Source organism: Papaver somniferum, unplaced genomic scaffold (genome assembly GCF_003573695.1).
Source record: "Papaver somniferum cultivar HN1 unplaced genomic scaffold, ASM357369v1 unplaced-scaffold_118, whole genome shotgun sequence".
Classification (NCBI taxonomy): domain Eukaryota; kingdom Viridiplantae; phylum Streptophyta; class Magnoliopsida; order Ranunculales; family Papaveraceae; genus Papaver; species Papaver somniferum.
In genome coordinates, this window is record NW_020620825.1 from 14,802,894 (window position 1) to 14,874,222 (window position 71,329).

The 71,329-nt window shown below is 37.4% G+C and overlaps 5 protein-coding genes and 1 pseudogene across 9 annotated transcripts; 4 read left to right on the top strand and 2 right to left on the bottom strand.

The window, feature by feature from the left end:
- The first annotated feature begins 12,712 nt into the window (after positions 1 to 12,712).
- On the top strand, positions 12,713 to 16,364 carry LOC113330586 (phosphoglycerate mutase-like protein 1). 2 transcript variants are annotated; one of them, XM_026577401.1, is made up of 10 exons: positions 12,713 to 13,036; positions 13,555 to 13,616; positions 13,726 to 13,833; positions 13,968 to 14,047; positions 14,193 to 14,355; positions 14,669 to 14,743; positions 14,881 to 14,969; positions 15,068 to 15,187; positions 15,440 to 15,484; positions 15,768 to 15,906. In XM_026577401.1, the coding sequence occupies exons 1-10, from the start codon at positions 12,835 to 12,837 to the stop codon at positions 15,841 to 15,843; spliced, it is 1,020 nt and encodes a 339-aa protein (XP_026433186.1). In that variant the 5' UTR covers positions 12,713 to 12,834; the 3' UTR covers positions 15,844 to 15,906. The 2 variants fall into 2 exon arrangements, with proteins under 2 accessions (XP_026433186.1, XP_026433185.1); XM_026577400.1 differs by lacking the exon at positions 15,768 to 15,906 and adding an exon at positions 15,928 to 16,364 and having other exon boundaries at positions 12,717 to 13,036.
- A 1,795-nt stretch (positions 16,365 to 18,159) lies between these two features.
- LOC113330587 lies at positions 18,160 to 20,978 on the top strand (annotated as a pseudogene).
- A 2,933-nt stretch (positions 20,979 to 23,911) lies between these two features.
- Positions 23,912 to 26,636, top strand: LOC113330585 (pentatricopeptide repeat-containing protein At3g58590-like). The gene has a single exon (XM_026577399.1). It carries the CDS (start codon positions 23,922 to 23,924, stop codon positions 26,367 to 26,369), a length of 2,448 nt encoding a protein of 815 aa, XP_026433184.1. The 5' UTR covers positions 23,912 to 23,921; the 3' UTR covers positions 26,370 to 26,636.
- Positions 26,637 to 44,268: 17,632 nt separating this feature from the next.
- On the top strand, positions 44,269 to 47,484 carry LOC113330452 (probable beta-D-xylosidase 6). 2 transcript variants are annotated; one of them, XM_026577259.1, is made up of 6 exons: positions 44,269 to 45,055; positions 45,248 to 45,414; positions 45,579 to 45,676; positions 45,766 to 46,110; positions 46,364 to 46,780; positions 46,858 to 47,484. In XM_026577259.1, the coding sequence occupies exons 1-6, from the start codon at positions 44,375 to 44,377 to the stop codon at positions 47,454 to 47,456; spliced, it is 2,307 nt and encodes a 768-aa protein (XP_026433044.1). In that variant the 5' UTR covers positions 44,269 to 44,374; the 3' UTR covers positions 47,457 to 47,484. The 2 variants fall into 2 exon arrangements, with proteins under 2 accessions (XP_026433044.1, XP_026433043.1); XM_026577258.1 differs by having other exon boundaries at positions 44,270 to 45,055; positions 45,760 to 46,110.
- On the bottom strand, positions 47,485 to 52,209 carry LOC113330454 (protein odr-4 homolog). Of its 2 annotated transcripts, XM_026577264.1 has the most exons (12): positions 51,883 to 52,209; positions 51,547 to 51,786; positions 51,247 to 51,342; positions 50,901 to 50,989; positions 50,118 to 50,246; positions 49,419 to 49,539; positions 49,078 to 49,162; positions 48,865 to 48,974; positions 48,564 to 48,715; positions 48,231 to 48,327; positions 47,801 to 48,034; positions 47,485 to 47,666 (listed from the first exon to the last, which is right to left on the bottom strand). In XM_026577264.1, the coding sequence occupies exons 1-12, from the start codon at positions 51,961 to 51,963 to the stop codon at positions 47,583 to 47,585; spliced, it is 1,518 nt and encodes a 505-aa protein (XP_026433049.1). In that variant the 5' UTR covers positions 51,964 to 52,209; the 3' UTR covers positions 47,485 to 47,582. The 2 variants fall into 2 exon arrangements, with proteins under 2 accessions (XP_026433049.1, XP_026433048.1); XM_026577263.1 differs by having other exon boundaries at positions 47,503 to 48,034; positions 51,883 to 52,207.
- Positions 52,210 to 52,349: 140 nt separating this feature from the next.
- LOC113330453 (fatty acid amide hydrolase-like) lies at positions 52,350 to 58,775 on the bottom strand. 2 transcript variants are annotated; one of them, XM_026577260.1, is made up of 21 exons: positions 58,586 to 58,775; positions 58,297 to 58,376; positions 58,072 to 58,181; positions 57,908 to 57,968; positions 56,775 to 56,962; positions 56,552 to 56,681; positions 56,352 to 56,429; positions 56,087 to 56,234; positions 55,885 to 55,997; positions 55,723 to 55,798; positions 55,462 to 55,533; positions 55,006 to 55,057; positions 54,634 to 54,714; positions 54,455 to 54,538; positions 54,254 to 54,357; positions 54,005 to 54,097; positions 53,766 to 53,834; positions 53,450 to 53,514; positions 53,173 to 53,234; positions 52,932 to 53,027; positions 52,350 to 52,783 (listed from the first exon to the last, which is right to left on the bottom strand). In XM_026577260.1, exons 2-21 carry the CDS (start codon positions 58,373 to 58,375, stop codon positions 52,721 to 52,723), a joined length of 1,824 nt encoding a protein of 607 aa, XP_026433045.1. In that variant the 5' UTR covers position 58,376; positions 58,586 to 58,775; the 3' UTR covers positions 52,350 to 52,720. The 2 variants fall into 2 exon arrangements, with proteins under 2 accessions (XP_026433045.1, XP_026433047.1); XM_026577262.1 differs by having other exon boundaries at positions 58,297 to 58,394.
- Positions 58,776 to 71,329: the final 12,554 nt, after the last annotated feature.

Sequence of the window (71,329 nt, forward strand, 5' to 3'; positions counted from 1 at the left end):
CATGGGATCGTGGATTCGACCATGAAATCGGAGTAATAAAATAAGTGGTGATATTACCATTTCATGAGACCAGCCGTGGGTTCGACCATGAAATCAGAGTAATATCTATTACCATTTCATGAGATCAGTCGTGGATTCGATCATGAAATCGGAGTAATACATTTATCTATTACCATTTCGATCATGGAATAGGAGTGATGACATAAGATAGATTATTTTCTAGGAATTCAGTGGTGAATGTCTCGGTAGAATTTAATCTCTTGCGTATAGTCAGTGAATCAGCGAGTGTTGCCGATGTCCTGAAGACGTTATTGCTCTCAATCTTACGGAGAACTGTCTGGATCTATACACGACCTCTCTCATGTAGTCAGGGAACACTGAGTATCACCGACGTCCTGAAGGTGTTATTGCTCTCAATCTACGGAGAACCGCCCAATTATGTTATTCTACATAGAGGGCACGACGAAATGCCAGGGATCGAACACTCAGCCAGTGGAGGCTTTTCGAAAAGCATATTCACCGTGGCTTCGTAAAAGATGAATTTTCGCTTGTCTGAAATCCATGTCAGAAACATGTATCATGATTTTACGGTTTTGCCCTTTGTTGAAAATCCACCATCTACAAAAGGAAAGCGTTTCACCGTTACTCCCCGTATTTACTAACCGCCACATCCTTATGACACTGTCTTGTAACGGGCTAGTGTACACCACACGCTGTAAACCGCCAAACCAATACCCAATGAGCATCCCCCAGTTTGTGACATGTGTTGATGTCTCGAGTGTTTTTGTGGAAAACACGTAGCATGATGTTGTTGTTTGGCAAGTTGAGCTTGGGAGATTTGCCGGCTCGGTGGTGACCTTCGACGGTCGATATTTTGCATCTTGAGAGGATGGATAGCCGTTGATTATGGCAAACCTTTGTTTGGTAGCCAGCGGCATGAAAGCTTGGCCGGCATGGCTTTAACATGCTTAGGCATGGCCAAGCTAGGATTTTGGAATAGCTTAGGCGCGGCCAAAAACTAGGGTTTTGGCGTTGTTTGGGTGCGACCAAAATCAGGGCTTGGCGTCGGGCCAAAGGTTTCCATGCGTTAGATGACGACTTTGGATGGCTAAGATATGTATCTTAGATGGAAGGGTGGTTGTCGATTGTTGACACCCTTCGTTTTGGCAGCCAATGGTCGTGTAGGAGAGGCTGGCATGGATTTGGCACAACGGTGTGGATGGCATGCCTTGGCGCGGAGGTGTGGCTGGCACGGTATTCCATTGGCACATGTGGCATGGTAGGCATGCCTTGGCCCGGAAAGGTGGATGGCACGGTATGCCATTGGCACATGTGGCATGGTTGGCATGCCTTGGCGCGGAAAGGTGGCTGGCACGGCATGCCATTGGCACATGTGGCATGGTTGGCGCGGAAAGGTGGCTGGCACGACATGCCATTGGCACATGAGGCATGGTTGGCATGCCTTGGCTTGGTTTAGGCGCGGCCAAAACTAGGGTTTTGGCGTTGGGCCAAAGGTTACCATGCGTTGGTTGGTGACCTTGGACGACTAAGATGTGCATCTTAGATGGAAAGGGTGGCCGTTGATCATCGCAACCCCTCGTTTTGGCAGCCAGCATCGTGCATCGCTTTGGCATGTGTTAGGCGCGGCCAGGCTAGGCATGGTTTAGGCGCGACCAAAACTAGGGTTTTGGCATAGTTTGGGGGCGGCCAAAATTAGGGTTTTGGCGTTGGGACAAAGGTTACCATGCGTCGGCTGGCGACCTTGGACGGCTAATATCTGCATCTCTGATGGAAGGGTGGTCGTTGATCGTTGCAACCCTTCGTTTTGGCAGCCGTGAAGGAAAGGCCGGCATGGCATGGTTTGCCATTGGCACGGCGGTGTGGCTGGCATGCCTTGGCGCGGGGACGTGGCTGGCATGGTTTTCCATTGGCACGATGGTGCAGCTGGCATGGTTGGCATGCCTTGGCGCGGAGACGTGGCTGGCACCTTTTGTCATTTGCACGGTGGTGCGGCTGGCATGGTTGGCATGCCTTGGCGCGGAGATGTGGAAGGCATGGTTTGTCATTGGCACGGTGACGCGTCTGGCATGGTTGGCATGCCTTGGCGCGGAGACGTGGCTGGCATGGTTGTCATGCCTTGGCGCGGAGACGTGGCTGGCACGGTTTTCCATTGGCACGGTGGTGCGGCTGGCATGGTTGGCATTCCTTGGCGCGGAGACGTGGCTGGCATGGTTTGTCATTGGCACGGTGACGCGGCTGGCATGGTTGGCATGCCTTGGCGCGGAGACGTGGCTGGCATTGTTTTCCATTGGCACGATAGCATGAGAATTAGGGTTTTGTATAGATGATGTCGGTCAATGCTAAGGGTTCAGCCGTGGAACATGACACATGTAGAAAAAAGGTACCCTGGTAATTCTTACGTAGGCATGCTGATTGGTTCAATAAATGCGCTAATAGTCATAGTGACGTCATATCAGATGTAAGGTTTTACGATTTTAACCCTAAGCTAAAAACCACCATCAACATTAAGTCCCCTGCTTAGCTCGGAACAAGAGCATTGTTGCAAGGTAAGCATAAGATGGTGACAGGCAAGGACAAAATCGAAATGGCAAGTCATGAAAACATGGTCAGGAAGACCCAGATAACCTTTTTTGAGAGGTAAGGAGAATTCGTAATTCTTGTGTTGGCGGCCTTATGTAAATTCTACTCGTGGTTTTGCTGGCTAGACCGTGAAACGATAGAGGCGGTTGCTGGTTGAGATGCAGACTGTTGGCATCAGCCTGAAAGGGAGCCGCTAGCATAGGCTTGGTGTGAAATGGAGCGTTGGCGTTGGTCGACTTAGAATGGATCCGTCATCATTGGTCGGCTTGGAATGGAACCATCAGCATAGGTCGGCATGGAATGGAGCCGTCAGTATTGGTCGGATTGTAATGGAGCCGTCAGCATTGGTCGGCTTGGAATGGAGGAAATGGTGATGCCACTGGAACTTAGACTATCAAATGGTGGTGATGGCGCTGGATCTTCGGCCACCAAACGGTGGTGATGACGCCTGGAAACTTTGTCGAAGATTTGGGATGCCGAAACCCTAATTAGCGCTCCTTACTAAAATCGTTGTAGAATTCTCGTACGAACTCGAATTTTGACAGTCCGCCCATCCATCTAACCGGAAAAGAATTTCCTATCTCCTTTTGTGGGAATATTTAGGTTTGAAGCTCGTTAGGTAGGTGAGAAAATCCCGACAGTAAAATTCAGGAAGAATACAAGAGGGATATTGCGGGCCCGAGGTGGCATAGTCATGCCCAGTCATCTATTCTCGTTCATGGAGCAAGAAGGAATCTTTATTTTGTTCAAACTCTAGAAACTCCGTCTGTATGAAAAGAGGTATCGACCCTCTTCTGTTTTCTGCTGCTCGTCTGGGTCCGTGCTTTGTCTGCAATGTTTCTCCAGTGGATTCCAAAATTTACCAAACTCCATCGCATTCTTGGGATGGATGGATGAAATATATGCTCGGCAACGATCATGTCAGGGCTAATCTTGGAGATTGTGGTTGCGTTGTTGGTCCATCCTTGACTTTAGGTTGTTCAGTTTCTGGACCTTCTGATCGCGATGATGATATGCTGTGGATAATTGTATGGTAGAAATCTTCCGAAGCTACATGATGAAATAGATGAGTTGGGAGACATTCTGTTGCCGATGTGCTGCTATTGAGTCTTCAAGGACTTTGTTCCAAGAGATATCCTTCGAACCAGCTTCTGAATCTTGGGCTACTGTATGGAACGTGACGCGGTGAGCGGTCCCCAGTTATATTTCCGTTAGATCCGATGGCATCCCGAACATGTTAATGTATCTTCGTGGCGTGAGTATTCGATGCATATGTACGTCTTTATGTTGAGAAATTCCTGCGGCTCGTAAAACTTTGGCAGTGATGATGTTGAAATCAGAAATAATCAGGGTGAGGGGGTTGAAAGAGTCCCATGCTGGTAATCCCGATGTGTATCCTACTTTCATTGCATCTCCTTGGATCCATGCCCACGAGATTTGATACAAGCTTATTGTACTCTTCTGGATGTGACGCTGGGATGCTCAGGATATCACATGGACGAAATATTCTGGATAGCGAAGAGGTAGGAATGAGAGAGTTATGTTGTTTATCATGGCTCCCTCTGTTTCTTCAAGAAAATATTTCAGCCGCGTCTCTGGAGTTATCTCATGAGTCTTTGATGGTCGTCGGGATGGACTGCGATGAGCAGTCCCAATTGCATTTTTCTTTAGTTTATGAAGTTGTTTTCCTCTAAGCAGGCTTGGGATCCTCCGCGGTCTCGTAAAGTGTTGAAGGCGTCTTCTAGACAGAGAGGTGATGATATTCTTGGGCTGCACCCTCGAAAAGTAGATGACCTTGTTGTGGCTATGGACTTTTGGTTGACTGTGTCTTCTGAGATTTGACAGTGAAGGGATTCCGTGTATATCCTCAGTCCCCAAGTATGGTTTACATGTTTTCATCTTTGTAGCGATTGCTGTTGTGGTGAAGCTCTGGCTAGTATCAACAAATGAGTGGCAACAGTTCTTGGTAGCAGATGTAATCAGAAGAGACTACATTGCCATGGTAACAAAGTAGGTTGGATGGAATTGTATGGGCATCCATGGAAGTAAAAGGATTAGTTGGATGCGTAAGCAAGCAAACTGTCTACGATCATGAGTTTTGGCGGGATGGATCAAAATGCGGTCATGACTACGAAGATTGGCTGGCTGCGATCATGATCCTTGACATGGAGAGCGTGGTGGTACGATCCTTTGTAGGAAGGAGTGACGGCCACGGTACGATCCTTGGCAGGAGGAAGCGGCGTTGAAGCGGCTTCAGCTCTTGGAGAGGATGTTGAAACTTAAGAAGCCAAACACTGAATCTTCGGCTTCGGATCCTGGAACAGCTTATGGAGAGAATGCTGAAGAGGAGCGTCTGCTGGAGCGAACGTTAAAGCGGAGCGGCTGCTGAAGAGGAGCGTCTGCTGGAGCGAACGTTAAAGCGGAGCGGCTGCTGAAGCGAACATTGAAGCGGAGCCGCTGCTGGAGGACGTTGAAGCGGAGAGGCTGCGTCAATCAGTGTGCTATCAAACTGGACACCCTTCAAGCGAATAGTGGTTAGGAGTCCCCAGTTCCATCTATCGTGCTTTCCAAGAGAGGTAGGGGTTTGGGAACGGCTTCCTGGCTGGAAATAGCTGCTTTCCTGACGTAGCGCGGTTGAGGGCTGCAAATATGTCTTGACGTTGCGCCTTGGGAAAATATAGAATCTCTCATAAATGTTTCATCATAGACTGCACGATTTTGTGGGCGAAGTTCCCATAAATCATGCATCTCCTGAAAGGAAGAGAGTCTTTGTGGACTCAAGGGGGTTGCTGATTTCCTTCTACTGAGCGTTCAAGAGCAACGCTGAAAGGATGCAATCTGTCAGTTGGAAGGGATGCAAGCTGTTAGCGATGGAAAGATGCAAGCTGTTAGCGCTGGATCAGCTTGGAATAGGCGCTGGCTTGGCGTGGATGCTGGCTTGGCACGGCGCTGGCTTGGCGTAGCGCGGACTGTCGGCTTGGTATGGCGCTGGCTTGGCACGGTGTCGGCTTGGCGTGGCGCGGTAGCAATAAAGTGGGAAAGCATATTCCAGGTATGTACTCCAGCGTTTCTCTTTCAATTTGTTTTCTTGTTTTTCTTGTGTTGGTGCAAACCCTAGCCTTAGGTATGCCTTCCATAAATCTATATAAATATTGTTCTTCTGACTGGTGTAAACCCTAGCCGTAGGTATGCCTTCATAAACTTGTATAAATAATTTATCATAAACAATTCCTCTTCGAATATCACCGTAGTAACATCGGCTACCTCATGAATAGTGACGGGTAATGATTATTATGCAAAGTAGGTACATACGGGTAGGTGACTGATTCCACGAAGAACCGGGCGTTAGGGTTTTCCTTTTTTTTTAAAGTGAAACAAAGCGCCTGGTTTACGGTTTGATTTGAATTGATAGATAACTGTTATCTATGAGGGTTTTGGATTATTATTTGGAATGAACTGTTTTATAATAATGATGTTTTTTGGTTATGACTATAAGTAGCATGAGTACCCTAGGAAAGTCATGGAATTGTAAATGTTGTGCGACAGTAGAAAGCATGAAATGAAAAATGGGAACAATATGGCTATCGGTTTTTATCTCCCCTGTGAAAATTTGAAGTAGTGGACCATGTATTTTGTCTAGCAAGACTTACTCGGTTTTTCGGATCTCCTAACGAAAAATGGATCTTCCGGGTGCAATTCCGAGTTTTGTAGGAAACGCCGCCGTGATCGTGGAAAGTCCCCAGCCGTCCTTGAGTCACCTGATAACCGAGTCGTCGATTCCTGGGCGGATCGTTTGCTTCTAACCACTGTGAAGTCCCCAGCATCCCTTGCCGTGTCATGACTGGTAATCGGGTCGTCTGGTAACTGAGTCGTCGATCCCTGATTGGATCGTTTGCTTCTACCGCCCTGATATATGGGTCGAAGTATGAGATCGAGGATTGAAAATTGACATTGTAACCGAAAGATCAATCTCCCACTGTGTTCGCCAATTGTTTGAGGGTGAAAACGGTTTCTGCTGATTTCGGTAATTTCGCGTGAGTGTGTGAGAAACGAGTCTAAACCCTAAACAATGTACTGCAAGGGAGTACTTTAGATTCGAGAGATCAATCTGTACAAATCCGGCCTAAACCAAGAAATGGCCGTTCCAGACTTGCTTCGGCCACAAAGAGGAGGAGAAAGGTTGGTTTTGGGAGGGAAGCGAAGAGAGTGTTGAGACCAGAATAGTCGGTTCTGGAAGAGTAGTTGTTTGACTTGTATCAGAAAGTGAAAGCTAACAGATGGGAAATCTAACAAGTGATTTATGAGTGTTGTATGTTCCTGACCGAAAACCTGTTGTTCGGTGGAAATAGGTCAGACCTATTTATACAAGACGAAGTGAAACGTACTCTGGTCTCATAAGAAATGGAAAACGGATGAGTAAATGAGAGGAGGTGGTAACCGGTAACGCCTGGAATTGATGTTCCATAATGAAGGAAAGCGTTTCACCATTACTCCCCGTATTTACTAACCGCCTCATCCTTATGACACTGTCTTGTAACGGGCGTAGTGTACGCCGCATGCTGTAAACCGCCAAACCAATACCCAATGAACATCCCCCAGTTTGTGACATGTGTTGATGTCTCGAGTGTTTTTGTGGAAAACACGTAGCATGTTGTTGTTGTTTGGCAAGTTGAGCTTGGGAGACTTGCCGGCTCGGTAGTGACCTTCGACGGTCGAGATTTTGCATCTTGAGAGGATGGATAGTCGTTGATTATTGCAAACCTTCGTTTGGTAGCCAGTTCCGGCATGGATTTAACATGGTTAGGCATGGTCAAGCTAGGATTTTGGCATAGTTTGGGCGCGGCCAAAAACTAGGGTTTTGGCGTTGTTTGGGCGCGACCAAAATCAGGGCTTGGCGTCGGGCCTAGGGGTGTAAATATTTCCCGGTATCCCTTGGCCCAGTACCAACCGCCCTATCCCATAGAAGCCCATGGTTTCCCGTGGTCCGTCACAGGCTAGCCCGGCCTATCCCGTTTAATTAACGGGACGGGCAAAGGCCATTAGTTAAAAAGTCTTGCTCGCCCTTGTACCCATCCCGTTAGCCCGTCAACATTAACCGGCCTGTTAGCCCATTAAATCTACCCGTTTATCAGACCTAATTGCCGATTTTTTTCTTTAATTATATATTATAGTATACTCGATATACCAATATCTCCCAACATATCTTTCTGCATATATTTCATTTTCCTAATTATAATGAGAAATTACAGGGTTTCCTCTTGAAAGATATTCAATCTTGGAATAATTATAGGCAATTTGGTCATATTTTAGTTAAATTAGGTTACAATTTTATCGCATATTTCTATCTGGTCTAAAATTATTAATGTATATTCAAGGCCCCTCATCGGCCCTTCCCGCCCTATCCCAAATTACTTAACAGGCTTGGACAGGTCATGGGTAGTTTATTTTATAGTATGGCACTGCCCGCCCGGCCCTTTTAATTTGATGGGTAAGAGAAGTTCCTGCCCGCCCTGTCCCGTCCCATATAATAATTAGGTCGGGCAGCCCGGCCCAACCCAATTTACACCCCTAGTCGGGCCAAAGGTTGCCATGCATTAGCTGGCGACTTTGGACGGCTAAGATCTGTATCTTACATGGAAGGGTGGCTGTCGATTGTTGCCACCCTTCGTTTTGGCAGCCAATGGTCGTGTAGGAGAGGATGGCATGGATTTGGCACATCGGTGCGATTGGCATGGTTGGCATGCCTTGGCGCGGAGGTGTGTCTGGCACGGTATGCCATTGGCACATGTGGCATGGTAGGCATGCCTTGGCGCGAAAAGGTGGCTTGCACGGCATGTCATTGGCACATGTGACATGGTTGGCATGCCTTGGCGCGGAAAGGTGGCTACACTGCATGCCATTGACACATGCGGCATGGTTGGCATGCCTTGGCGTGGTTTAGGCGCAACCAAAACTAGGGTTTTGGCGTTGGGCCAAAGGTTACCATGCGTTGGTTGGTGACCTTGGACGGCTAAGATCTGCATCTCAGATGGAAAGGATGGTTGTTGATTATCGCAACCCCTCGTTTTGGCAGCCAGCGTCGTGCATGGCTTTGGCATGTGTTAGGCCCGGCCATGCTAGGCATGGTTTAGGCGCGGCCAAAACTAGGGTTTTGGCATAGTTTGGGTGCGGTCAAGATTAGGGTTTTGGCATAGTTTGGGCGCGACCAAAATTAGGGTTTTGGCGTTGGGCCAAAGGTTACCATGCGTCGGATGGCGACCTTGGACGTCTAAGATCTGCATTTCAGATGGAAGGGTGACGTTGATCTTTGCAACCCTTCGTTCTGGCATCCGTGAAGGAAAGGACGGCATGGCATGGTTGGCATGCCTTGGCGCGGGGACGTGGTTGGCATGGTTTGCCATTGGCACGGTGGTGCAGCTGGCATGGTTGGCATGCCTTGGCGCGGAGACGTGCCTGGCATGGTGACGCGGCTGGCATGGTTGGCATGCCTTGGCGCGGAGAAATGGCTGGCATGGTCTGACATTGGCACGGTGGTGCGGCTGGCATGGTTGCATGCCTTCGCGCGGAGACGTGGCTGGAGCAGTTTTCCATTGTCACGGTGGTGCGTCTGGCATGGTTGGCATGCCTTGGCGCGGAGATGTGGCTGGCACGGTGACGCTGCTGGCATGGTTGGCATTCCTTGGCGCGGATACGTGGCTGGCATGGTTAGCATGCCTTGGCGCGGAGACGTGGCTGGCATGGTTTGCCATTGGCACGGTGACGCGGCTGGCATGGTTGGCATGCCTTGGCACGGAGACGTGGCTGGCATGGTTTGTCATTGGCACGGTGGTGTGGCTGGCATGGTTGGCATGCCTTGGCGCGGAGACGTGGCTGGCATGGTTTGCCATTGGCACGGTAGCATGAGAATTAGGGTTTGGTATGGATGATGTCGGTCAATGCTAAGGGTTCTGCCGTGGAACATGACACATGTAGAAAAAAGGTACCCTGGTAATTCTTACGTAGGCATGCTGATTGGTTCAATAAATGCGCTAATGGTCATAGTGACGTCATGTCTGATGTAAGGTTTTACGATTTTAACCCTAAGCTAAAAAACACCATCAATACCTGCTTATTATCATATTAGAGAGAGCAAGTTAGATCCAAGAGCAAAGAAAGATATTTTTATTGGATTTACAAATGGAGTTAAAGGTTATAAATTATGGTGTAAAGAAAGCCATAAGGTGGTAATTAGCAGAGATGTTACTTTTGACGAGAAGTTTTTGCTACACCCTAAGCAAGAAACTATAACTCAGGTGGAGGTAGATACTTAGGTGGAGATAGATGATGGTGGATCTAGGGAGGAAAAAGAAATTCCTCAAATTGATTCCACATCTCAAGAAGATGCATTTGAGGAGGAGGTTCAAGATGAAGAATCTCAGCAACAACAAGATGTTATTTCTTTAGCAAACAATAGAGAACCACGCAACAGGAAGCTACCAACATGGATGGATGATTATGTAGCATTTGCTTTTATGGCTTATGGTGATGAGCCATGTACTTTTCAAGAGGTGATGAAAGATTCCAACGTTGAAATTTGGCAAGCAACTATGGAAGAAGAAATTAATTCTCTACATAAGAATGAAACTTGGGAACTAGTAAAATTACCTAAGGGTAGTAAAGTAATTGGTTGCAAGTGGGTGTTTATGAAGAAGGAAGCAGTTCCAGGTACAAATAACATACGGTATAAGGCGCGTTTGGTAGCTAAAGGTTATGCACAAAGGGAAGGTGTTGATTACAATGAAATATACTCTCCAGTTGTAAGGCACACTTCAATCCGTATCTTTTTAGCTATAGTGGGATCCTATAACTTGGAGTTAGAGCAACTCGATGTCAAAACAACGTTCTTACATGGTACTTTGGAAGAGGACATTTATATGTCACGGTCGAAGGATATGTATTGTAGGTAAATAAGAATATGTATGCAAATTAAAGAAATCATTGTATGGGCTCAAGCAATCGCCTAGACAATGGTATATGAGATTTGATACATTTATGAAGGAACAAGGGTTCACACATAGTCTTTATGACAGTTGTGTGTATACAAAAAAGCTACAAGATAGTTCTTTGATTTTTCTACTCCTTTACGTGGATGATATGCTCATTGCTGCGAAGAGCATGGTGGATATTGAGAAATTAAAATCTCAATTAAGTAAGGAGTTTGAAATGAAGGATTTAGGGGCTGCTAAGAAGATACTTGAAATATAAATTCAAAGAGACAAGAAAAATGACAGATTGTGTCTTACACAGAGACAATATCTAGAAAAGGTTATAGAGAGGTTTGGTGTACCAGACTCAAAGCTCGTTAGTCTACCTTTAGGTGGACATTTGAAATTGTCAGTGAAGATGAAGCCAAATACTGTATATGATTAAGAGTACATGTTTCGTGTTCCATATGCAAGTGCGGTTGGTAGTTTAATGTATACAATGGTTTGTACTCGACCAGACATTACACAGGCAGTTGGTATTGTTAGTAGATTTATGGAAAATCTGGGGAAACAACATTGGCAAGCTGTGAAGGAACAGTAAATGTTGGTTTTGTTTACCAACAAGTTGCCGGTGGAGAAACCCAAGTTTGTGGGTATGTAGATGATGATTATGGAGGAGATGTTGATCGTTACAGGTCAACAACCGGATATGGTTTTACTTTGGCTGGCAGTCCAATAAGCTGGAGATCATGTTTACAACCAGTTGTACCTCAATCAACAACAAAGGCTGAACTAATAGCTATAAATGAGGTTATAAAGGAAGCAACTTGGCTTAAAGGATTGGTTAAAGTTTTTGGAGTCAAAGAAGAATGCATATATGTGCATTGTGACAGTCAGAGTGCTATAGAATTGTTGAAGCATGAAGATTTTCACGGAAGGGCAAAGCATATCAATATTCAGTATCATTTAGCTAGAGATAATGTGGATGGTGGAGAATTTCAGTACCAAAAATTCACACGAAGGATAATTTTGCAGACATGCTGACGAAGGTGGTATCATTGAGTAAGTTCAAACAATGTTTGAACTTAATCAATACTTTATCAGTGTAGGCACCGTAAGGTGCAAGATGGTGGAATGATGTACGTGAAGTGAAGAACAAAGAAGGTAAGCTGCAGATTATCAACAAATGTGGAGATTTGTAATATTTGTTAACAATCTTCCATACAAGAACGTGGCCTGCAAGTAACCAAATCATGGCATTCAAGTATTTCTTAAGTTAGGAAACAAGTAGGATTCTAGACTTAGGAAACTAGTAGAACTTTGTCGGTAAGAATTTATTCTCTGCAAGTTCTGTCAAGTATAAATAGATTGTTTTCGGTGGAGGTAAAACACACAGTTGAGAGAGTCTTTCTTTAGTCAGAAGTTTACACAATATTGAGAGTTTTACTCTTGCAAGGGTTGTGATACTAGAGAGAAACAGAAAGAGGTTAAGTGTTCTTGTAATTGTTCTTCATATCATTTAATAAGAAATATCATCATTTTACAGTGGACGTAGATACGCCGAACCACTATAAATTCTCCGTGTCTTGCATTCTTTCGTTATTCTCTGGATTGTGGTTCATTATTTGCTGGTGATATTCTTTTTAGTATTTGATACTAAACTAACTAGACGATTCAAACCTTACAGTTCCAAGAAACCAAAGATTCGGATTTCAAGCTTAAACTTTTAAATTTCAACAAGTTGTGTAAAGCTAATAACATTGACAACCGGAACTGAACTTTTTAACCTGTTAGTCAAAGAAGGCAGAACTATGGCCAGCTTCGTTGGAGCCTTGGGGCTTGGACTTGGACGGCTAGTTCTTAAAGGTACTGAGTATAATATAACTTGAGAATTTGGGCAATTATACCCCTCATATAATATCATTTTTGTACTTAAACAACAGCTACAATTGCCCACCATTGACCACCCCCTTCGAAGGGTCAGGTTAGACGTACACCACGTGGAGGGAAATGCAACCGGTAAATTCGAACAAATAAAATATTCCACTTGGATTCGTCGAAGATGCTCAATTACGTTTCCTAGTTTCTAATTTCAAGCAATCGAGCAACCAAAAAAAAAAGGTAAAAATTTAAGCAAACGACTAGGTTAGTAGAAACTGATAAATAAAAACCATTATTTTAAGAGAAGAAATATCTAATGAACAGCCTAATAATATACCGACGTACTCATTAGATTTGGGCCACCACGTCATCTGCCAGCACCACCGTTATGATGATGAGCAGTTTTTGTGGAAGTAGTCATGGTATTATTTCTAGTAACCGTACACAATTCCTCCTCTTCCCTCTAATAAAACCACCAGAATTAAAGAGGAGCACTCCAATACGAAAATCACATTCTCCATCGTCTTACTCCGCATTTCATACGCCTCTTCTCTGCTTCTCTTCTCCATCTTCATCTTCTAATAATACAGGTAACGTAATACACTAACTCTCTCTCAAACCCTGGATTTTTGATGCATCCTCATAGCATTTTTTTTTTTATCTTTCTGCTATAAGGTTGTTGAAATTATTAGAAGGTTTTTCATAATTTTTTGGTGTTGGATGTGATTTTGGGACGTGTGGACGCATATATGTTTAGGTTAATTCTGTAACGAAACTAGTGTTTAAAATGGTGTCTGCAGATTTGTATATTGAGGATTAAATCCGTAGGATATGACATTTGGGGATTCACTGTTCAGTTTTGGTGTTTTTTCCCCCTAATATTTGAGTAATTTTGGAAATATGTGAGTAAGATGGACACCAATGTAGTTTGATTATGCTGGTACTTTAAATTTTTAATCACTCGAAAAGTGATGTTTAAAGTAAGGTTCCCTGTAAAAGTGACTTTTGATCTTGCATATTCACCTAGCTTTATTATTTGGAGACTTGCTCTCTTGGAGCTTCGGTATTATATTTTGACCCTTAAGTTTCTGCTTTGATCTTTCGGCAGATATGGACAGCTCGGCAACTACAACTCTATTCCCATTGCACCGTACCAAGACTTTGCATCTGGTATTGAATTTTTGAATTGGATCTTTTGTATATTTCGAGTTTCTAGTTGTTGCGCATCTGTATGGACTCTTTGTTTATTTATTTTGGTTCTTCTCGACTTATTTATCAGGTGAGACATGCACAAGGGTTTCACAATGTAGAAGGAGAGAAGAATCATGATGCATACTTATCTGAAGAACTATTTGATGCTCAACTTACCCCTCTGGGATGGCAGCAGGTAATGCTCCTTTTCCTCTGTGTTATATGAAGCATTTATGCTGAAACGAGTTCGAGGGTTGTAACATTTACAGTTTGTATCATACTTCTGGGTAGTTCACATGTATCTTAGCAGCTCTCCCATTGATTAAACAGGTGGATAACTTGCATAAGCATATTACTGAATGTGGTATTGATAAGAAGGTTGAATTAGTCATCGTATCTCCGTTACTAAGGTACTCTTCTAGATGGTAGTCATTTTTTCTCTGTATTCTAAATGTAAACTCAGTGAGATTACTGTTTATGGATCATTAGAGCAGATACTTTGTGTTTACTTAGTATTCCCTAATTAAGTTATGGCTATTTGCACTTGTATTTCAGGACAATGCAAACAGCAGTTGGAGCATTTGGTGGTGGAGATTATGCAGATGGGATGGATGTCACACCACTAATGGTGGCAAATGGAGGGAATAGTAACCGTTCGGCAGTATCAAGCTTAAATACTCCTCCATTCGTAGCAGTGGAGCTTTGTCGAGAACATTTGGTATGTCTTGTAAGATAAAGCTTTTTTATTTTCCAGTAGCAACCAACATGTATAGTGGCACGTTCTAGATAATCCTTCTGCTCCAGGAAATGCTCTTTTGTTGTTTGTTTTACGTTTATTTCTTGACCGTTTTATTTTTCCGAGTATATAAAGTCGTTACTAGATCATCAAGCGTGTATTTAAAAAGGGCGAGGAGATCCTCCTTATTGGAGGAAGAAACAAACTTATTGACGCAGATTCTTCTTCTTAATTAATCTTTCATTTGAGATTTGATGGCTTGATTTCTAATTTGAAAACTAAAATTTTACTACAGGGTGTTCACCCATGTGATAGGAGGAGAGGTGTTGGTGAATATCGGACCATTTTTCCTGCAATCGATTTCTCACTGGCAAGTATCTGCTGATGTTCTGTAGGATCCATTGACACAACATAGAAGAAAAACGTCAATATGATAGTAGTTTTTGCAGCTGAATTAAATTTGAGGTTTAAACTAAGTGTCAGTTTTGGATGATGTGTTTTCTGTAGATAGAAAACGAAGAGGACGTTTTGTGGAAAGCTGATGTGAGAGAGGCAGATGAGTCCCTTGCTGCAAGGGGAATGAAATTTATGAATTGGTGAGTTTTTCCACCTTTATATGAGGATTGTTGAGAATGGTATAATTATAGAAGTACATTGATTGCTAACATATCGGAAAATGTGATGCCTTCATTAGGTTGTGGACACGTAAAGAGAAAGAGATTGCAGTCGTCACCCATAGTGGTTTCTTGTTTCATACCCTCAGTGCATTTGGAAAGGACTGTCACCCGACGGTGCAGCAAGAAATCTGCAAACAGTAAGTGTTGGATTTCCCTATTATATTTGTTAGTGGATTTTTCATCAAACAGTGTGTGTTGTTGGGGAAGTTTCTACAATAAAATTTGTGGCTCTATCCGGAATTGCGTAAAATAGGAATTAAGGAAATGTGACTAATTTCGAAATTTAATCGTGCTCGGATTGTATTATGATTCAAACATTGGCTTAGTATGTGCCTTTAGATTCAATGATTTATCATTGACATTTTAGTGGTTTTACTCTTTGTCTGCAGTTTTGCGAATTGCGAGCTTCGTTCAGTTGTTATCATCGATAGAGGGTAAGCATGTTTTCTCCTCTGTTGTACTTTGTCTGGCTTATAGTTACCATGTGTTACTGGGGTGTCAATGGTTATGTATTACTTGGGAATCTACCTACATTTTTTCTTTCTCTCAATCTTGTTTCCATCAAATATACCCACTTCTAGTCCCAGAGTACCTTGATAACACACAGAGACGAACTGCACTTAACTGAACTGAAAGATCGTTTTTCTTTATCTTGGCCCTCCTTTGACATCTCATTGTTCATTACTTTTTTACACTTTTTGTATATTGTTAAACTAGGCCACCAAAGTACCCAAGAACTGGTCAAACCAGAATTGATTATCTGTTTGATTCCACCTACAAGAGACATGAATAACTAAAGGCAGCAGACCTGTTATGTCCAGAAGTGATTACTGTTCATGATGCTGAATCATTTTCTTTATCCTTTCTGAAATTGTAGTATGATGGGTTCGGACTCCTCAACAACCAACTATCCTGGAAAAATACCTACTGGGCTTGATCTTCCTAGTGATGCTGGGGCACCAAATTCCTCGGCCTAGATTGGTTATATTGATCATGATCTACGCAATACTGTTATTCTTTTGAAGCGGGTTGTTTTGGTCATCGCTTCATATTCATGAGGAAGTTTTAGTACATTTTTTTGGCAGTCAGGGTGATTACTATTAGGCAGGTACTCATCATTTTTTCGGAGGTGAAGATGGCAACAAACAAGTATTGATTGAACTTTTAACTAATGTTTTATCGGAGGCATTTTATGTGCTTCTCTTGTTGAAAACTCTAAATATATTTACTCCTGCTACTACCAGTAGTTTGTACTCTAATATTGCTGCAACATTGGAATATCAATTGAATCTCTTTGAAACATCCACAATTTAATGTGCTAATATAGTATAGCCCAACTTAACTTTGGCGTCCCACTTAGCATACAAGAGACTGAATCACAACGGAAAGTGCCACCACGTATGACAAGCGAAGTTTAAAACTTCTTTTCATGAATTGTAATCTCTTCCTGAAAAGTATGAAACTAGGTGATGTTTAAAACCTTTTTTAAGTTAACACCTTTCTTACAAACACGATTGCCTTCCTCCGGGTGGGCGTAGAAGAAATAGAAACCCAAGGAATGTATTCTTTTTTGAAGCATACCCACAAATATATTCAGAATTTCAGATCCAAATTTCAGAATTTGAATGTTTAAACAAAAATGAGTGGGTTTTCTTGAATGATTATTTTTCTCAAACCTTCTCAGCATCATTCTTCTGCTTCATCACAATTTCAACCCAATTTCTTCAATTTAAATTTAACCTCGTAATGCGTTTTATTCTTACCGTAACTCTCTGCTTCAGCAACAACAGAAACTTCTTCAAGTGTGCTCTAGAGCTCGATATCTCTACAGCGTGTTTCCACGAAAGTGCTTGGTCAGGCTTTAACTATCTGAATGCAAATCTGGGGTGAATTAGCAGTATCTCTGCAAGTGTTTGATAAGATGCCCGAAAGAAATATCATGTCAGCATGTGCATCTTTGGATGGCTATCTCTGCACTTGCATTTTAAGACAATGCAAACAGCAGTTGGAGCAATTGGTTGCTGGAGGAAAGTGCGTGGAATAGTAATCTTTCTGCAATATCAAGCTTACGTACACCACCAGCAGTGGAGGTTCGCTGAAAACATTTTCTATGTCTTCTTTCAAAATCTTTTTATGGTATCCCTCTTCACAGCCATCATATCATTCTAAATCTTTCAAAACTGAGAAACGAAGCTAACCAAACTACTTAATTAATTAATGAACTAATAAATTATTCTGACATAATAGACTTTTCCGACCATCACCATGATGCTGATCCGTTATCGCGGAAGCACTGATAGTATATAATTTTTCTAACATGATGATGACCGGTAATTGGGGAAGAACTCATAATATTTAGTCATTCGTACGCCTGTTGTTACTTCTTCTTCATCTTCTCGGCATACAGTTAGCTTGTACACTCTCTAAAACCCAAGGTTTTAGCTATATCTCTTTGTTTTAAGAGGTTGTTCTTAAACAGTCAGTTTTATTATCTTAGTGTCTGATTTATCATTTCTTATTCTATCTAGTTTTGATATCCAGAGGTGTGAATAAAAGTATATCTAGGCTATGTTTGTGAGGATACTGGTTGTTATTTTGTTGATATGGGAATGAAAGAATCCATATATGATAGTATCGTTAGAATCCTCTGTTCATTTTGGTTGGTTCTTATAAGTTTGTGTACTAGTGAAAAAAAAAGTCAATTAGATGGACACAATTACTTGGTCATGTTGATATTTCAGAATAAAAAACATACAAAGATATTTCAGAAATTTTTTTCACTCATCAAAAAGTGATGACCGGAAAGAGATATCCCATAGATGAGAATCCACCGTGCACTTACACACTTAAATGAAACTGGGGAAACAAGTGGGTGAGGCTCAAAACACGGGGGTGTGGAGACGAAGTAGCACCCATATGTTTAATCTCATCCGTTGTTTGTCAAACTACGGGTATATGAAATTGTACAAATAGCCTTCTGATAGTCTGCGTCAAAACTACTTAATACAGTATTTTGCAGTTAATTGTTCTACTCCTAATTTTTTTTTGTCTTTCACACACGGTTCAGCTAGAATTTTCTTTCGAGATTGCTGTCTTTGAACTTCATTGTTTAGTTTTGAGCCATAAGTTTTTGCTTGATACTTTGGCAGATATGGAAGGTTCGGGAAGTACAACTCTCTTCCCCTTGCATCGCACCAAAACTTTGCATCTGGTATTGAATTCTGAATTGATCATTTATCTTATATGAGCAAATTACTTGCTGAGTTTCTTCTTGTTGCTTATCTATACAAGTGAACTCAAATTTCTTCTATTTATTTCCTTGTACCTATTTAATTTTCTCCACTTGATATCAAATTGATATATACGTCAGGTGAGGCATGCACATGGAGCTCACCGACTCGAAGTAGAAGATCGCGATGCACTCAAATCTGAAGAACTATTTGATGCTCAACTTAGTCTTCAGGGGTGGCAGCAGGTATTAACTGCTTCTCCTCTGTGTTTTAATTATGCTGTACTATCTACAGGTTGTAATATATCCCTACATAGTTGTTATGTGCATCTTACTTTTCCATTAACCTAACAGGTTGATTACTGGAATAAGCATATTAATGAATGTGGACTTGCCAAGAAGGTTGAATTAGTCATTGTTTCTCCTTTACTGAGGTACTCGTCTGCAATTGCCTTCTTTCTAATTAAGAGGCTTAGATTTGTTTTAACATTATGTGGCACATTACATACTGTAGTACTCATTTGTCCTCAGTTAAACTTCACATCATACTGGTATCAATATGAGCACCAGCATTTTCATGCCCTTTTCTCCTATATGTATTATGTAATTTTAACCAGCATTAAATGCAATAAAGGTTCACAAATTACATCAAAATATGTTTCTGCCGGAGTCTTCTTCTCCAGCGCTCGTTAAAATCCTTGCTAACTGCTCCATAGCCTATGTCTATAAGGTATTGCAGAAACAATTAATATGCATAGGACATGGTGGAAGCATACAGGTTTTGGAAGTTGATCTTGTTTTTCTCTATTATAATATGTAAAAGTTGTGATATTACAACTTCATGAATTTCGTTAGTAATATCCTAATTATGACTGTTGCAATTGCATTTCAGAACGATGCAAACAGCAGTAGGAGCATTTGGCAGTGCTGGAGACTATGCAGATGGGACGGATGTAACACCACTAATGGTGGCAAATGCAGGGAATAGTTATCGTTCTGCAACTTCAAACATAAATACCCCACCATTCCTAGCAGTGGAGCTTTGTCGAGAACGTTTGGTATTCTTTTTTTCACATAAAAAACTTAAGTCTTATGGTATAGGAACCAGCATATATGTTCCGTGTTAATACAGTCTTCTGCTCCAGCAAATGGTCCTTTGCTGTTTCTTTTGTTTCTCTCTGGTTTTTCATTTTCGTATTTCTCGTGTTTCTGCAACTTGCTTCAGAGTATGTCAGAAACGCTATATCAATAGTGTGGTACTCATCTGTAATTGGCTTTTTTTCTGCTCCAGAGAATAGCAGGGTGGGTGACTATTTATTTTTACAGTTAACTTTAAGCGAACATTTCCTGGTTCAACTTTAAGAATACCCGGCCAGTTCCTAGCAATTAGAACATCATGACAATACCATCTTTTAGTCCTTGGACCCCGAAAAGGGTGTTGATCCTCATTGAATGAATATAAGAACGTACTGATGGGTGTTTCTTTTTTCTAATCTTTTGTTAACATTTGAAGACTTGATATCTAACCTGAATACTCAATTCTACAGGGTGTTTACTATTGTAATAGGAGGAGAGCCACCAGTGAATATCGGACCATTTTCCCTGCAATCGATTTTTCATTGGCAAGTATTTGATGAAGCTCTAAAATCCATTGACAAATGCTGCTAACGAATACATTTGGCATGCTATTAGTTTTATGTTGTTGAATTACCTTTTTGGTCACAATTTGTAAAAGAGTTATTTTTGGATGCTGTGTTTTGTTCAGATAGAAAACGAAGAGGATGTTTTGTGGAAGGCTGATGTAAGAGAAACATATGAGTCCCTTGCTGTCAGGGGAATGCAATTTATCGATTGGTGATCTTTTTTTCCCCGTGAAATAAGGATTTTGGAAAATGAGATCAGTACTGAAGCTAAAGAAGTACATAAGTTACTAATATGCGCCATCTTATCTAGGTTGTGGACACGGAAAGAGAAAGAGATTGCAGTTGTCACCCATAGTTGTTTCTTGTTTCATACCCTCGTGCATATGGAAAGGACTACCAACCAACGGTGCAGCAAGAAATGTGCACACGGTAAGTGTTGGATTTCCTATCATATCTGTTAGTGTTTTTTTTTGTAAAGAACAGCAAAAATAATACTTAATAAAATACTATTTCGAAACAAACCTTGCTTCCTGCTATTAAATACTATCATATCTGTTAGTGATTTTGGAGTATTAGTTTCCTGCTTGCTTTTGTCCTGTTTTGTTTAACCATTTATTCTTCGATACGTAAAATACTATTTTCAAGACCTTGTTCAACGTCCTTGTGAGGATATTTTCAAAACAAAAGCTGCACCTTGTTTCTGTAATATTTCCGTTTTATGACAATTCTTTTATTCCTCAGATATTAAATTCTGAGGGCTTTATTCGGTTTCCAATAGTTGAATGTTTGGGTTTCTCCCTTGCATAAGAAAGAAAATAACGAAATACAACTAATGTCGGATTTTAATGTTTGATCGTTGACATTTTTGATGGTTTATTGCTGCAGCTTTGCAAATTGTGAGCTTCGTTCTGTGGTTATTGCTGATCGAGGGTAAGCGGTTTTCTTATGTATGTTTAACTTTTTGGCTTATTTTTATCATCACTTATAGGGTTTCAGTGGTCAAGTGATCCATAACTAGTAGACACATCCAGTCCTGGGTAATTGCTATCACATAGAACTGACTCAAAAACGTAAGTTGCTTTCTCTTTGTTCTCCTTCAACATTCTATAGTTCGTTATGTTTTTACGTTTAATCAACCAAAATGCCTAAGAACCGGTGTGAACAGAATTGAAGCTGATTGTTTTTCTTTTTTCTTCTGAATTTGTAGTTTGATAGGGTCAGGCTCCAGGATTACTGACTATCCTGGAAAGACCCCTGATGGGATAAATGTTGCTAGTAACAGTGGCGGAGGCACATACTAACTTTGGGTGGCCATGGCCACCCCAAGTTTTTGAAAATCTAATACCATTGTAGGTGTAAAAGATCATCTTTTTTCCTAATTTAACGTACGTGGCACCCTCAAAAACATTTCTAAGTGAATATTTGTTTGTCAAAAGAACAATGTTGCACGTTTAATACTCCTTAACTTCCTTATATTTAGCATCTGTCGGTCTTTAGTTGTTAGATTTTACATGTTGCCGATCCCTTATAGCCTGAAAATGAATTTACATCCTAAAATTAGTTTTCATTTTGCCGATCCCTCAAGGCAAAATTCAGCTCTACACCAAAATGAATGATGATTTTGTAAATGATTCTTTGCATAGATTCAAATCATAGACAATTTCGAGGTTTTGTAAAGCGACGAATCAACGAATTTAATTCTAATATATTATCGAGATGAAGTACTCGAGTAAATGCGCATGTTGGACTAATTTAAATATATCATTTTCTTATCAAGTTCTCTTTAAGCCACTCTTAAAAATTTTCTTCTTATCGGCCCCTCCTACATTTAAATCCTGGCTCCTCCGCCGCTGACTAGTAATGCTGATAAGCACCCACGGGAAGGGGTACCGATACTTCGTGAAACTAGATCGGCTGTATCGAACACAAAACAATTATTCTTCTGAAGGTCATCGCTTGGACAAGGAAGTTTTAGGTTACATTTTGTGGCAGTTGGGGTGATCAAGTAAGTACCTATCTTTCTTCCTGAGGTGAAGATGATAAAGTAGATATATGAATACAACTTATTACTATTTTTTTAAGTCATTTAGTGTTGCTGAAAACTCGAAATGTATTCGATCTAGTACTGTAATCTAATTTGCTGCAATCTGAAGATCAACAGAATCTCCTTTCATTTCTGTACTTCTCATCTTATTATTATTTGAACCATAGACAGAGTGGAGAAAAATATAGGTTAAGAACAGTGTAGTCAATCTCGGCCATCTCGGGCGAGATATCGCCGGTAATATCAGTTTCGGCACTCATCCAAGAGGAATCATGCTATATCGCCGGTACAATATTTGGCAGGAAATCTCGGCCGAGATGGACGGAAACCGGTTAGCTGAGATAGCCGAGATTTAGAAATTTCACACTTATATGAGGTAAGTCATCCGGTATCATACAGAGGTACGATAATTATTAGCTGGTTTACGTTAGTTCCCGTCAAAACAAAACAAAATATTGGCGTTCGCATCATTAACAACATCCAATGTATAATTTTACTTGATTGAATCATTGAAATACTACTAAGAGCATAACAAACGAATAGATCAACTGCAATCATACGTTTAAAGCACGTTTAAATTGAAAACAGAAGAAGAATTAAACACATAAACGGAAATTACTAATACATACTAAGGGAAACCAGATATGCAAAAAACAAGGCAAGAGCAAAATCTCATCGATCGTCTTCTATGTTTACTTCTTTCGGGGTAAGTTAATAAACCTCTCAAAATGATAGTCCTTTTAAGTGGAAGTGGTGTTGTTGCTGCGTCAATTAATCAAAAGACCATGCCGGTGGAATAAGAGAGGCTGAAACTGAAATGTTGAACACCGGAAATGTCTTCCACTAAGAGCAAGTCTTATGGTGGAATCCGACCTATTCCAAATGTGGAAAAACCATGGAATGTCAAGTCTAATGGCTTCCAAGTTGGGGTTTTCCACAGAAAATCCAAACAAGGTTCCACCATTTTGTGGGAGGGTTCGTGGAATCCATGTGAACATAAGAATAACGTTTTTTTTTGTCCGTAGATTTAGGATGAGTTGTTGAAATCTAACGGCCGAGAAGAAAACGCTATTCTTAGTAGCGTTTTTTTAGCGCTATTAAGAATAGCGTTTTCATTATTCCACCATTACACTTGCACTTCCATCCACGGTTCCAAATGATGAGGTGGCGTAGAAGATCGAAGATGGAACTCTTTCACCATAAGACTTGCTCTAACTACTCTTAACTTCTTAAGAAAATCGAACAAGTGGAGGTCATACACTTGTTTATCCCGGCACGTGGTCTACAACCAAATAGACATATATCTGTGTAATTGATAGTGGCCAAATGTAGTTTGTACCTGGATGCAAAATATTTCTTAGCTCCACGTCCATTAATAACAGTAGGATCAATTGACATGCCACGGTGATTATGGAATACCTGGTGGTATTTGGGATAATAGAATAATATAGATGATGACCATGGATGATGATATTTATTATATCTTAACTAATGAATTGTGAAAAATATTGTTATAAAATTGTCGGTATAAAATTTGAAATCGAAATTGTACCGAAATTTGGAACCGAAATTTGGAACTGAGACACTGATACAAAGTCGTACCAGTGTCTCGTTCCCCGTCCGAGACAAACCGAAATCCGATATTAACTATATTGGTTAAGAATTTGCAATGGCTCCTCATAAATCACAGTACAAAAATAAACAAGATAAATTTTGTACAAGTTATACTTTTCCTCGCCACTTTGTAAAAAATGGTTGGGTGTGAATATGCTTGGTTTACCGATTTTGCCATTATAAGCACAAGTGACATAACCAGATACGGCAATGCCGAAAAGTTTACGGCCACTAAAACAGCGTCATAGTTGATAGTTGTTAGAAAGTGCCTGCATATATAAAAAAACATTTTCCGGGGAAAAACAGTTTCCAAAAATTAATGACAGAGAGGGGTTCCTTGAATGGTTATATCTGCTAGAAACCTTCTCTTAAAAAGAAGAAGAATTCTTCTGCTTAGTCGCAATTTCAACCAAAACCCTTGTGTTCTGCCCTCATTAATATTCAATGGACAGTCCAAGTTCCAACTCATACAGAAACAATATGATCACCATAATGCATTTGATACTTGCTCTAACTCTCTGTATCAGCAACAGAAGAAGCTTCTTCAAGCGTGCTCGGGAGCTCGATATCTCGATCATGCTTCGACAAAATTGCTTCATGCACTGTCCATCACAATGGACTGGTCTTGCTCTGATTATCAGGATCCACCCATTTTGACATCCATTAATAATAGTCTTATTACAGCATATGCATCTCAGTGTGAATTATCAATGTCCATGAAAGTGTTCGATACGATGCCTGAAAGAAATGTCGTTTCATATAACTCTATTATTTCAGCTTACAGCCGGTACGGACATGATCACGAGGAGAGAAGAGGAGATACTTGTGGAAGAGCTTGGCAGATTTTTAATCAAATGAGGGGCTTAGGAATTCAAACCACACAGTTTACTTTTGGTAGTTTGTTAACTTCTTCATCCTTAAATCTTATTCAAGGCTTACAGTTACTTCCATTGACTTTAAAGACTGGGTTGCTTTATAGTGATGCTTTCTCGGGTACTGCATTGTTGGGTTTGTTTGGGAGGCTTGGAAGAATGGATGAAGCATATAGTTTGTTCCAAGAAATGCCCAAGCGTAACTTGATCACATGGAATTCCATAATTTGGATATTTGGACGACATGGATTTGTTGAAGAATCTATTGTTTTGTTCCGTGAACTTCTAAGAACACAGGAGGGATGTCATCCATCAGAATCATCTTGTGTTGGAGTCTTATCTGGTTTTGGTTTTGGGAGAATTGGACGAGGGTTACAGCACTTGAGCTCAATAGGCGAACAGATACATGGGCTGGTGAAAAAAACCGGGTTAGAGTCTTATACTGCTATTGCAAACTCTCTTTTGAATATGTATGCCAAATTTTCATTAGGAGCTTATTCTACTGAGGTTTTGTTCGAGGAGATGACTCCTGTTCGGGATGTAGTTTCTTGGAATATTATTATTGGAGCATTTGCAAGGAGTGACAAACCATGGAAAGCTGTTGACCACTTCTTGACTATGTCACAGTCAGGTTTCTCGACTAACCAGACTACATTTGCTAATGTCATTAGTGCCTGCACCAGTCTGCAGATATCAAAATACGGTGAAATCATACACGCAAAAACGATCGTGAATGGCCTTAATTCTGATGTTTTTGTAGGCAGTGCACTGGTTGATTTCTATGCCAAATGTGATAAAGTAGAAGAAGCACATCTTGTCTTTTCCAAGCTTGACCAAAGGAGTGTTGTTTCTTGGAATGCTTTGATTGCTGGTTACTCAACTAAGGGTTCTCATTTTTCAACTTGTCTACTACAGCAAATGCTTCACTTAGGTTATCGGCCTAACGAGTTTTCATTCTCTGCTGCTCTTAAATCATCCCTGGTTGACGAGGTACAACAACTTCATTGTCTGATAGTAAAAATGGGTTACCACAAAAATGAGTATGTCTTCAGTTCACTTATTGCTTCATATGCCATGAATGGCCTTTTATCTGATGCATTGAGCTTTGTTACATCCTTGGACTCCCCACTATCCCCATCCTCTTGTAATGTCATTTGTGGAATATACAATAGAATTGGCCTATTCCAAGAAACACAAAAGCTTCTTTTTCAAGTTGGAGAACACAACATTATATCTTGGAACATATTGATTGAAGCTTGTGGCCGCAATGGGGATTACTTGGAAGTATTTGCACTGTTCAAAAGCATGCAAATGGCTCATATTTTACCCGATAATCACACTTTCATGAGCGTGTTAAATATCAGTGGTAAGCTCTGCAACCTGTCTTTGGGAAGTTCTCTTCATGGGATTATCGTAAAGATGGATTTCAAGTGCTGTGACGTACTTGTGTGCAATGTATTGTTGGACATGTACGCCAAATGTGGAAGCCTCGAGAGTTCTGTTAAAATCTTCAGTGAAATGACAGATAGAAGAAATCTGATCTCGTGGACGTCTCTGGTTTCAGCTCTAGGACTTCATGGTTATGCATTTGAGGCACTGGAACGGTTCAGAGAATTAGAATCAACAGGATTGAAGCTAGATAGAGTTTGTTTCACTGCAGTTCTATCAGCCTGCACACATGGAGGACTAGTTGAAGAAGGAATGAAGTTGTTTACAAGCATGAAAGTAAAATATGGAATTGAACCAGATATGGATCACTATGTTTGCATGGTGGACTTGTTATCTAGATCTGGGCATCTTAGAGAAGCAGAGAGACTGATAAATAACATGCCGTCCCAGCCAACTGCCCTAATTTGGCGAATTTTTCTTGAAGGCTGCAAGAGGTGCAACAAGAACGAGGAGCAAGCAGTAGGATAGGCACTTCTTCTTTGAGATTCAGGGTCCCTGAACTTGGATCAATTGAGATAATTGAATGATTATACTCCTCCATTTACTTGGGAAAGAGGTGGCTGGGCCTCAAATAATTCACATAGTGAAAACTACATGGAGACCCATTCTACAGATTTTCTACACCGTGAAATCCACGGGCGGAAAAGTTCACACGCGCATCCAATTTTTGTAAGAAAATTTCTCCCAAACCCACAATTTATAAAATTTGGTTTCTTCGTATCTTTTCTTCTTCTTCTTCACGGGAATTTCTTCTTCAATTATTTTTCTTCTTCCTCCCAACTGTGACTTACGATCAAATAATATTGATAGACAGTATAATCACATGAAGATTGGAAACAATAGGTGAATGAAATCGAAAGTTAGGGTTTAAGGTGATGTTCTTAGATGAATCGAGATCTTGTTGTTTGTTATTTCCGAAAGATGTATGAATGGGTTTTTTTTTAATTAGGTATTATGATTGAGAAGATGGATCTGAAGAAAAGTTGATTTGAGATTTAGAAAATACAGGGAATAATAATAAAGCTTATTTGAGCTGGGATGATGAACAACGAAGATGAAGAAGAAGAAGAAGAAGAAGAAGATGATGTTGTTATGAGTGCATAACATGTCATGCAGTCGAAAAAATGGATGCATAACACATTATCCGGCATCTTTGTTATTTTGTGTGAAATTGAAAATTGATGAATAATGCATCATGCAGTCGAGAAAATGGATGCATAGCCTGATATGCATCCAAAATACGGCTGCATAATGCATTATGCATCGAGAAAATTGTTGCATAATCTCTTATGCATCGAGAAAATGGATGCATAACCTGATATGCATCCTTAAATATGGCTGCATAACCAATTATGCATCAATTTTTTATGTACGCACTAAAATCAACCAAAACAATGGCTACATAACTCGTTATAGATGCATAACTTTGTTATGCAGTCGAGAAAATGGTTGCATAATTCGTTATGCGTCTGCATAATGTGTTATGCATCTTTTTTTGAGGCTACATAATGAATATGTAGTCAGTTTTCGAAAATTTTCCCTAAAACGATGATCACCTCCGATTTTTTCGTGAAAAACAAAAAATTGATATTGTTGTTTGTACTCGTTGCGTAGCTCTCTTAAAAATATTTTCAACGATATAAAATTTATAAAATTCCAAGGTGCGGATTTTTAGATATGTTATATCCAAGTTGCGTTGCCAATTATACCCCTGATGGATAACCCGTCATGCGGATGCATAATCCGTCATGCAGACATTTTTAATAATTTCATATAATTATGGGTCACGGAACTAAAAATTAATTGTGGGCCTTTTTTGGGCCTGCGCCTAATTTTCTCATTCACATAAGCCTCAAACTAGCCCGATTTCAAATGGGAAATTAGACAAGGATCTCACCCATGGGTTACCCATAATATCAAGCCTTTAATTAAAAGAAGTTTAAGTATAGGTCCTAAGTTATTAAAAAACTTTCATATCCTTATGTATATTATCAAGCCCTTAATTTAACAAAATTTCAACTTAAGCCCAAAATTAATAAAGTATGGCAAAATGATGTCCCTACCACTAACCATCTCTGACCACCACCGCCTCCAACCACTGCCACCGCTCGCCACCACCAGCCACTTCTGACCACCACCGTACACAACCAATGCCATCCACCACCACTTGCCACCGCTCGCCACCACCACCAACCACCACCACCACTTACCACCGCTCGCCACCACCACCAACCACCACCATCACTACCGACCACCGCCATCGCTGACCACCACCACTTCCAACCACCACCACTGCCGACCACCACCACCAACATATGGATGTGTATTTATCAGTTACATATCCATATGGCATGAAACATATATGCATGTCTACTCAAAAGTTACACATCCATATGGAAAGTGTAATGAGAAGTTACACACATGTGTATCCAGAAGTTACACATTTATATGGCGTTACATATCTATATGGCATGTGTCATGAGAAGTTACACATGCATATAGTGATGTTACACATGTGTATCTAGAAATTACACATCCATATGACATGTGTATCCAGAAGTTACACATCAGAAATAAACATACAAAAATACATGTATTGCTTTAGCATTCATTTACAAAAATTTCTCCATACATCAATTACAGTAGTTGGTTGTTATTGAACACAATAAACGAGTTAAAATACTAGATACATAAAATGAAATCCTAAAAATAAGCAACGGCATCTTCTAACAAAAATGTTCTCTTCCCTTCTTATCTTCCTCGATTCCAAAATGTTTGCATATCTGCAACAAAATAAACATCCACGGGTTAGGATGTTTCCAACCCTGGAGTAGTAAATTGAATTTATAACAATGTTCAAATAAAAATGTTCAACACTCAACCTACGTCACCATCTCCATCTCTAACCACACATGTCATTTTGGCTAATCATTTAAGTTACTAAATTGAATTCATAGTAGTAAATTGGTTTGTACGCTTCAAAGTAGTATTAGAATATGATCAATGATGGAACCCTGAGTTCCAGTTTATCTCAGTATTGTTATCATCCTTTACATACTTTCTAACTTTAGTATTAGAATTTGGAACTAAAATCAATCTTTACAAGTCCTAATGGCGAACTTTATTTTACCACTATTCTACAACCATCAATTTTTAGTGTCGCCGACGTAGATTTATTTTTTTATTTTTAATAGTAGTTTTATTTTTAGGCTTTTATTCTTGGATTATTTTGTTTTTGGTACTCACATTTTGTCCAACTTTTGAGTTTGGTCTAACATTTGTCCAGCTTGGTATTTGGTACTTGGAAATAACATTGACCCGAGTTGACTTGGTTAGAGTTTGACTTTCGTTTGATAATTATCAAAACTAAATAAATAAATTTATTTACTACTTCAATTTACTATTATACCCTTTCACTTTACCAAAAAAAACTTCTTCCAACACCCTAAATTCATTTTCCACTTCCGCCTCCGCAAACACCGCTCTGCATAACCCCATGAACCAGAAAAGCTCAGTTGAAAATTCAGATCTATCAAAATCCAATCAATTTCTCTTTTCTCTGCATAATCCCATGAACAAATTCAACTATCCTGCATGACCCCACAAACCGTTGAGGAAGCAGCTCCCTGATAAAACCCTTTTTATGGTTTCCTCTAACAAAATTACATTTACCCCCAATACAACAGTCTTTTCTAACCCTAGCTTACTGCCATCAATCATTCTGTCAAAATCAATTGAAGCAGCACATTCTTCTTCTCCGATTAAAGCAATACCTTATTTAATAAATCAAATCAAAAATCCAGTTTCTGAATTGAAACCCCAAATTTTACCGAATCAAAATCTTAATTTCACTAAACGGAAACCAATTTCCATTTTTAACTTTTTTTTTTTTTGAAGTGGTTGCTTATCACAGATGATTGGCGTTAAAGTGGTGGTGGATATGGCGATTCTTAGGAAGAAAAAGACGTTGGAGAATTGGAATGGGAATGAAGAAAATTTTTTTTGTCTAATTTGTTTTTCATTAATGGACTTTTCTGTTCTCAATATTAGTAGCCTCCCTATATAGATCAGTGAACGAGAGGGTGATCTTAAAGAGGTGTATACTGTATATTATGACCTTGTTTTTCCTTCTCTGTTCGTACAACTAAAGGAGAAACGTTTAAGTTGTTGCGGCTAGAGTTGGATCGATGAAGGGAGTTGAAAATAGAATAGAGGAAGAAGAGTATCGATTTAGGGTTACTTGACATAATAAATCAAGACCGTGGACTAACTGTTTTTATTACAACCGTCGATCATAAACCCACTTCAAGGGTACACTTGTAAACTAAGTAATTTAAATTATTTTTATTTCATAAAATTAATTAAAATCTGGTCATTGACAGTCAACGTGAGTCAACGTTTTTTCCAAGTACCAAACACCAAGCTGGACAAAAGTTAGATCAGACTCAAAAGCTGGACAAAATCTGAGTACCAAAAACAAAATAACCCTTTATTCTTTTGTTCTATTTTACTATGTGTATTTTTCTATTTGCTATAGGTTTTGAATTGAAAGGAAAGTTGAGCCAAAGATTTTGGTGATTGATTAAAGACCTGGAGTAAAAGAGAAAGCGATAAGAACGGAAAAGAATAAGACAAAGATTTTTTTTTAAGATTTTATTTCTTTTTCTATTTTAAAAAAATGTATTAGGGTTTTTAATTTTTGTAAATTTTCTTTTATTTTTAGACATTTTTTAAACTTTGGACTTTAATATATTTTAAACCCTACGAATGGGTAGTATTAACTACCAATTACACAGGGAAGGACGACAATTACAATATTGTCTCAGCCCTTTGGATTCGCACACTAACACAGGAGTCAGTGGCCCGAGTCAACTTCAGCGGTTCATCGTCCGTCTGGAGCAAAGGTAAGACTCTAACTGAAAACGCGGGGTTACCAAAATACACCACCAACTTTTTCTTAGGCAATTTGTATGGACAAACTCAATACAACTCCGAGAGTTAAACTCAATCAAGGAATAGTATCTAGAGTTACATCTCTCTCTCTTGCGATTAGAACGTTTACAGAATCAAATTCGTGAACTGAATCACAAAGAGATTACTTGGACAGTACCAAAGACCAATATCCAAGAATCAATCAAGTCGTATCAAACAAACTAGGTCGGATGTATCTACTATGATTGATCAATGCACAATCTGTGATATTTCAATTATGATAAAAATAAAATAATACAGTGCAGAAAAAGAAATAACACAGAAACCATAAGTTTTGTTAATGAGGAAACCGCAAATGTAGAAAAACCCCGGGACCTAGTCCAAATTGAACACCAAACTGTATTAAGCCGCTACAGACACTATCCTACTACCAATTAACTTCAGAATGGAATGTAGTTGAGCCCTAACGAGTCTCCCACTGATTAAGGTACAGTCGCGCTCCTTACGCCTCTTGAATCACAGCAGGACTCCGCGCAATTGATTCCCTTAGCTGACGTCGCACCCACTAAGAGTTGCTTCAACTCAATTGAAGACTTTAAACCAATCTTCCTCCCACATATTAAGCCTATATCTGATTTCCTTTTACAATCAAAATGTTTGATCAAAGGTGATGGAAATCCATAGCAATAGACAAAGTCTAGATGACCTCGAAATCCGGACTTATGCAACCCGAAGTGCGGCCTAGATTATTATTCACCTCAGAAGTATAAAACTTGTGGAATCAACAAAGTTTGAGACGACTAGAACTTTGATGATTTCTATTTATCTTGATCGAGTGAGAATCTCAGCAATCGATCAAGATCAGGATACTCGAGTTATCAAGAAAAGATAACAGGACCTGGCTTCACGAATCCCTATGAATTTTTGTAGTCGCTAAACCCTAAAAGGGTTAGAAAGGGGAAGACTCTAGTTACAACTAGGACACACCAAAAAGTAGTGTCGGGATTCAAAGATCCTAGTTACTTGAAGTTACCCTTTTATAGGCATTCAAAGCATAGGTTGCATTAGGTTTAAGCTAAGATATCTTTGAACCAAGCAAACAATATCCATCGTCAGATGAATCTTTGAATATGATTTTCATAAAAAAGATATACACTCTGGTTAGGTGAAACCGTAACCGAACCGTGTACAACGACTATGTTCAAGGTGGCCGAAACTAGCCGATTTGAACAAAAAAGATTAATATTCATTTTCATGAACACTCAAGACATTAAACTTGAATCACTATCACGTGATCAAATAAGTCTAGTGTTTTAGAGAATTAATCAAATGCTAATTATCCCATAGAAATAATTTGATCGCACTTGAGGATAATCGACATGGTTAGTAAATGCACAAAGTACAAATCCCATAACCATTCGTGACTCTGGTCAATCAGAGTACGTGTACCGGTTTGTAAGCATTTAACCAAACCAAGTTCCGGAGTCAACAGAACTATTTAAGTATGCGTATCGGTTTGTAAACCTTAAGACTACGATTGGTTCTGGAGTCCATATAACTATTTTGGTTTGCGCACCAGTTTGAGTACTAAACCAAGTTGGGGAACACAAAACTATTTTGGTACATGTATCGCTTTGGATATTAACCCGGTTCCGTGACCACAGTTCCTAAATGGTTTGCATACGAGTATGCTTACCGATCTGGTTCACGAGTTGAACAAATTTTTCACATGATATACATAAGAATATACGTACCAGAAATCTGCAAGTCGATATATAGCTACTCTTCTACGTGTACGAGTACATGTAATACAGGTTCAGACTTATAACAGATTTCCTAGTTTGTAAGACTGATAACACTGTCTTGTATCTGAATCTATAGTAGTTCTATATTTATCTCTAAATCGATTCGAAATATTCCCGAATAACATCAATGACTATTGTTCCAGGCTATTTTCAAACGGTAAAACTTGAGTCATGATTTTGATTCCCAACAATAAATTGTCCTTAACCGAGATTCATCAAGTATGAACAAATATTCATTAAGCTTAGTCATTATATTTCAAGTAATAATTATCAAGATAAACTTGACTCGAAATTCTTGTATATGCATAATAGTCTAATTAGTTATGCGACATCGTCTCAATGACAGAAAAGTGAATATAAATTGAGAAATAGGTAGTTCATTCTTCACTTACCTTTTGTTGATGAAGTTCTCCAAAATATTCAGTTGATCTTCGCCTTTAAATAGTAGAACGATGACTGTCGTGATACACTGTTTCCCAACTACATTTTTATCCTAGTATGAGACTTAACTAATTGTAGACTGGAAATCAAGCTTGAGATAGCAACAAATGTGAGTTCGACCGAGATAACTAAATTTGACAACAAGCTTGAGATAGCAACAAATGTGAGTTCGACCGAGAAATGCTCTAACACTAACCACCCATAAATCTCATGTCAGTGGGTTTTATGGACTCCTTCGTGTTCATATATGCTGAGGACCTGAAAACAGATTTACTTTTCTAATAAAGGGCAAGGACTGGCCATACAAGATAAGGATTCAGATATAGTTTTGACAACTAAATTTTACAACAAGCTTGAGATAGCAACAAATATGAGTTCGGCCGACAAATGCTCTAACACTAACCACCCATAAATCCCATGTCAGTGGATTTTATGGATTCCTTCGTGTTTATATATGCTGAGGACCTGAAAACGGATTTACTTTTCTAGTAAAGGGCAAAGACTGGCAATACAAGATAAAGATTCGGATTTCATCGTCGTTCTCTTCTTGCCCGCTTTAAGAACGCGTTACCATCGCGAACCTAAGCCTAAAACTTTGATTAGAAAGAGACTGATAGTGTAATGAGCTTATAGGAAAGTCGTTCAAAAATATTGTATTGGGTACTTTGTTAGCTTAAATCAAGGTTCAGGAAGATTATTTTAAGTCGATTAGAGCCGCATTGTAACCCAAGGAAACGTTGCCACAAAGGTAGGGTTATTTAAGCTCCTTAGAGATTATCATGCTTATGTTCGACTTAATCTAATTCGGATCGTCCCAAGAGGTTTGCTAAAACTATGATTAGTTGCCTTTTGGAGAAAAATGAGCTAGTCTAGTAACAATCTAAGTGGATCGATCATGCTTTTTGTTTGTTAGAATCAGTAGGTTTGTTTGGTCGAGTCAACCTTGCTTGTGCTTGTTTATAATTCCCTTCCAGTTAAGATGTCAAACTAGTATTACAATAGGAAATACAATGAACATCCGACTGGGTTTCAAAAGAAGGCGTTATCCTTATTGTGATCATAGTGTGGACAGTGGTGATCCCAATTATTATTTGCACGCGGAACGATCATACGAACAGAAAAACAAAAGGAATATTATAGTACTAGTACCCCGTCTTTAGAGGATTCAATCAAACAGTTACAACTTAGTACTTTTTGTGATCCTTCTATTTATCTAGAAGAGTCTCCCAAGCAGTTAACTAAGTCTACATATAGATTTGACTTACTTATGAAGGAAAGTCTTGCAACGTTGAGTATTGCCGAAATAGTCTTAATTTCCAATACGGTGATTTCTAATCTTATTCTTAAAAAAGAGGATACTGAAATGACGAGGGTACCCAAGACACCATAATCTTTTCGATATCAACCTATAAGTCTGATACCTAGTTTGATCGTCTATGGAAAAATTCGAGACAATACAACAACAAGTTATACACTTGATAATAGTTACAGTATAAAACTGATATACTATGTGATCACTATCCAGTGCCTTGGATTAGCGTACTAGTGTGTTTACTTTTAATTATAATAAAACCATTATAATTGGGAAAAAAAAATGAATTACATAACAAGATTTTATTAATGAGGAACCCGCAAATGCATAAAAACCCTGGAGCCTGGTCCAATTTTGAATACTTTCAGAATTAAGACGTTATACAAAAAACAAAGCCAACTTCGTATAACCTCCTGGCCGACGGATGTGAATCCCAAGATAGAAATAACTATCTTGAGTTTCTTTACTGATATAAAGTCTTAAGCACTCAACTTCTTTTGATCGTTTTCCAAACAGTAAAGGAACAAAGATGTTTGGTAACCATTATATCAATCTTTGAATAAAATATATGTTGAATATTGACAAAGGCTATTCCGTTTAACAAGTAAAATCCGTTGTGGGGTAAGATCAATAAAGATCAGAAATAATCAAAGCTAGATTCATAAGCTATCAGATTTCGATATTGAAAAATACCACCAAATGATAGTTTCCGATCTATACGACTACTTGATCGAATATACCAAAGATAAATAAGATCTTAGTCAGAACACATCCGATCAAGGTGTGTGCATAAATATCACAAGATGCGAAACCAATAAGAGAAATCTTCTTGTATTCAATTGTACCTGCATACAAAACTTAATTCCACTTATGATCGATCAAACACAGAACGGAGTCTATTAACAATGGATAATCACAAGTTGTCTTCAGATCAAAAAACAGTTATGAAGATCCCGTCAATCCTTTGATCTAGTTTGAGTAAACTTATGTCAGAAGAAAAAGTTCTCAAGAATAATCATACTAGGTGCAATCAAGGGTTCAAAAATCGTTAGCCGATCAAATTAATAACCGAAAATTATTTATTTTCGCATTGACGGTACTTTCTAGAGCCTCTTGATCGTACAGAAGTATTTAAACGAGCCGACGTAAGAGATTTCCTAATTAGGGTATTCTCCTCTCCGGAATAGTATTACAAGTAATACTATTAGTCGGCTCCACCAAAAACAATAAAAATATGAAGTTTTCCTGGCTAAGGATAGTTTGTAAGAATAACAAACTTCATTATTTATAGACCAAGGATGTTTGGACAACAAAGAAAATTCCAAAATCGAAAAGATTCTCAAGATATGCAATGAAGTACCTAATTTAGGTTATATTTCTAAATAATATTCCACCTGTAATTATGGGAACGTATAGGTTTCGAATATGTCATCTATAAGTTTTGAGACTAGTCCCAATTACTTTAAGAGATTCAAATCTACATATTTTCTTAAGAATGAGCACAACTTTCATTGTGGTCAGTTGTGTGAGTCAGATCATTGACTTTGAGGATCCACAATTATTTAGGTTATTATTATGTGCTTCTATATTCTTAGTTAAGTTTTTCCCATATTCTACAACCCGATCCTCAGGATCCTGCCTATGAGAAAATCCAACCCATGAAAACATTTCTAGACCGGCCTTTTATAGAGCCTGAACCTCACCCACAGCTAAACGCAGTTGTGTTAAACAAAAAACTGGATAAGGGTTTGCTCGGTTTGTTCATTTTGTTGTCCTAGTGCAAGTTCTTTTTATTTGGGATAACACTACTTGATTTAGATGACCCACAGTTATTCCGGATATTGCTATATGATTCTATGAGATGACTAATCCTTTCTTAATCTGGCTAAACTTTAAAGTTAACACTTGTTGGGAGGTAACCCATGCTCATGTTACTCAGTCATATCCTTCCTCAACTCCTTTCCTTCAAGTAGTAACAATTTCTCCTCGTTTATGTTTTTAATTTTATCTTTAGACCATTGAGGACAATGTTAGATTTAAGTTTGGGGGTATGGAAAAACTTTTAGTGGTAATATGAAACTCCAGAGTCTAGAAACTTGTGCCAATTCAGGACAAACTAACCATTGGTTATAGGAATTGAGGTACCCAACTAAATAGTTTATTCATAAAAAGATGTTAGCTCGGGTATTAAAAATAACATGATACTTTTCACCATATCACTTTTTGTTTTTATTTATTCAACTTTATGTGTTTCTCTAAGTGATTTGGTGTGCACTAGTATCGCCTTGTGGTCGCCACTGGGATGAAGTAGAGTGATTGAGATCAAGCCCCATTATTGTTTTTTATTTATTTAGACCAGGAAAAAATCAGAAAAAAGAAATTTTTATTCAATAAATAAATCGACCACCAGGGCCCTTTATATACAAGCTAAGTTGATACAATAATTAGGATTAAGACCGATGGGGGATTATCTCAATCCATTAGGATTCATCTTGGAATTGACGTTCATACAAATATTGTGGGAAACAACCGTTCACCTTAGTCGACATGTGTATACTTTTATCTCTATATCCATCTTCTTAATATATTCATGTGATTGTGGTGTGTGAGATTCCGAGTATTGCGGTCTATTGTACGTCTATCTGAGTAGAACTTTGAAATCTTATGTATAAATTTTAGTGTGCTTGAGTGAAACTCGTGTACAACAATAGGATTCACACATGGCAATTCCTCCCACATCCTAAGAATAAGTGGCCAACTGTATGAAGATTGTTTAATGTCGTTCCTAGATTCTTCACAAGCAGCTGGAGATTGGAGTAAAGGTTTTGTGGATACACCTCTTGTAAACCCTCACGAGACTATAACTCGTCCTATAGAGACACATATGGGTTTAAAGGCTTGTTGCACATTATAAGTGCAACCGTGATGCCTGCGACAGTGGGTATAGATTTTTATTTTCTAGATTAAATTTTCCTGAGGACTAGCAAATGATAAGTTTACGGGTATTTGATAAACACATTTTTGTATCTTATTTTTCTCAATTCTCTATTTTGTTAGTACTCAATTTTTAACTTTTGTGTGATTTATGTGTTTGTAGGCGTTTTTGGTAGATAAACTTTTGTGAAAAAATTGCTAAAAAGTAATAAAGCAGTCAAAAAATTACTAAAGGCACCCAAAAAATTAATAAGGGCACTCCCAGTTGTTAAAGGCACCACCCCAGTCTGAATAGGGGCACATCCCTCTTCTTCACCAGTGCAAAATAATTTTGGCGGGAAAATTTCTTTGACGCCTGCGAAGATTTCTGTAACAGATTTAGATGACATTTTCTCATAGTTTCTCTTGGATTTGGATATGTACCATCATGTTACGACATAACAAGACTGATAACGGGTTTACTCATGTTAAAAGGGGAATTTTCATCGATTTCAAGTAAAACAAAGAAGGAAATATTCTTGGGATTTTCTAGTCTCTATTTGGAAGTTTACGTGGAGTTTTTGAGAGCTTTACTCTATCTCAGTTATGACTTTATTGACGCATATACAAGAAAAAAAATTCCTATAACTTGTGATAAAAGAAAAAATATTCGCAAGATTTTTGGCAGGATATATGGTCTTGTGTGTATAAATACAAGTTGTGAGAGTCAGGGAATGGGGATAAAGGGACTGGGGATGGCTGCAAAGTGCAAAATAAAGCTACAGCAGTAGCAGAGAAGAAGAAGACAGAGAATTATTCAACAAATACATACTATTGTTTCTGTACATTTCTATTTCTCTGTAACAGTTAATTTTGAACGCTTATAAACGTTTCAGTTTCACTGTTTTATTCCTTTCCTCATATTTCCTTCTTTTCAAACACTTTTGAGTTATGTATTTATCTTTTCAGAGTGTATTGAACATGATTAGACAAACCACGTCACTGGGACGACGTAATAAGTTCATGATTGTGATAAATGTAATTAATTCTTATATGAATTTTTGCATTGATTTTTAATTGATTTATGATTATTTTTTTAATTAATTGTGATTTTATTCAATGGTGTATTCTTAGACTTAGAGCTTTTGATGCGACCATGCTTATGACTTACAGTTAATGTTTTAGAAATCTACTTTCAGCAAAGATTAGAGTCAATAATATGAGCTATAATTGTTTAGAAATAATGTATGAATCACTTGAATGGTGGAATCCTGAGTTCCGGTTTATCTCAATATTGATATCATCATTTCCATATTTTCTAATTTTAGTATTACAATTTAGATCTAAAATCAATCTTCACAAGTTCTATTGACGAACATCATTTTACCACTATTCTACAACCATCACACTTTTTTTTTAATAAGATTTCATTGAAAGAAATTAAAAATTTTAAACAATCTGAGTTACAAAGCTAGTAGAGTCGTCTAATATAGAGGACTGGTTCCTATTAATATTAGATTTATTTACTAAATATTTTGTTTAATACAAGCCCGGAAGATTGCGGATCCAGACCAATTATGAATTTATTTATTTTGCAAATTTTGTTAAGGAATCTGTGACTGCATTTTCTTTCGTAGGAACAAAAGAAAAACCCAAAAAGTTTGGACAAGAATTTGCCACTTATCTATTTCCTCCAAAATATTTTTGCGGCGCCAAGAAACCTCTGAGGGGTTTCCATTGAGATGCTTAAAAAGACTTTCACGGTCACATTCAATATTGAATTATTTGACATTCTTTTGTTTTTCCCAATGTGCTGTTGCAGAATACCTACAGCTTCTGTTTCTTGTGAATCTGTGCTTGATGATGGTCCTTCTCTTCCTCCTTCAAATTTAGCTGCATCATCCCTTAAAATTAAAGCAAAGCTATAATAAGAGAATTCATATTTCCAGGTTGCGTCTACATTAATCTTAAGGAAGTTAAGCTCTGGAGCTACCCATGGGATTTCCTTACAGGGTTGTTGTTTCCTTTCTTGTGTGAAGCTTTCCTAGACCAATATTGTATATGTTTTTGTATTTTCAAAGACAACTGAGATGATGTTTTCGACTTATCTTCAAAAACTCTGTTACACCTTTCTTTCCAAATGAACCACATTTTAGTAAGTAGTAACTCTATTGATATCACTTGGTTTGATTTTTGAAACACATTTTTATGTAAGTCAATGATACTAACAGATGAACCAAATTGAATTCTTATTAGGTTTGGTTCTTGTTCCTAGAGCATACCTAAAATGAATTACCAAATGTTTTATTGTTTCCATTTCTTCACCACACATTGGACAAGAAGGATCTATATCTTTAACTTTTCCGAAAAGTTTAGCATTAGTCGCAAGATTGTGAAGGCATTTCCAGAAGAAAAAAAGTTTTATTCTCCGTGTGTTCAATTTCCACAAAGCTTTCCAAAAAGTTTCAGGAAGTGATGAACTTACGATATGTGTTCCTACTTCATTAAGTTTATCATATATTGATTTAACTATATATACCCTTGATTTTTCCAAATTCCACCTAAGCTTTTCTTTCTTTTGAGAGTTTGTTTTGTCTAGAAACGGATAGATTCAACAGATTTTAGAAGATATATATGTCTACTGGAAAAAAGCATGAATAAGGGAAAAATTCCACTTTTTAGTGATAGGTTCAATAAGATCTGCCACTAGTGTTATAAAATTATGGAAAGGGTTAGGATAAGAAACTAGATTACCGCCAATGCCTGGGACCCAGTTTTCCTCCCAGATTGATACTAAGGTGATTTTCCCTACTTCCTAGATATTGTATTGGTTTATTAATTCTAGTCATTTGCACAAGAATTTCCACGTCCAAGATCCCTTATCTGGTGGTTTTGCTCTTAAAAGGCGTTTTCTTTTAAAGTATATTGGATTCAAAGTTTTGGCCCGAGGGAGTGTGGTTCCTGAATTAGTTTCCAAGCTACTTTTGCAATCGTTGCTAACTTTTGAGAAAATCTAAATCTAAGATCCCTAATTGCATTGATTTATAAAGGTTGGGCCAGGGCCACCAGGCTTTGGGATAGAAGCCTCTAGAGCCAGTATATTTACTCCACCAGAAATCTCTTTGTAGGACATCTATCTTATTTGTAATTTTCTTGGGTAGTATGAAACATAATATTTGGTAAGTAGGGATACTGGCCAGGACTGCTTTATTCAGTACCATTTTACTAGATTGAGGGAGGAAATTTCCTTTTCAACCTTGAGATTTGTTCTTCATTCTATCAATAATTGGCTCAAAAGTTTTTATTTTTGATATATTCATGAAGAAATGAGCGCCAAGATAAGGGTAATTAAGATTTATGTGTTTTATCTTAAAGAAGTTTGGACATCATTCTCCGGTGTTTTGGCTGAAACTTTTTACTAAAAAAAACTCCAGATTTTTCAAATTTTATTAACTTACCTAAGGCCTTGCTAAATAGATTTATTGTTGCTAGAATATTCTTGCATTCTACTAGATCTGCTTTGATAAACAATAAACAATTGTCTGCAAAGAAAAGGTTGGAGATAGGGTCACTTTTTGGTGTAATCTTAACACCATAAAGAAGTTTATTATATCCACCGTCAGATAAATCTTTGAATCTGATTTACATAAATAAGATATACACTCTGGTTAGATGAAACCGTAACCGAACCATGTATAAAGATTATGTTCAAGGTGGTTAGCCGAACTAGCCGATTTGAACTTAAAAATTAATATTCATTTTCATGAACACTTAAAACATTAACCTTGAGTCACAATCATGTGAACAAATAAGTCTAGTATTTTTAGAGAATTGATCAAATGCTAATTATCTCTTAGAAATAATTTAATCGCACTTGAAAATAATCGACATGGTTATAGTAGGTGTTCAAAGTACAAATACCATAGCCGTTCATGAGTCAGGTCAGTCACAGTACGTGTACCAGTTTGTAAGATAATATATAAGCCAAACCAAGTTTCGAAGTTAACAGAACTATCTAGGTATGCGTACCGTTATGGATACCTTAAGACTATGACCGGTTCCGGAGTCCACATAACTATTTTGGTACGTGTACCGGTTTGGATACATAATCGAGTTCCGGAACATATAACTATTTTGGTACGTGTAACGTTATGGATACTAAACCGGTTCCATGACTACAGTTCCTTTACAGTTTGCATACGGGTATGCGTACCGATCTGGTTCACGAGTTGAACAGCTTTTTACATGATATGCATAAGGATATGCGTACCACAAATCTGCTAGTCGATATATAGCTACGTGTACGAGTACATGTAATATGTCTTCAGACTTATAACAGTTTTCCCAGTTTGTAAGACTGATAACACTGTCTTGTAACTAAATCTGTATTAGTTCTATATTTCTCTATAAATCGATTCAAAACGTTCCCGAATAACATCAATGACACATATCACTGTTCCAGGCTATTTTCTAATCATAAAACTTGAATCATGATTTTGATTGCAAACAATAAATTGTCCTTAACCGAAATTCATCAAGTATGAACAAATGTTCATTAATCTTAGTCATTATATATATTTCGAGAACTAATTATCAAGATAAAATTGACTTGAAATTCTTGTATATGCATAATAGTCTAATTAGTTATGCGACATTGTCTCAATGATAGAAAAGTGAATATAACATGAGAAATAAGTGGTTTAGTCTTCATTTACCTTTTGTTGATGAAGCTCTCCAAAAGATTCGGTTGATCATTGCTTTCAAACGGTATAACGCAACGATGACTGTCGTGATCCATTGTTTCTCAACTACATTTCTATCATAGTCTGATACTTAACTAATTGTAAACTAGAAATCATGATATATTTTTGACAATAAGCTTGAGATAGCAACACTTTTGAGTTCGACCGAGCAATGCTTCAACAGACTTCTTACGAGAAACCAAAGTATTTTAAAGTTGTTAAAAGAAATTTCCAATTTACCCTGTCAAAGGCTTTGGACATATCTATCTTAATTCCTAATCCTCCTGTTTTAGCTTTCTTTTTCTTTAACAAAATGAATTATTTTATGGGCTACAATGATATTATCTAAGATTTGTCTAGATGAGAGGAAAAGAGGAAAGCTAATTGAAATGGGGAAATAATTTTATCTAGAAAACGTTTTATTCTATTGGCTAGGAATTTTGCAATAACTTTATAAATGGTGTTACAAAGACCAATTGGTTTGAATTGACTAGGATTGTTAGGTTGTTTAATTTTTGGATCAGAAAAAGATGCATCTTATTGAGGTCATGATTTATTAGTTTTTTTTCGAATAAATTTTGAATTGTGAGTATTAATCGAGGACCTATAGTTTCCCAATTATTTTTGAAAAAAAGTGATCAGAAATCCATCTGCACCTAGTGATTCATATGGTTTCATTTTCTTTAATATGGAGAGTATTTCGTCTTTTGTAGGAATGGCCACAGTATTCAGGTTATCCAAATCATATAAAGAAGGAGAGGCATTCTGAAAAATATGATCACGAAATGATGAGTCAATAGAAGTAAATAGATCTTTGAAAAAGGTTGTAAGAGTGTTACTGATTTCAGCTTTGCTCCTAGTAACTATGATTTGATTATTCAAAAGGCAGTCTATATTATTCCATTTACTTCTCCTTAAAGTAAAAATATGAAAATATTTGGTGTTTCTTTTCCCTAATTCAATGGTATTATCTCTAGATTGTTGTCTAGTTATAGCTTCCTAGGTATCGTAAAGAGTCTTTAATTCCATTATTTTATCTTGAAATCTTTTTTGTTGATATTCACGCATTCTATTGGTTTTAGTTCCCCATATATTTCCTTAGTTAGTTTTGCAATTTTTCTAGCAGGAAGTTCAAAGATGTTTTCCCCCCAACCTGACATAGTAACTCCTAATTCTTTAAGGTTAGTTACTAAAGAAAGGGTCGGGTCTGAAAAGTTATCAGTTTCCCAAGTATTCTTTATAACTTGAATACAAAAAGATTCCTTCTGCCAGGTATCGTACAATTTAAAGATCCATTATATTTTAGAAGTTTCTTTATCCAAAGAAAGCAGGATATGACTATGGTCAGAACCAATAGCCACTAAATGAGTCAGAAATGCGTTAGGAAACTGAAGATTTCATTCTGCATTAAGAATATCTCTATCCAATATTATCTGGATATTCTTTTGTCCTTTTAAATTCTTATCCTACAAAACCCAATTCGTAAAGACTAGATCTCTTAAGGCTAAGTCTTATGGGCTAAAATTGGTTTCTAGACAAAAAGCATTGTCTATTCTTCTCTTCCCAGATATATCTCGAATCCCAACTAGTGGCGAGAGATTCACTGAACGGTTACAAGCAAAAAAATTCAACTTTGCTTATTTGGTTCAGCGCCGAGTGAAATATTCCACGGTATCTGCGCTAAATAGAAAGTAAAAAATGTTTATGCCGAATGATTCAGCGTAGCCTTGTTGTTTGGTTACACGACTAGTATACTAGAATAGAATTGCCATAAGACTTAGGGGGTTATTATAAGTGATGTGGACTTCCAATCTAAATGCTAGATTGGAAAGCCATATGACTAAGCCTAAGGGTTATGTAATAATTCACGGTCAGTTTTATCGGTCTCCTTGGTTTTCGGATCAAAAATGATTAACACACCGCGATTTTACACCGCGGGGCGCACCGAAACATTGCATGTGAGAGGGGATGGTGGGGACCACTTCTACCCGCACCTATCCCGATGCTAAGCACGCGCATCGGGACCGTCCATTGTCCTCGTTGTGCATTTCACGGTGTAAAACGGTTGTGTGTGTGTATCACAGCTGTTTTCGAATTGGAGGAAGATCATATTAAAATCTCCAATTACCATCACCCCCTCTTATTTACTATATAAGATTTTGTTAATAAATGACTGATGGGGGGGACGTATCTGCATACATCATTGTTGCCCATTAAAATCCAACTAACTTCACTATTACATCATCATCATCTGAATACCCAATTATCTAAGGTACTTGATATCCCCCAATAACAAACACCTTAACTGAATCAAAAACTATCTAAGAAATGAAAATCCAATACGGATTGTCCCTTCAATTTCTCATAATAGTCATCTTCTCCACTTCACAACCAATACAATCAAGCACAAACCCTGATTACCCATGTAAACCCCCACACCACAATTCTTACACTTTCTGTGACACTTCACTATCAATCTCAACTAGAGCTAAATCTCTCATTTCACTTTTAACCCTCTCTGAAAAAATTAATCAGCTTTCAAATAATGCATCATCAGTGCCAAGATTAGGTATTCCATCTTATGAATGGTGGTCTGAATCACTTCATGGGATTGCTACTAATGGTCCCGGTGTTTCATTCAATGGTTCAATTCCTTCTGCAACTAGTTTTCCTCAAGTTTTACTTACAAGTGCTTCTTTTAATAGAAGTCTTTGGTATAAAATTGGATCAGCAATATCTATTGAAGCTAGGGCAATGTATAATTCAGGTCAAGCTGGATTAACATTCTGGGCACCAAATATTAACATTTTCAGAGATCCTAGATGGGGAAGAGGTCAAGAAACACCAGGGGAAGATCCAATGGTGGTTTCTGATTACGGGGTTGAGTATGTCAAGGGTTTCCAAGGCGATGATGATGATGAACTGAGGGTATCTGCTTGTTGTAAGCATTTTACTGCTTATGATTTGGAGAGTTGGAGAAATTACAGTAGATATAGTTTTAATGCTGTAGTAAGTATTCTCCATGGAAATTAATTTTTTTATTATGTCTTGACTTGTCCCAATCTGACTCATTAGATGATTTTTAGATGATTCCATGACCTTCAGACATTTTAGATGAAGTAGAGTACTGGACTCAGAGTCTGAATTTGTGCTTTTGGGGGACATAATTTCGCTATTTTTTGTTTTTTGGTTTGTATATAGGTTTCAGAGCAGGATTTGAAGGATACTTATCAACCACCATTCAAGAGTTGTATACGAGAAGGTAAAGCAAGTTGTTTGATGTGTTCTTACAATGAAGTTAATGGAATCCCAGCTTGTGCAAATGAAGGTCTCTTGCAACAAGCTAGAACTGATTGGGGTTTCAAAGGGTGAGTGCTCCTAGGACTTTGTTTCCTGGCAGGATCAGATCTGCAGTCACGGTCCAGGATTAACACCTAATACCATGTGTCTTCATTTTGAAAATGCCTGTCGTCCTCCTGTTAATTGGTGCCATATGCAGGTGGGATGATAGTTAAATGTGCTGAAATTGCAGGTATATAACCTCAGACTGTGATGCTGTGGCCACTATACATGAGTATCAACATTATGTAAAGACCCCAGAAGATGCCGTTGCAGTTGCTCTTAAAGCAGGTTCGTACGTTCATCTTTGTTCCATAATTGGAGTTTTTCTCAAGTCATCAATCACTATGACCTAAACATTTTTCAATGAGCAGGAACAGATATAAATTGTGGGAGTTTTCTGGTTACAAATACTCAGTCAGCAATTGAACAAGGAAAGATCAAAGAAGAAGATATAGATAAAGCTCTTTTTAATCTTTTCTTGGTTCAACTCCGCCTCGGACTCTTTGATGGGAACCCTATAAAGGGAAAGTATGGAAACTTAGGACCTCATGATGTATGTACTACAGAACACAAGAAACTAGCACTGGATGCAGCTAGACAGGGAATCGTACTACTCAAGAATGATAATAAGTTCTTGCCTTTAAAAAGGTCTGGAGTTTCATCATTGGCTGTTATAGGTCCAATGGCAAATGACACCAGCAAACTCGGAGGCGGATACACAGGTAAAAGGTCATGCTTGCTTGTTAAACCTACATATTGTTGGATTTGCTTAGCAATTTCCAAAATTGACCTACAACTTAGCATTCCAAATGTCCAATACTAGAACAGACTGAGGTTTAAAATTAGAATGAGATGCTGCTACCCTGCGGTTGTATAAAGGAATAAAGGATGCAGAGTTTGTGGTTATAATGTATACTCTGAGGTGGCTAATGATCTAATTTGGTGAAAATTTCGAATTTTATTTTCTTCTTGCAGGCATTCCTTGCGATCCAAAGAGCTTTATGGATGGACTCCAAGCATATGAAGTTAACACAACCTACATCCCTGGTTGCCTTGACATACCTTGCAGCTCCGCTGACAAATTTGCTGAAGCTGTCCAAATCGCTAAAGAAGCAGATGTAGTGATAGCAATTTTCGGCCTGGATTTATCACAAGAAACAGAAGATCATGATCGCTCGAGCCTTTTACTACCAGGCAAACAAATGGATCTCATATCTGCTATTTCCAAGGTAAGCAAAAGACCTCTAGTCTTGATCCTAACTGGGGGTGGGCCACTTGATATCACATTTGCGAAGGAAGACCCCAGAATCGCCAGCATTCTTTGGGTTGGATACCCTGGTGAGGCAGGAGGTGAATCACTTGCAGAGGTTATCTTTGGCGACTTCAACCCAGGTTAGTGATACCATAATTAGTTAGGATTTCAAGCTTGTAACTTGCAATACCATGGAGTTCTGATGAATTCTTATTAGGTGGGAGGCTTCCTGTTACTTGGTATCCAGAATCATTTACTTCTGTGCCGATGAATGATATGAGTATGAGGCCAGATCCTTCACGTGGTTATCCTGGAAGAACTTATCGATTTTACAGCGGAGACAAGGTTTACAGATTTGGACACGGCTTAAGTTACACAAATTATACATACAAATTCGAAACTGCACCGAACAGGATAAGTTTGTCAGGTTCTACTATAAATGCTGATTCTAGGAAGGACATAACATATCAGAAGAGTGATGGACTTGATTACGTTCGCATAGATGAGTTAATGTCATGCCATGATATTAACTTCAGTGTGAACATTTCTGTAACTAACAATGGAGACATGGACGGGAGCCACGTCTTGCTGTTGTTCTCCAGACCACAGAGGATACTCAAAGGCGCACCAAAAGAGCAATTGATATTTTATGATCGTGTACACACCAAATCCAACACAGTAACTGAAACCAACATTTTCATGGAACCGTGCAGGCACTTGAGCATTGTAAATGAACAAGGACATAAAATTTTGCCATTGGGTAATCATATACTGATGTTAGAAGGGTTAGAGCATCCCATACTTATTGAAACTTGATAAAGTCAGTTCTGTTGCCAAGCGTAAATTGATTCTTCAGAAAAGATGCTGAACATAAAAATATAATTTATTTGTGTGCAACATTGAATAAAAAGGGAATTTATACCTGCTCCTGTTTTTCAAGTTTCAAGGTTGCATATCATCACCCTGGTTTCTAAACATTCTTTTTAAAAGAGAAGAACTCGATCCAAAAATTTCTCGCCAAAAGATCTGCGCAGTCCAAGTGGAAATACCCCAGGACATTAGGAGGAAAGCTAGACTATTTGGCTATGTGCCTTTGGACCACGAACAAACAAGAAAAATCCAAGTAACATGGCTACCAGGAGAACAATAATAGGAATTACAATGTTGAAAGTAGTTGACTTCACAGGTTCCCCGCTGGCTTCTTTTTGTGTTGAATCTTTTTGGCTGTTTTTCTTAGAGTGAGACGCTGATCGAGATGTTGAAGGGTTCGAGATTACTGCTTCCCAAAAAGATTTTATCATCAAAGAAGTGGCTTCTGTTTCTGCTTCTATGATTTTTGATACATCTATTGGAGCTTCCATAGACATCAACTCCTTAAAATTATCTTCAAGAACCTAATGACAAGCAGGCCAGAAAATGTTAATGTCGATTTTCTGTTTTATTCTCTATTATTTAACTTCTAAAAGAATGTGTCAAATATATCTGGTATTCATGTCAGCAATTACTATAGAGTATGTTTTTAACAAGCAAAATGAAGATCCCACAAAACTTAAACAGGAGCACAAATCAACTGCAAAAGCTACAACAAACCTGAAATGTCTCAGATGGTTGCAGATAATCACAAATAAAGGTGCCACCCACCCAGGGAACGAAAACTCTCCGAGGAAATGCGAGAATACATGATTTTCTGTTTCCACATCGCAGCAATGAAGCTGATTAGTGTAAAAGCTACAGATATTTTAATAGTACTGAAATCTCGACCAACTGACGCCTAAGTAGAGCCTTATACAGAGTTGAATAGGTATGGCTAGTATGATTAGAAGAGCAGCAAAGAATTTTGTTCCAACAGGAAAGTAACATGCGCAGCCAATTGTTTCTTAGTTGAGGAGGATAAATTTATCATTGTTATAGACAGACATATACCTCAATAAATTCAAGTCAAGTTGGGAAATAGATTTTTCAGTTGATATTTCAGTGTTTGAATCCCTCCCAGCTTCAGCAGTTGAATCCATATCTTCCTCTCCCTCATCAGAGATGATTGCCAATCTACTTTTCAAGCTTGTCAGGATATCCGCCTAAAAAGAGAAAGCAGAACGTCTTTCAGAACATCTTGTTTTGAATGGGATTGTATTTTATTTTATTTTATTAAGCAAAAATGAGATCAATTACAACCCACCCAAAACCCCGCGTGTTTTTTTTACCCACAACGACAGCTATCAAATACCTTTATGTCAGCCACAGCTTGTGATATAGGTTCTCTAGGGCTTAAATATGCATAAGAACAAGCAGATCCTTGATACGCTACAACTCCAAGAACCTCCTTTTGGCTGCATGCTTTACACAAAACCAAATGTTAGCATTTGGTATATCAAATAATTATCTGAGATAAATAAGACACAAGGGAAATTGGTTAATTGATCAAGACTACTGAACAAACCTTCAAAAGGTGCATCTTTCATGAAAGGTAGTAGCAATTCAACTTCATGCAAACCATCAGAAGTACATGGCTGATCTTGAACCACCTAAAATATTACAGAATACTTAGACTAGCTTACGAATAAGAACTAACAGAAGTGACACTATGAAAACCTCAAAACTAGCTATACAAGGTCCAAATGAGGTTAGATAACTGAGTATTTTATTACGCTATAATTGTACTTTTTCACATATAAATACTCATATGTTGGAGATGTGATTTCAATTTTCGCCGAAGAATGATATTCCGTAGCTAGGCATCAACTAAGGAGTCAAAAAGATTGATGTGCACGAGGATGTTACCAAGTTCCCATCGATTATCGCTTTCGCGCTTTTCAGGTCTTTAGCATGACGAGAAATTCCATTGTGTAGAATGTCGCTCAATGTATTTGCTTTGGATAAATTTTCACGATATATGGGTAATCTGGAAAAACATAATTACAACTATCAGATGCAGCCACACATATGATTATATGAAACAAACCCATATATTGGAGTTTGATTTATGTGAATTTATAAAGAAAAATGTAATAAGCAATATACCTACATGGCTACAAACAGTTTAAAAGAGGTTTCAAAGTGATTCCTCTTTGATCGAATAAAGCATTATTGACCACTGATGGATTTATAAAAAAATCCTGGAAACCAGAAGTATCAAAATATCTATGTTTGATCCTATGTATTGTGCCAGATAATATCCACACACCAGAAAGGGTCGACAGTTCAATTACCAAGAGAGGTGCTTAAAGTCATAAAGGTGATGCTCATAACTATGGTAAACCTACTGGAATAGTGTTCGAAGTTTCCTGTTATAAAAGATTCCCAGCTTAAGTTTAGATTTAGTACTGTTTTCTATTCTAGCGGTTTCCTAGTTTAAGTGTCTATTCTTAAATAGTAGGAGGAGTCTATCTAAGGATCACATTCACACCATTCACATAAATAATACTACTATATTGTTTACCTTTCAACTAATAGTCATAAGAAACTGAGCCAACTTAGTACCTTATGTCGAAGTTGTACATGCATCTGAATGTTTGAAGTGAGGCCAATACTCTCCCCATCTTGAAATCACAAGGCCGTAGACTATTTGATGTCATTGTTGAACTCACAGTGCAATTTCGGCAAGTCCACCTATCCAAATTACCCAAGTATTAGTGTTCTGATAATTGACGTGAAAACAAAAGGAAATATATAAGCGCTAGCGCTTGAATGTGGCGCGTTTGGAGCATAACAACTTAATGTCAGATTGATAAACACAAGCAGCAAAACAGCAAAGAACAATCACTGCGAAGTGCATGGGCTGTCTACTCAATACTCAAAAAAGAAAAAGAAAAAATACAAAAAAACATCTAATACACACATAGATGACAAGCAGTATATTCCCACTTCTATATATGACGAGTAATTTGGTTGCAATGCGTGCAGATAGCATGCATGTCCATACTATTGTGTTTTATGCTCACAAGTTAATATTTTCTGATTAAAAAATTATATGTAATAGTACTTTCTTGGCTAGTGCATGTTTGTGAATTTAAGCAATTGTTAACCTCTTTCTTTTGGTAATATCCCAAATATAATCCTGCCCAACTTCTGGTAAAATATAACCTCTACATGCAAATCGTGAACCTAACCTAAAGATTACTAACAAAAGCCAAAGTGAAAGGCATAAGAACATCAAACACAAATACATATAAGAACCTCTAAAACAAATACATTATTGAATTATGATAGATGCTTAATAGGGATAGATAGAAACAGATTAGGAAATGTTGTTGGCAAAGATACCTCCTTGGACTGTAAGAAATATGAATGAGCAGACTTTCATCCAACCCACTCTCAAAACTAGCTGCTGCTTGTGCAACTTCTTTTACAGTCTGCACAATTCAGTTTGCTAGGTGAAACAAGACGTTTTGCTTGTGTACTTATAGGCGTATTAAACAGTATTGAAATTCATGACTTAGAGGATACATAATTAGTGGCTACAATAGGGGAGAATTCAGTATCAAAGTTGAATGGAGCACTTAATTATGACCGTAAACAGGAGTGTGAATCCTTTAGAGAAAATTGATCATATTGTAGAATATCTTCTAATGATCACTATGCTGTGTAAAGCAAAAAAAGATGTAGGTACCTGCCAAAGTTTTAGGGTAGAGTTCTTAAATGAGATCTCCGAAGCCCATACATAAACCCCAACAACATGCATGCCACCCACTAGCATCCGAGAAACCTGAAGCATAACAATCTTAACATTCACACTTCATACTAATTACAATGGCAAAGAAAGCAGTCATTTAAAATGTTGGAACTGTAAAACAAAATAAAAATATGCTGCAATTCGAGGCTAACAACATACACATAACCAACTCAAAACCTAGTAAACATACTAAATTAAAAATCTGAAATCTGAAAATGTCAAGTTGAATAATCATACCTGACGAGCATGTTCAGCAACCCAATCAGAATCAATAACAAGAGATGCTGATAGTGATGATGAATCTAACGGAGTCTGAGATTTCCCTTTTGCTGATCCTTTCTTCTTATTAGTATTATCATCTTTACTCTCTGATATATAACATGCTGGTTGACCTCCATCATTAGGTGGTGTTGGTATCAAATCAAACACAAATCCTCTATCTATACTGCTACTAATCTTCCCAATTACAATACCCACCTTTCAAAGATCAATCAAAACCTAAACTCAGCTATCCCCGATTTATACGAGAGAAAAGAGAAAGATAATGAACAAGAAAGAAAAAGGAGCGAGTACCTGAGCAGAAATTCCAGATTGGAAGACACGATCTTCGACTAATTTGAGCTGGGTTTCTTCCCCAACTACTGTTTTCACCATTATTGATTTTCAGACTCACACTGTCTATGGATCGGTTCTCTGGTGCCTCACAAATAGTATAAGAAAAGAAAGACGTTACACGAGACAATTTCTCGCTAGAATCAGGTTATAACTTGACCCACCAGTTCAATATGACTCGTTCGATTTCCTTAGAGTCGCTCTGAAATCCTTTTTTTTACTGTTCTCCGGTATAATTTCAGACCGTCATGAGAATCAATATGCTTGGTGGTAGAACTAAGCCTCATTCTTTGGTGCAGATATGTGAGGCAAATAATTGGGAAACATTATGATAAGGGTCATCATGAGAGTGTGGGCACTGTGGGCTTGAAGCTGTAGAAGAGAGTAACCATAGGATTTTGGAGAGTCTGAGTTTGCCGGATTTTAAGTTACACAGCTACATGGGAGGTTCATTGATTGCCACATGAAAATGAGTTGTACATTTTTGTAGAGTTGGTTTTTCTTAGTTAATACAATACAAGGAAATCAAATCATGCTAAAAGTAGCTTATCTAAATCCTCTAAGTCGGTGTATAATGTTATTATTTTCGCCTGAAAGTTCAGACAACACTAGTTCAGTAAGCTAAAACACTATTGTTGCGCGTAACGAAACAATTTTGGTTGTGCCTATAACATTTTAGTCGACCTTATTTAATCTTTCACTATCTGAGTAAAACTTGGATGTCTTTGTAGACAAACCAATTATTTCGAAGAATTTGACTTATTCTCCAAATTGTTGAGGATCGCATTCATATGGCATTTTATTTCACCTTCAGAATGTCAACAAATGTGGACGGCCTTTTCCGAGATTCTAAGCAGAGCTCCTGAAAAAAAAAAAAAAAAAAAAAAGACTGTTTATGTATACATACTTCATGAATTAGTGACCTACTAACCATGACAATGATGCTACTTACTAGAGACTTAAGTATATAGAGTACTCGATCTGTTTATTCAAAAGGATATGATTAATACCTCGACTGCTGAAGCTAAACGTAGAATTGAAGCCTCGGCCCATGGACGTCCTATCAGTTGAATACCTATTGGAAGACCTTGTTTATCATGACCCACCTGGAAATAGGATTTTCGTCACAGGGGGGAAGTAGAGAAAAAGAAATCAGATAACAATCTCATGATAATCACAGAAGGTATAAGTTGTAGATACAGCAGTATTTAAAAAGAATATTGTTGCATTCTACAGGCAAATTATACTCACTGGCACCGAAATTGCAGGAAGTCCGAGAAGATTTCCTGCTATTACAAACCGCATGAGATAACCTGAAATGAGAGGATCCATATGTAAATGAGATGCCACAAACTTTACAGTCCACTGAATTTGTACCGATATGACTCGGCTAACTATTGCAACTACATTTTAGACAAAAAACCGGGCAAGCATACAGCTAATTCTTATATTCTACTAAGAAAACATTGACATCAACTTGGTTGCTAATGTTATTGAGCACAGAGCCCAAGAAGATTAACTGGCGCACCTGAAACCTCTAAATTTGTCTCCCCAAGCTTAAGAGAACCCTCAGGTATTATAGGCGACGTCATACTGTAACCAAAAAAGAAAAGAAAATATGTTATTCTACTTGCTTAGCTTATTCATTCCCCAAATTTAATTGACAAAATCTTTTAAGAAACTGCTCATTAGAAGTCCAGTTGCGAACTGTAAAACTGAGAAACATCTCTTGTAAGTTCCACGAAAAATGATTTGACTAACTTATACAGTTACATTAAATATATAAAGAGTATGCTGTACGCAAAAGAGTAATTATTTCCAATTAATGCAGTGAAGAAACTTACCCAGTTGTTGGGGTTACTATTATGTCAACCTTCTTAAAGATATCCATATGGTAATGCATTATCCTTCGCCTGCAAAAAATCAGTATAAATCAAGAAATAAATTAAGGTACATGAGCTTTGCAATCTGCCACTGCAATATGACACCAGAAATATTGGTAAATTAACAAGTCAAAAGCTTCGTTAACCAACTAAACAAACACTTATTTACCCAAAAATAAAATTTGTGTATTTTGCCTCACCTAATACGCTGAGCAGAAACATAATCTGAAGCCGAGAATGTACCGAACAGTGCCAAATTAGTACGAGTATCATGCGTAAGTTTGGGACCTTTCCTACAGAAAGAAAATAATAAAACAGATACCAACATGTAATAGTATAAGAATACAAAGTTCAAAGTTAGATGATTATATAGTTTCCAGCAAATCACTAGGTGAAGTATACTCCTCCATATTTGAATTAACAAACAGGATTGGAAGTATAAAACCTACCCATCCTCGCAATAAGGGATAAGGGAACTTAGTGATTCAGAACCAATTGAAACAACATGAGCTGCTCGCATCTCATCCAGCTCTGGTATTACGATTTCCACTGTCTTCAAGCAGCCAAAGAACATGAATTAAGAATTCAAATGTAGATATCAACATTCCTTCAGATGCTTTACTTTGAAATGTTATAAAAATAGGACTTACTTCGCAACCATGATTTTTCGAGAGCAGATTAAGGACATCCTCACACTTATCAGAGATATCAGTAGAGTACACATCATTGAACCACTGCAGTACAAACATTCATCAACTCATGCATATCTGGCAAGCCATATGTAATGCCATAGCAGTTTAGATTAGCAAGGAAACTTTGACTAGTTTACCTCTGTATATTTTCCCAGACGAAGTGATTTCAAAGCATTAGAACTTTCAAATGACGATAAACTAGGCAAACAAGGTGGAGCCTACAGAAAACAGTTCCAAACCATTGACACGATAAGTAAGATATGTGTTACAAGTGGTAACTATTAAGACAGAAAAGTACAAAGACGAAAAAGGTTTGGTATGAAAATCTAGTGGTGTATATCAGTACAATGTTCCATGTCCTTCAAATACCCAGCTAATTAGTTTCATACTTTCAGGTTCCTACTTTCTAAAAGATTGATCTGACAATGTCCAGAGGAAGAAAAGTCTTGTTAGACCATCAAGAGTATCGTACACATTCCTCTAGGCAAATAATAAGGGCTGAAAGTTACCGGATTCATGCTGATTCTTTCAGTCACTGAGGAGCCCAATATAGCTGCATACCTGAACAACCAGTCAATGTTATCCAATTAATTTCAAGGAAATAGTAATTATATGTTGTTAACTTTAACAAATTTAGTATCATCAAGTGCAGATAAAGTAGTTGATAGGTGCATCCGTCATCCGTCAACTCCATTGTTTCAGTCCTCACATAAAATTTCTCCTCACATAAAATTTCCAAGTTATTAATGATTGGTAAATCTTTACGTCAAACAAATGTCTGAACATGGATACATAAAACATCAAAGAGAAGTGCCCTTTAATAAATTGGCATGGTAAAGCAACTGGGACATCAGTTAGCGGGGTCATACATTTGTACATGGACATCACGCAATGTTAGAGCCAACCTAGTTAGATAAGCTTAAATATGCTAGGTGTCACTAGGAACTGGAAATTTGGCAACTCACACAAGCATAACATCTTCAACTGTGGAAGCAATTGGTCCGATGATTTCTACAGTCCCGCAATCACATAATGCCCTGCATCATAAAAGAATTGGCAAAAGAATCAGCCGACTTCACTGCAGAACAGTGATAAAGTCATTGGGTGATTAAACTAATTACCTGAGTTCGAAACACGTTAACACTAAATTCTTTGTGTCGAATGAGATCGAAAATTTCAAACAAACTTATCCTAGATTTCAAACACTATGTTTTTAACAAGCTTACCCTTCCATGTCAGTCCGACCATATGTTGTTTTCAAGCCTACTACACCACAAAGTGAAGAAGGAATTCGAACTGAGCCTGCATTCCAGTAAAAATTGCATTCTGAATAAGAAGAGTATTCTTAATATGTGTCATGAGGAAAGCCAATATGTTATTGGTCCAACCTCCACCATCAGTTCCAAGTGCAGCCGAACATAATCCAGAAGCTACAATTGCTGCTGGACCCGAGGAAGATCCACCAGTATATCTGTCTAGGGAGTGAGGGTTTCTCGCTGTTCTGTAAGGAGGAAGTATTGGAAAATATAAATAGCATAATCACCAATTCAACATTTTATACAATCTCGACAGTATATCAGATCAACCTACCCATAATTAGGATTATTTCCAGTTGTTCCAAGGCCAAATTCGTGCATGTTTGCTTTCCCAATGAGAATCGCACCACAACTTCTCAATTTTGAAACAGAGGCTGCATCTCCTTTGACTGGGCGGACTTCGTGGAACCATGTTGTCCCACCTGTGGTTATAATTTAGTGAAAAAATTCGAACAAAGTCTAACGATATAATAGTTAGACAAACAAACAACAACTCGCTGTAGGTATCAATATAACACTAAACACAGATGAAAGCTTACCCTTAGATGGATATGGAGAGCAGTCTATATCATCCTTGATTGCCACAAAAATTCCATCCAAGACAGATATTGGGTTTCCTGCAGAACATGTATCCATTACCAGTAAATACAAGCTTACACGAACAAGGGTGTATAGTGTACCTCAATTATAAACAGCAAATGAATTTTTAATAGTGGGACTTATTAGGAACATATCATGCCTTCTTTGAACCTTTCCGTTGAAGCTGCAGCTTGTTTCCTTATATCGTCAGCATTGAAAGCAATCAAAAACGGCATTGGGGGCTTTTTATTATTGAACTCCTCCACACCAGAAATTACATGTTCTGCGACCTAAATATTTTGAAGTGAATCTCTGCTTCGTCGGCTACTGAATAAACAAAAATATGAAAAGGAGAGGAACTTTAGACTGCGAGAAGAACCAACCATCGATGGAGTCACAAGCCCAGCTTGATAAGCATGTGCATAGTCGCGGATTTTCCAGTACAAATACGGAGAGGAGTCAGCGTTCGAGAGGTAAGCAGGATCATACTGCGGAAGACATTTTAAAGCTGCTTCAACCCTACGAATGGGTTCATCATCTTCTCCCACGACAACAACACCATGTTCTGGCTCTGTAGATCATAAGGAACAATGTTATAGCTGTTGGAATTTCAGATCCATTAACCCTACAATTAAGACCTAAACATTGTGGAAAACAACCTTACGCTGAAATCAGACCTTGAACCTAGTATTAGCATACTCAACAACACACAAAAACAACACCATATGCAGCAAGATCACTACATATAGTTCATACTAAAACTGGTTATTGTACAATAAGGAAAAAGAAACACTCAAGACACTTGACCTTCATGACTTATTATCAACTTCTATTTCCTCACCTTACCTCTTGATAGAATGAAAACAGATTTGCTTTTAAGGAAAACTTGTGAGGCTAGAAAAGAGTCCTAGTCATGCTTGCCACATGTCACTCCAACCTTTACATCATGAGTTGGAGGACATCTCATGGCTACATTGGACACCTCATATGACATGTCAAGCTAAAGGACATGTCATGCTTAGACTCAACCTTATCTAGCATTAACCTTAAGCTAGTCTTTGCATGATTAATACCATAAACATGCCTTAATGCGGATTAAGACTAATTCGACTTAACTTAATCTAAACAAGCATTACTTTAACCATATGGGATTTGTTGCGCAAAACACAAAAAATCTAACAATAGCGACTACCCATATTGCTGCGGCCACCAATTAATAGAAATAGGTTTACAAAATTCACCCCTAACCCATTGTCCTTCATACTTCACACACAGAGGCACACACAAAAAGAAAAGGAAAGGGAAAAAAATGACCACAGCCTGTCTAAAACATCTTACTATGTAACGAAAAAAGATCATCTCTGTCTACCCACTCAACAACACCTACTTCGTAGTTCATCCATAACTCGATTATCAACAATTAAGATTCAGTAACCACCTTGTATATTTCAAAATTTGACTTATGAGTGTAGCGGTTAATCAAACTGGTCCTCACTAAATGGTGAAGAAGAGTTACCTTGTGGTGGAAACTCAGGCTTAAACATGGGGCGTTCTGGAATCACGGTATAGCGCAACATCTGTAAATTAGAAGGAATGAACAAATAGTTAGACATTCATATGGTATAGAGGCGTTATAAGTACAAAATCCCACTAGAACAAACCAGTGCTGCATATACCAACCTCATCCATTTTATTCTGTTTCTTCAAGATTGACAATACTAATGAACCTATCAATGGTGCTTCAGTAACCCAAACAAAAAGCTTCAAACCGAAACCAGTTAAATGTGGAGCTGCAACAAAAAACCATTTAAATCGCATTAATTCATGTAAACCTAGAAATCATACTAATTTTCCTATTCATTTAAGAAATGAAAAAAACCCTTAAATTGTTGAATCAGAACTGACCTTGAATCGGTTCCCGCTTATACTTAACTGTCTTTAAGTCGACATTTTCCACTGGTATCATGACTTTCTTCTTCCCCATTCTAATAAATACAAAAAAACTAAAGAAAAATTAGAGTTCAATACTGCATAGACCTTTACAGAACCAAAGACCAAAGTAGAAATCATCTAAAGATGTACTAAGAACTTGCTCGTACAAAATTGAATACGCATAAAACAAAAACAACATTAAAATGGAGTAATTTTGTTTTTCTGATTAATTTGGTAATGAATTACGATTCTGAAATTGTACCTGTTTTTGGGAGTTGGAACTTGTTTTTGGAAAGGAAGACTTTAGAAAGATTTGGTGGAGTAAGAAACAGGAGTCACGAAGAAGAAGGATTCTTGAGAATAGATAGGTATAATTTCTTTTTCTATATTATGTCATTCATAAGTCATGATCACACAAATCGGTTAATGGCAATGACAGACTGGCTGCTGTTTTGCAGGAGCCATTTATTACGAACCTACTATTTTCTTAGTATTTACTACTCTCTTTTTTTTTAGGGAAAGTCCGAGAAAAGCATAATTTCGCCGGCCACGTGATCCGCGGTTTCTCTACTATTGAAAGAAGCTCAAAGGCTATAGGATGATGCGTGGATCGCGAAAATTTTACCACGATTATTTTGATTTCAGGATGTGCCTAATCCGATCGAGATTTCCAAAACTGATAAAAGGGTTATCGGGTTTAGCAGGGATACCGTATGAGTGATCCCTTTTATTTTTTTTAATACCGTATGACGATTATTCTGGTCATGATAGGATGTAATTTTTTTGTATCATATCAAACAGTACCCTGCTAATCCCGGTGACTCCCTTATTCTTTTTAATACTATCATTCAATCCTTTCTCTCTTCTTTCCCCTTCTCGAAACTTTAGAAAAAACCTATCATTTTCTTCTTCCTTTGCTCAGATCTAGTCCTTTAGAGCGTCGACAATGGACCACTAAAACCAAAATTTTTGTCCAGAAACCACACGCAGTCGAACGGATTAAAGATTAAAAACCAGACTAAAACTAAATATCAGAATATATTTGGTCTGGAACCCGGACCAAAACCAAATTTAATCGAGCGGACATTAAAAGTGTGCTTGATACCGAGCGTAAGTATAATGTCCGTTTATAGCGGGGTGTAAGTATAAAATCCGTATGATGGTGGGGCGAACTACTTACGTTTGAATCAAAAACAAGTGTAAAATGGGGCGAAGGTATAATGTGAGCCTGATGAGAGGCGAACATTTAATGTGAGTTTGTATGGGGCGGGGGTATAATGTGTGCTCGATCAAATTTTACTCGTGCACCGTAGCGTGGCACCTCAGACTAAACCTAAATTTTGTCGTTTTTTTTTTTGTTTTTGGTCATTGGTTTTGATTGCACCATTGCAGTTGCTCTTGTTTTTTATTAATATTATACATAGTTGTTTTTTATTTAGGGTGTATTTCGTTGTTCTTCAATAATTTCTTCGCTATTAGAGCGATTTTTATCTTCGCTATTAGGGCGATTTTATCTACACTTTCATAGTGTTTCTTTATGACGATTTGTTCGTGTTTGGTTATCTTAGTACAAGTACATCGACGATTTGGAACGGGCTAGATCAAGATCTTCTTCATAAAAAAAAAAACAGATTTAGAGCTTCCGAGTTGTTCACAGCATATGAAGAATTTTTGGGCAAATCACTCCTCAGTCATGGGAGTACATCTTTTCATGAAAAATCTATCAAAATGGTCGAATTATAATTTCGGATAGCATTTCTTCTCAAATCTCAAAGTAGAAGACTTGGGTGCTATCATTGTAGATCGCTCTTTCTCTTCGCGGTTTATTTGCGCTTTGCATCTTTCGTTGTATTTGTTTCATGTTATGTTGTACTTGTTTTTCTTGAAAACCATCATGTAAACGTTTCTATTTGGATTGAAGTACTTATGGTTTGACGATCAAAAAAAAAAATCCCGGTGACCCCCTTTAGCAATCATGGAGATTTCAATGTGTGTATTCTGGTTTCTAACCTTGATTATGTATGGGCCACAACTTGCTGACCATCGGGACGGAGAGTTTGGGGAAAATTTTTTATAGCCCAATTTTTTTTTCTTATATCGCAAACCCACCATTGACTACCTATATATGTAAAACCCGTAATTAATTACTAAATTTCTTCTTAGAACAATTAGTTAATTATTTTGTTTTTTCATCTGATTTAAAAACAAATGTAATATTGTTGAATTTTATGTTTATCCCAAAAAAATCGCAGTCAAATCCATATCATTAAAATCAACAATTATCACCACCGTTTTATACTATTAATCTTCATCAACTATCGTCGTCGTTTCAATCTTCGAAAAGCTTCTTCGTTCTTATACTGCTACCATTAACAAATGAGTCTAAATCTTCAATAATTATCACCACAGTTTTAATTGGTTTTCATCAAGCTACTATCGGTGGTAAGCTTTCTTTGGTTTATCTTTCAAACTTTCTTTAGCAAGTTGTAATCTATATCAGCGGTAAGGTTTATTTGGTTTATCTTTCAAACTTTCTTTAGCAAGTTGTAATCTATATCAGTTGTTTGTAGTTTTCTGTATATATTTGTGCAACATGCATGCTAAAACAACAAAAACTCTAATAGAAGAATAAAAATATCACCAATTTTATATAATGTGTTTGGTTAACTAATCCTCTTTATCTGTTTGAAATAGGGAACACTGCTACGATGGCGAAGAAATAAGTTGTTTCTCATGAAACGTATGACGAGTCTGACTTCGAAGAAGTACCGAAAAAGAAAAAGAAATCTGATGACATTCCAAAAGAAGCACCATGTAAGGGAAAGAAATCGGGTATTATATGTTTACTCCTAAAACGAAATTTTTTAATACTCTTAAGGTTAAATATTTTAGTTATGTAGTTGCAAAAGAGCTTGCTTGATTTAAACCAGCATTAAAGTGTCGTCCTGTCGCATTCAACCATATGAGAATTACACTTTTCACGTACTTTTGGTGTGAAAGATGTAAATTTCACCTTTATTAGTCGTGAAAAGAACATTTATCACCTGAATTGTATTTTATATTTATTTTTTATTTATTTTTTTGCATTCTACTTGATTATATTTTAATATGTGTTGTTGGCTATCGCTTTTGTAGAAAATGCAAAGCTCTTTAGAGTAAAATTTGGGAGTTTGCATGAACTATTTCGTGAACTAGAAAATAAGAATATTAATTTAAATCAGAGACAAGTGGATGCTCTTAAATCGATCCCATTATGGAATCTTCTGGAGGTGTTTGTGTACAACCAGATAAGTAAAGAAGAATTGACCAAGAATAACAAGGGATTAGAGATGCTAGTCAACACATTTACTGAAACAAGAGATGGAAATTTTGGATTCAAATATGTGAAGACGGTGAAATATTTCACTCGACTCCCCAAGAAATAGCCTTAATCCTTGGACTGCAATTAATTGAGAACGGAATAGAAGACAAATTGTGTGATGAACTGAGAATTACTGCCAGTACAAATGACCTGTGCATAAAATATAATTTCAGAGAATTCTCTGTTGTTTCTTATTTTGATCTTCTTTATTTGATCATTTTTTTTCAATCGGTTGATGTTGATTATCTTTCTTTCACTTCTGAAATTCTCAGATTTGTTTTGTCATCTTATTTGCTTTTGATCTTCTTCAATGGATCCTCCTAAATCGATCTCTAAAGTTCCTTTACAATAATTAGCAAACATTGTTACTCTGAAACTCAAGGATGGCAACTTCTTGACCTGGAAGTCGTTGATTCTTGCTCTTCTCACAAAATTTAAGGTTGTTGATTATATTATTGTTGTTAAGGTTTGTCTTGCTGAAAATTTCGATAATCAAGAGTATATTCTCTGGAAAGATGAGGATTCCACAATTACTCTTCTTCAATACTCAACAACGCCTGATCCATTATTCCATACTTCGTCGGTGATGTTATCTCTTTTCAGTTATGGACTAGCATTCAAACTCGGTTCTCTCAAGTTTCTGTAACTCGTGTCATTCACCTTCGTACTAAACTACAATCAATTTGTATGGGAAATTGTTCTGTCACCAATTTTATTTCTCATCTCAAGAAGATTAGTAGATACTAGATGTTATTGCCACTACTGGATCTGTTAGTAGTGACTCCGAAATTGGTGTTACAAATTTATCTGCATTGACTTATGCTTATGATGCTTTTACAACCTCAATTAGGATTCGAAATCCCCCTGTAAGTAGTGTTGAACTTCATAATCTTTTTATCAGTGAGGAAATCTTTATTATCACCAAATATAAATCACTTCTTGTTGAACCGGAGAACAAAGCGTTTCTTGTTAATTCTCCTAGAAAACTTCCAAATCAATTTCGCAATCATAATCCTATGATGCGAAGTGGTCATTATCCAAATTATAGATGTAAAAGATTGTTTAATCCAAATTTTAAAGGTGGTTATAATCAAGTTGGTTCTAGATCTCCTTCAGTCTTTACTTTTGTTCCTCCTCTATCTGTTATTATTACTGGTGATAACAAGGCACCATGTCAAATTTGTGGTAAATCTGGACATTTGGCTCCTGAATGTACATTGCTTTCACCGGTTATGTTTATCTGCCTACAACTCATAGATATCTTTTTCACAACATGTTATCCATGTACCTAAGGCCTCCCACAATCTCTTATTAGTTCACGAATTCGCTACAGATAATAGTTGCATTATAACCTGTTCCTCCACTGGTTATACTGTGCAGGGTCTTTTAAACTAGAAAACAACTGTTGCATGGACCTCAGCATAAGGGTTTATACTGTCAAAGTCTCACCCATTGTCTGGCATCAAAGACTTTCTCACCCCTCATTTCAAACTCTACAAAGAGTTTCTCATATTTTACCTTTTTCTAGGGATATAATAAAAACACCATTCTTTTGTGAGTGTTGTCAGCTAGGTATAGCTCATAAGCTACCTTTTTTTGTTCTAATTCTTGTACTAGCAAACCACTAGAATTGCTTCATATGGATCTTTGGGGACCTTCTCTAATGGTGGTTTTCTTTACTATGTTAACATCTTTGATGACTTTTCTAGATTTGTTGGATGTTTCCACTTCATAATAAATCTGAATTTAGAGCTATCTTTTACAATTTCAAAGTTCAAACTCAAAATCAGCTTTCTGATAAGATTGTAACTATAAGAACTGATGGAGGTGGAAAATTGTTAATGGTATAAGACATGAGATCACTTGTCCCCATATATATGAACAAAAATGGCTTAGCGAAAGCGAAGTATGGACATATTTTGGCTATTACGAGAACTTTCTTAATTCAAGCAAAGTTGTCAGATTCATTTTGGGTTGATTTTTTCATGACAGCTAATTATGTTATTAATAGATTGTCGGCTAGAACTCTTGAATTCAAGTCTCCTTTTGAGGTTTTGCTTTGAAAACCACTGGATTACAATGCTTAGATGTTTTGGTTGCTCTTTTTTTCCATGGATCAGGCCTTATGCTCCTAGCAAATTAGCTCCACGAAGCTTTCACTGTGTATTTCTTGGTTATAGTTCACAACACAAAGGGTACAGATGCTTAGAGCCTATTTATGGCAGAGTCTATAATTCAATACATGTCATTTTTTACTGAAGATTGCTTTCCATATGAATGGTACTTTTTCTGGCTTTCCTACTATTACTTTGGAGAATTTCGGTAATAAGTCCATTGCTTCAATTTCAGCTTCAGCTATTTTAGACTCTTCATAATTTACTCCAGCTATCTCAGACTCTACTTCAGTTAGCCACTTCAGTTTTTACTTCAACATCTACTGTATCTACTTCCACATCCACTGCACTCCTTCAACATCTGTTTTTTCCACTTCATCAACTACTGTCATGTTTCCTCTAGTATCTAATTCTCATAATATGCTTACTAGATATAAGGCTGGTATCTCCAAACCTAAAATGTATACAACTACTAAACATCCATTGTCATTTGCGTTGTTATGTTTTTCTATTCCTATTACTCTTAGTAGTTTCACTTAGCAACATGTATGGACAAAACCTAACACAATCACAATTAGGTCAAAGTAAGGACCATTGAATAAGATTATATATAGAGTTTTTCTAATTCTCTTCTACAATCAATATGTATACGGTAAAGGTTTGTGTAACTGATTGTGTAGAAGAGTTCTTGGACGATCTTAAAAATCAATATCCAAGATCATTCATGTTATATCCGAATTATAACAAATATGAAACTTGTAATTTATATTTCAAGATATGAATTCAACAAAAACAAGTCTTGTTCTTGATCTCAAAAAATAATAACTGAAATTATTTATATTGATTACGTACTACTTGTGATATTCTTATTATAAAGATAAACAATATAATGTGGAAAAGGAAAAACACAAGACATCAGAATTTTGTTAACGAGGAAAATTGCACTGGCAAAAAAACCCGGGGACCTCATCCATCTTTGAACACCACACGATATAAAATCGCTACATACATTAGCCTACTATCAGACTTTGGACTTGAATATAGTTAACACCGAATTAACCCACACAAGACCTCTTAAACCATGCAAAATTCTACGCACTTGATTCCCTTAGATGACATTATCTCATTTTAAGAGTTTTTTCAACCTCATTGAAGACTTTTGATACCTATTTATCTCTAACAGACAAGCCTTTCTTTTTTGATATATTTTGATCTAGGTTTGGAAATATATTTGCACTGGACAAAGTCCATCAAAGCTCACGGATCCAGAACACTTACACTTTGTTAGCATAAAAGCCTGGATCACTAACCACGTCTTAAGAACAATCCAAATAAATCAAAGAATAGTTTAGATATCTATTTCGAGGAATCACAAAGTCTAAGACGAAGGAAACTTTGTGATTACAACTAGGACGACTCTATCTCTACAACTAGGACAAAAAGAGTGTCATGGATTAAGAAATCATGTTCCAAGAGTCTCTCTATTTATAGATTTTTAAGGCTACAAATAGCTTTGAGTTCAAGCTAAGATTATTTGAGATTCAAGAAAACACTTTCTTGGTTTTGATGAAATTTTTATTAGGAATTCATTTAAGAATATAAAAAGATCGCCTTGAAATTACACAGAAGAATATGCACAATGGTCCAATTCTCGAACCGTGAACAATGATAGTCCACCACTGCAAGTATGACTTTGAACTTACAAATACTTAGTGGTGTTCAATAACACTCAAGACTAAAAACTAACCACAAGTACAAAGTGATTTTGAGACAAAGTTGTCTTAAAAGTGTCTATGAGAGTTGTAACAAAAGCGAACAAAGTCATGTAAGACAGTTCATGACCTTCTGCTAAAATGAAACTCGATAGGTTTACAAAATTTGGAAGTTCTCGAAGTCAGGCCATAGGGGTTTGCAAACCTTGGAAGTTTGCGAAGTCAGGTCATACGGGTTTTCAAATCTAACCCCTTTCCCGAACTTAGATGTAAAGGGTTTGCAAACCTACACAGTTCGCGGAATTCATACTAACTAGGTAATACATACAAGTATGTGTACCTTGCACCAAGCAGTTGTATTTCTCTCATAATTCAATTTAAAACATTCACAATAGCCTTAGACAGTATGCATTGTTGCCTGGGCGATTTCCAAATGATCAAATAGTTTGTGAACAGTAATTTGTAATAACTAATATTGTTAAGGATATACCTACATCCATTGCTTGAATCATTTTTCGAGAGTTTAACCAAGACAAGCTTTAACTCGAAATTTCTTTTTTGTAATCTTAAATACACTGAAATCATACGACATAGTCTCATAAGATCGAATGGTATATGTCGTGAGTAAATAGGATATGTCAGTTTTCACATACCTCTTTAGTAATGAAGTTGTCAAAAATGTCTTCATTTGTTTTTCAGTCTTCAATATTCGAGGGTTATTCATTGAGTAATTAGGATTACTCCAATCCTAGTTTAAGTCTTGACTTCAGTAGACTAGAAATCAACATATAGTTTTGTACATTTAGCATTGATAACAAACTTGTGAGTTCGACCGAGCTGTAGTCTAACAACTACCTATAATAACGAGTAATACATGGTCGTCGTAATCTTATTTTTACAGACTAGAAACTCTGACTAAGTAAATAGTACAAGCACAAGAGTCTTCAATATGCAAATAATAACCATGACGACTCTGGATTGGTCGGCATGGTGCAAACTTAATACCTTGATGATAATAGAGGTGTTTAACACACCATTATCTGGATGAAAACCTAAGTAAGTCGTCATGGTATAGTTTTCAATACCATTATGACAATATGCATTTTTAGTCGTCATTTTTCTAATGTTGAAGACAATGACGGTTTTTATTAGTCGACATAAAAAATTGTCACTCCTAACTGACAAAGTCAAGATATTAAGGGGACTGTATGAAATGCCATGACCAACCCTATTAAATGCTATATTACTACTAAAATTAAAATTATTATATTAATAAATATGAATCGGGTAATATTATTATTTTGGGAAATGTTTTAATAAAATAAAAACAAAGATTTCTTGGTTTTATTATGGAATCCATACTTAAAAACTTTATGAGGAATTTTATAGCTGCCCATAAATATTTTTATTTAAAAAGGGAATGATGTTTAATATGAAAAACACTGATGAATTTTTTCCTTATATATATGGTGATACTATTTAAGATGTTGGATTGAGTTTATATTAAAAATGATTTTATGATTATAAAAAATAAAGGGTATATTTGATCGTTTAAGGAGAAAATATGTCTATAAACAGAACGAACATATAAAAAACGACAGAGAGAGTAACTCAACTAATTAGTCTAATTATATTAACTAAATAAATTGATTAATACTAATTAAACATGGATAATTTAGTCATCACTAAAAGTATATGGCTCGGGAGCTTTAGAATGTACTTGAAAATGATCATATTTTTTTGTTACGTGGTTTCCAATTAACCTACTTAGATAATATCCAATGAGACCATACAAATAAACTTGTTTTTTGTGCCAGGTGGATGGCCAAACTGAGTTTTGTGGAGTGAAAGGATGGTTTATCGAAGAAGAATAAGCCGAGCGTACCATACAGGGTCGGTCGATCCAACATGAGATGAGACACGATTCACATTGAGCCGAGGGTCATCCCACGACCCTTTATAGTATGCCAACTACTACTATTTGACCAACTCCCGATGGCTATATTTCGTTTTACACCTATATAAACACACTCAAACCATCGATTATAAAGACACCCAACTATGTTCAATTCTTTACAAAAAAATCTTCCAATTTGTTAAATATATCTCTTGTTTTCATTTGTTTCATTCATTATGGATCCTGATATGGAAAACATAGCGGAAACATTGGTCCCACAACAAGAAGCATTTATGCAGCAGTTGGATCAAATGGATGCAGATTCAGACGATGAGAGATCCAGAACCAACGACATGCTACAATTATACACCGGGAAAGTTCCACGAGATCCAAAATCGGGAGCTGTATTGTTCAGAAGATATACGTGGAGATTTCGAGAGGAAGGTCACGAAAAAATGATACGTGATTATTTTCTTAAAAGAAGTGTCTGCTCTGATCAAGATTTTCAACGTCGCTACCGAATGCCACAACACTTGGTCATGTGGGTTATTAAAGAGCTTTGTCGGGTAAATCCTAAATTTAACTATCAATTTGATGCACGAAACATACATGGGCATAGTTTTGAACATAAGATCACCATATCCCTTAGGATTTATGGTTTTGGTGTGTCCGTGGATGCTTGTGATGAGTACATTTGTATGGAAAAAACAACCGCATATGATAACCTCAAATTTTTTTCCTAAACTTCAACCATTTTGGTCCACGTTTTTTACAGCAACCCAAGCAAGATAATGCCAATCAACTACTAGCTGAGAATAGGGAGAGAGGCTTTCCCAGAATGCCAGGTAACCTTGATTGCATGCATTTGGTGTGGCATAGATGTCAGTATGCTGGCAAGGTCATTACACAAACCAACTTTGGTTTTGGAAGCGGTAGCTTCTTATGATTGTTGGATACGGAACGCTTTTTTCGGCCTTCCGAGTTGCAACAACGACATCAATGTTTTTCACAAATCACCATTGTTCGAAAAAATAAAGTATGAAAATTTAAAACACTGGTGGTACCAAAATATACCACCAACTTTTTCGTAGGCAATATGTATGGGAAAACTCAACACAACCCTGAGAGTTAAAACTCAATCATGGAAAGTGTGTAGAGTTTTATTCTTTCTCTCTTGCGATTAGAACGTTTACGGAATTGAATCAGTGACCTAATCACAAAGAGAGTTCTTGGATGGTACAAAGACCAATGTCTAAGGATCAATCAAGTCTTATCCAACAAACTAGGTCGGACATATCCTCTGTGATTGATCAACGCACAACATATGATATTTCAATAATAAAGATAAACAACATAAAGCGGAAAAATAAATAATACAGACACCAGAAATTTTGTTAACAAGGAAACCGCAAATGAAAAAAAAAAAACCCGGGACTTAGTGATAGACGCATTTATGTGTCTAATTTGATATCAATTTTCTATGTTGTTAGTACCCATTTTTGTACTTGTTTTGGTATTTTATGTCTTTGTAGGTAATTTTGGAGAAATAAGCTTTTGCGAAGAAATTGGCTCTAAAAGTGGCGTTTGCACCCCTGAGAGGAATTATTAAAGGACACCCAAATTGGGTGGATAATTGATTGGACTGGCTAGAATTGGGTGGATAATTCGGGTTGAAGTAAAACAGTGGCAGGAAGATGACTGAGATACTCTGTTAAGATTATGGATGAGTTTGGGTTAGATTCAATCGACGGAATTGATTGGACTGGACCTTTTTGAGCTAAACAGGACTGGTAATTCCTTCGGATTCAAAAGAATGGGATATATCGATGGGAATGGAAGCACACAGGGAGAAGAGAAATACACGGTGATTGGCTGTATTTTTGGAACTTACGAGAGTATATCTTCTTTGTGGACATGTTGATGACATAATCTCGAGATAAACAGGGAAGGTATGTGACTCAGTTTCGAAGAAAATGGGATGATTACGTGGATTGGATAAAACAGAGGATTATAGTTTCACGGGGTTCTGTTAAGTTTGTTCGAGGAGATTACGTGAATATATCATGCCTGCACGAGTTATACTCTTACTAGGAGTACTTTTCAATGAGTTTGAGTATGTTGATTGCATGTAGACGCGTGCAGGATATAAAAGTGGAAGATTATGCCTGTCTGTCTCTGAAAAAGGAAAGAAGATCTTCAAGGAGTTATGGCTGTGATTCGAAGGGCTGTTGGGTATAAAAAGGTTGTTGGGAGCTTTGATAAGGGGACAGAGAGTTAGGGAGGCTAGGGAGAAAATAATCGAGAGTTACCAAACCTCTCTGCTACTGCCATCGAAGAGGAAGAACAAAGAACATTATACGCTCAGAAACAGTCGCGGAAAGCAGTCTTATATTCAACAACAAATGGTATTTATCGTTTACAGTTCCACTTGCAATAAAATTTTGGTAACTTTACTGATTTGGTCACTGAAGGTCATTAGTATATTAAAATTGTTGTAAGCAATTTCTATTATATTTAATACAATGATTAATCAGATTTCTTCCGATTTTCTTCATATGAGCAACTAAATTACTTTCTTGGGTTTTGGAGGAAACTACTTCTAGCATGTAATTTTTGGTATTTAATTTTCTTCTAATTATTACTCTCCAATTAGTTTTAATTGTCTAAAATTTTTCTCCTTTTTAAATGCTTCAAAATAACTGTTTTGGATCGTCTTCAGCGGTCGATCTTTTATAAGCGAAGGAAAATTAGGCCTTAGATTATCGACTTGAGTCGAATTGATATTTCTTTAATGATAAATTTTCCAAGGCATGAGATTGGGTTCAAAATGGCCTTGTGTAGTTTTGAGAGTAGATTAGAGAAAATAATTATTGAAGTTACAACCGTTAGAAGTAGTGGAACCCGATATCATAGACCTATCTCTCTTCATCTTGTTACTATATTTTACAATTTTTAGTATTTTCATTTATTTAGTCTTAAAACCAAACCTTTAAAATAGTCCGAGAATCGAATCCCATACTTATCACTTGTAAAACTACATCATCTAATCCAGATTGAACACCAATATGTATTAAACCGCTACATACACTAACCTACTACCAATTAACTTCGATATGGAATGTAGTTGAGACCGAACTCAATCTCCCACTGATTTGGGTAGAGTCGCGCTCCTTACGCATATTGAATCCTAGCAGGACTCCGCACAATTGATTCCCTTAGATGACGTCACACCAACTAAGAGTTGCTTCAACTCAATTGAAGACTTTAAACCAAATATGCCTCCCACATATTAAGCCTATATAATTGATTTCCTGATTACAACCAAAATAGATGATCAAATCAAACATAGTGAAAAAATGGAGGTACAACAACCACACCCAATATTTCGCTTAGCAATCTGTATGGACTAACTCCAATATACTTTCAAGAGAATCAACCAGACTCAATCTTATTAAAGTATATCAAAGAGTTATAATATCTCGATCTCTCAATTTAATCCTTACTCAAGCAAATAGAAATTTGCGAGTCTAATTAAATATAAGAGAGATAACTTGGATGGTACCAAAGACCAATATCCAAGTGTCAATCAATGTAAATCAATAACCAAAGGTCGGATATTCTAATTGATTGAACTAACGCACAACCTGTGATATTTGAATTATATAACAAAATATTACGCGGAAAAGAAACAACACAGACTTCAGAATCTTGTTAACGAGGAAACCGCAAATGCAGAAAAACCCCGGGACCTAGTCCAGATTGAACACACGCTGTATTAAGCCGCTACAGACACTAGCCTACTACAAACTAATTTCAGTCTGGACTGTAGTTGAACCCCAATCAATCTCACACTGATCCAAGGTACAGTTGCGCTCCTTACGTCTCTGATCCCAGCAGGATACTATGCACTTGATTCCCTTAG

Excerpts from the sequence above, each read along its gene's own strand:
- LOC113330586 (XM_026577400.1), top strand. The coding sequence starts at position 12,835 with ATGATGATGAGCAGTTTTTGTGGAAGTAGTCATGGTATTATTTCTAGT. Across the intron at positions 13,037-13,554 it reads TTCATCTTCTAATAATACAG|ATATGGACAGCTCGGCAACT; the intron begins GTAACGTAATAC and ends ATCTTTCGGCAG. Across the intron at positions 15,188-15,439 it reads CAGCAAGAAATCTGCAAACA|TTTTGCGAATTGCGAGCTTC; the intron begins GTAAGTGTTGGA and ends CTTTGTCTGCAG.
- LOC113330585 (XM_026577399.1), top strand. The coding sequence starts at position 23,922 with ATGGTTATATCTGCTAGAAACCTTCTCTTAAAAAGAAGAAGAATTCTT.
- LOC113330452 (XM_026577258.1), top strand. The coding sequence starts at position 44,375 with ATGAAAATCCAATACGGATTGTCCCTTCAATTTCTCATAATAGTCATC. Across the intron at positions 45,056-45,247 it reads GATATAGTTTTAATGCTGTA|GTTTCAGAGCAGGATTTGAA; the intron begins GTAAGTATTCTC and ends GTTTGTATATAG. Across the intron at positions 45,677-45,759 it reads TGCAGTTGCTCTTAAAGCAG|GAACAGATATAAATTGTGGG; the intron begins GTTCGTACGTTC and ends TTCAATGAGCAG.
- LOC113330454 (XM_026577263.1), bottom strand. The coding sequence starts at position 51,963 with ATGGTGAAAACAGTAGTTGGGGAAGAAACCCAGCTCAAATTAGTCGAA. Across the intron at positions 50,990-51,246 it reads CTACCCTAAAACTTTGGCAG|ACTGTAAAAGAAGTTGCACA; the intron begins GTACCTACATCT and ends TGAATTGTGCAG. Across the intron at positions 48,975-49,077 it reads GAAAGATGCACCTTTTGAAG|CATGCAGCCAAAAGGAGGTT; the intron begins GTTTGTTCAGTA and ends TTTTGTGTAAAG.
- LOC113330453 (XM_026577260.1), bottom strand. The coding sequence starts at position 58,375 with ATGGGGAAGAAGAAAGTCATGATACCAGTGGAAAATGTCGACTTAAAG. Across the intron at positions 56,682-56,774 it reads GGCTTGTGACTCCATCGATG|GTCGCAGAACATGTAATTTC; the intron begins GTTGGTTCTTCT and ends CAAAATATTTAG. Across the intron at positions 53,515-53,765 it reads ATAGTAACCCCAACAACTGG|TATGACGTCGCCTATAATAC; the intron begins GTAAGTTTCTTC and ends TTTTGGTTACAG.